The sequence below is a fragment of the Pecten maximus genome, chromosome 10 (assembly GCF_902652985.1).
Source record: "Pecten maximus chromosome 10, xPecMax1.1, whole genome shotgun sequence".
Lineage (NCBI taxonomy): Eukaryota > Metazoa > Mollusca > Bivalvia > Pectinida > Pectinidae > Pecten > Pecten maximus.
The window spans coordinates 42,939,606-43,005,245 of record NC_047024.1 but is presented as its reverse complement, the minus strand read 5'-3'; the positions used below and the strand labels follow the sequence as shown (position 1 = coordinate 43,005,245).

The 65,640-nt window shown below is 38.5% G+C and overlaps 4 protein-coding genes and 1 long non-coding RNA gene across 5 annotated transcripts in view; all 5 read left to right on the top strand.

Moving 5' to 3' along the window:
* Window positions 1-6,973: 6,973 nt before the first annotated feature.
* On the top strand, window positions 6,974-20,936 carry LOC117336927 (venom allergen 5.02-like). The gene is made up of 9 exons (XM_033897744.1): window positions 6,974-7,075; window positions 12,510-12,599; window positions 13,011-13,190; window positions 13,612-13,760; window positions 14,110-14,195; window positions 16,425-16,483; window positions 17,171-17,278; window positions 20,110-20,227; window positions 20,643-20,936. The coding sequence occupies exons 1-8, from the start codon at window positions 6,979-6,981 to the stop codon at window positions 20,160-20,162; spliced, it is 822 nt and encodes a 273-aa protein (XP_033753635.1). The 5' UTR covers window positions 6,974-6,978; the 3' UTR covers window positions 20,163-20,227; window positions 20,643-20,936.
* Window positions 20,937-29,154: 8,218 nt separating this feature from the next.
* LOC117335446 (temptin-like) lies at window positions 29,155-40,036 on the top strand. The gene is made up of 2 exons (XM_033895449.1): window positions 29,155-29,554; window positions 39,401-40,036. The coding sequence occupies exons 1-2, from the start codon at window positions 29,345-29,347 to the stop codon at window positions 39,539-39,541; spliced, it is 351 nt and encodes a 116-aa protein (XP_033751340.1). The 5' UTR covers window positions 29,155-29,344; the 3' UTR covers window positions 39,542-40,036.
* Window positions 40,037-41,964: 1,928 nt separating this feature from the next.
* On the top strand, window positions 41,965-56,449 carry LOC117336761 (MOXD1 homolog 1-like). Its single transcript, XM_033897395.1, has 6 exons — window positions 41,965-42,537; window positions 48,676-48,846; window positions 49,378-49,550; window positions 52,463-52,703; window positions 54,221-54,317; window positions 55,289-56,449. Exons 2-6 carry the CDS (start codon window positions 48,744-48,746, stop codon window positions 55,800-55,802), a joined length of 1,128 nt encoding a protein of 375 aa, XP_033753286.1. The 5' UTR covers window positions 41,965-42,537; window positions 48,676-48,743; the 3' UTR covers window positions 55,803-56,449.
* A 595-nt stretch (window positions 56,450-57,044) lies between these two features.
* LOC117336749 lies at window positions 57,045-58,474 on the top strand. The gene is made up of 2 exons (XR_004534646.1): window positions 57,045-57,409; window positions 57,714-58,474. It is a non-coding gene; the product is annotated as an uncharacterized LOC117336749 (long non-coding RNA).
* Window positions 58,475-64,054: 5,580 nt separating this feature from the next.
* LOC117336723 (dimethylaniline monooxygenase [N-oxide-forming] 3-like) overlaps window positions 64,055-65,640 on the top strand; it is an 8,053-nt gene continuing 6,467 nt past the window's right edge. The window contains exon 1 of the mRNA XM_033897337.1: window positions 64,055-64,220. Coding sequence (XP_033753228.1) covers window positions 64,055-64,220 — 166 coding nt within the window. The remainder of the gene's footprint in view (window positions 64,221-65,640) is intronic.

Below are 65,640 nucleotides of genomic sequence, written 5' to 3'. Positions count from 1 at the left end.
ATATGGGGACTACACTGGCATAGTCTACATATGGGGACTACACTGGCATAGTCTACATATGGGGGCTACAATGTCACTGGTATAGTCTACATATGGGGACTACACTGGCATAGTCTACATATGGGGACTACACTGGCATAGTCTACATATGGGGACTACACTGGCATAGTCTACATATGGGGGCTACAATGTCACGGACATAGACTACATATGGGGACTACACTGGTATAGTCTACATATGGGGACTACAATGTCACTGGTATAGTCTACATATGGGGACTACACTGGTACAGTCTACATATGGGGACTACACTGGTAAAGTCTACATATGGGGACTACAATGTCACTGGTATAGTCTACATATGGGGACTACACTGGTATAATCTACATATGGGGACTACACTGGCATAATCTACATATGGGGACTACACTGGCATAATCTACATATGGGGACTACAATGTCACTGGTATAGTCTACATATGGGGACTACAATGTCACTTGTATAGACTACATATGGGGACTACAATGTCACTGGTATAGTCTACATATGGGGGCTACAATGTCACTGGTATAGACTACATATGGGGACTACACTGGCATAGTCTACATATGGGGACTACAATGTCACTGGTTTAGTCTACATATGGGGACTACAATGTCACTGGCATAGTCTACATATGGGGACTACAATGTCACTGGTATAGTCTACATATGGGGACTACAATGTCACTGGTATAGTCTACATATGGGGACTACACTGGCATAGTCTACATATGGGGACTACAGTGTCACTGGTTTAGTCTACATATGGGGACTACAATGTCACTGGTATAGACTACATATGGGGACTACAATGTCACTGGCATAGTCTACATATGGGGACTACAAAGTCACTAGTATAGACTACATATGGGGACTACAATGTCACTGGCATAGTCTACATATGGGGACTACAATGTCACTGGCATAGTCTACATATGGGGACTACAATGTCACTGGTATAGTCTACATATGGGGACTACAATTACACTGGTATAGTCTACATATGGGGACTACACTGGCATAGTCTACATATGGGGACTACAATGTCACTGGCATAGTCTACATATGGGACTACCTGATATCTACATATGGGGACTAAGCACGGTAGCTACATATGGGACTACACTGGATATCTACATATGGGATACTGGTATAGCTACATATGGGGACTATCAAGTCACTGGTATGTCTACATATGGGGACTACACTGGCATAGTCTACTATGGGGATACAATCATGGTATAGTCTACATATGGGGTACAGTACTTTGATCTACATATGGGACACACTGAATAGTCTACATATGGGGACTACAATACTGCTAGTCTACATATGGGGACTACACTGATACTCATATGGGGACACACTGGATAGTCTACATATGGGGCTAATGTCACTGACAGTCTATATGGGACTCATGTATTCTATTGGACTCATGTATGATATCACATGGGGATCACTGGCATAGTCTACATGGGTTACACTGCATAGTCTACATATGGGCTCTGGTCAATTACATATGGGACTACATGGCTATCTACTATGGGACTACTTGCATAGTTCTTGAGCATATGGGGGCACGGATAGTCTACATATGGGGCTACACTGTATAGTCTACATATGGGGACTACACTGGCATAGTCTACATATGGGGACTACACTGGCATAGTCTACATATGGGCTACACTGGCAGTCTACATATGGGGAAACTCACGGCATAGTCTACATATGGGACTACACGGTATAGACTACATATGGGGGACTACACTGGATAGACTACATATGGGACTACACTGGTATAGACTACATATGGGGACTACACTGTATAGACTACATATGGGGCTACAATGTCCCGGACATAGACTACATATGGGGACTACACTGGTATAGTCTACATATGGGGACTACAATGTCACTGGTATAGTCTACATATGGGGACTACACTGGTATAGTCTACATATGGGGACTACACTGGTATAGTCTACATATGGGGACTACAATGTCACTGGTATAGTCTACATATGGGGACTACACTGGTATAGTCTACATATGGGGACTACACTGGTATAGTCTACATATGGGGACTACACTGGTATAGACTACATATGGGGACTACACTGGTATAGACTACATATGGGGACTACACTGGTATAGACTACATATGGGGACTACACTGGTATAGTCTACATATGGGGACTACACTGGTATAATCTACATATGGGGACTACACTGGCATAATCTACATATGGGGACTACACTGGTACAGACTACATATGGGGACTACAATGTCACTGGTACAGACTACATATGGGGACTACAATGTCAATGGTTACAGATACATATGGGGACTACATGCGTAAAGACTACATAGGGGGACTCCCCTGGTACAGATACATAGGGGACATACACTGGTATAGACTACATTGGGGACTACACTGGATAGACTACATAGGGGACTACACTGGTATGACTACTTATGGGGACTCCAATGTCACTGGTATAGACTACATATGGGGACTACACTGGTACAACTACATATGTGGGCTTACACTGGTATAGACTAACATATGGGGACTACACGGTATAGACTACATATGGGGACTACCAGTCACTGGTATAGATAATATGGGGAATTACACTGGTATAGACTACATATGGGGGCTACAATGTCACTGGTATAGACTACATATGGGGACTACACTGGTATAGACTACATATGGGGACTACACTGGTATAGACTACATATGGGGACTACACTGGTATAGACTACATATGGGGACTACACTGGTACAGACTACATATGGGGACTACACTGGTATAGACTACATATGGGGACTACACTGGTACAGTCTACATATGGGGACTACAATTTCATTTACTTTTTTAGAGGCAATTTAAGTCATATTGTTATCAACTTCATTCAGAACATGTCTCTATATGGCTTACATATCATGCGAAAGATAAAATTTGTAAACATCCCATTAAATTCATGCTCTTTCGCTGTCCGATAATTTGTACATATACATGTATACAGACGAAGGAGCTAGCATACAGTGAGAGATAGGGACAGTAGCTGAGTGAGAGTGTGACAGTTTGTGTGATATTCTTAAATCCAACGGTTCTGCTCTTTGACTACCTGTCATCTCTGGAATATGTTATGACAAAATAGAGTGGTCACAGTAGCCATTTTGATCTTCACAGACATAAACTCTGATCATTGGCGAGGCTGATATCTCTTTGTAAGGCGGTATACCCTACTCAGAGCAAATTGATCTTATCCTTATGGTGCCTTTCAGTTCATTTTGGTTTTTTGCTAGATATCATGGGTATGTCCGGCTTTTCTAACAGTTTACCTGCTAATCATCTCCTGTCACATTTAAAATGGTATGTACAGAGCCATGGTTTTGTCACAACATATTCAGACAGTTATAGGAGGATGTTGAAAGGTGAACCCTTGGATTTGGGAGGTAGTGATATTTTAGATGAAATTGCCATGAGAGATATGCTGATGACTGTGTATGGGTGTTTTGTGTATGGGTATGTATGTTAGTAAGGGTATGTGTGTGAGTGAGGGATAAGTGTTTAAGTGTGTATGTGTGTATGGTTAATCGGTTACATGTTTGATGAAACTATTTGTGTATTTGAGACAATGTAAAATAAATCGGTGATAAAACATATTTGGTTGTTGTATATTTTTAGCCACCATCATCAGATGGTGGGCTATTCAACTCGCCTTGCGTTCGTGGTCTGTCGTCCCTCCGTCCGTCGCTCGTCCGTCGCTCCGTCCATCGCTCCGTCCGTTGCTCCGTCCGTCCCTCCGTCCGTCCGTAAACAAATCTTGTTATAGCTATTTCTGAGAGAAGTACTGAAGCAATCTTTCTCAAATTTCATATGCAGGTTCCCCTTGGTCTGTAGTTATGCATATTGCATTTTTGGACCAATCGAAAAACAACATGGCAGACAGGCAGCCATCTTGGATTTTGACAATTGAAGTTTGTTATTGCTATTTTACAGAAAGTACTGAAGGGATGTTTCTCAAATTTCATATGTAGGTGTCCCTTGGTCCGTCATATTGCATTTTGGGACCAATCTGAAAACAACATGGTCGATAGACAACCATTATCTCTAAATCTCAAATTTCATATGTAAGTTCCCCATGTTTGAAAAGTTCTGGAGGAATGTTTCTTAATTTACACAGATTAGTAAGAGGAAGGGAAAATAGAGAAGATCAATCTGACATGGAACCTATAAAAATCCCTCTGGGATCTCTTGTTAAATACATGTATTTATATCCAGCCGTGTATCTGCCTGTGTACAGGAATTTGTCCTGACAACTAGGGTTACAGTTTTCATCAAAACTTTAGGAAACTCTAGTGATGTTGTCCTCCCACGTTAAAATGTTATACTAGGGCTTAGTTTGTTATATATATATATTATAACAGTTATCCCCCTTAGTTTGTTATATATATATATTATAACAGTTATCCCCCTTAGTTTGTTATATATATATATTATAACAGTTATCCCCCTTAGTTTGTTATATATATATTATAACAGTTATCCCCCTTAGTTTGTTATATATATATATATATATATATATATTATAACAGTTATCCCCCTTAGTTTGTTATATATATATATATATTATAACAGTTATCTCCCTTTTGTCATGATTGTATACTGAATCCTGTCGGGACATTTAGGTGTGATTTAGGGGCTGTGAGGAGGACCTCTCGGAACCGAATTTCTGTTTTTAGTTTTATTGAATAATAATCAGATGTTGTGCGAAATATTTAAAATGTTTAGAACTGATAATTTCATTTTGAATTTTATGTATGGGCCTATTTCTTGTTCCTTAATGAGAATTAGTATCGCAGATTATTCATAAAGCAGATCCTCGTGGGCTTTTTGGACCAGCGTTTATTGTCTTCTGTTTAAATCTACCGGTCTCTCAACTTTTACAATATATACAATGTATACATGTACTACAAGTCAATAACGTCTAAGTTCATTTAAATAAATTCATAGGCCAAAGTAACCCTAACCCTAACTCTAAATTATCTTTGTTGAATTAAAACTTGGTTTGGTTTGTTTTTGTTAAACGTCCTATTAACAGCCAGGGTCATTTAAGGACGGGCCAGGTTTTGGAGGTGGAGGAAAGCCGGAGTACCCGGAGAAAAACCACCGGCCTACAGTCAATACCTGGCAACTGCCCCACGTAGGTTTCGAACTCGCAACCCAGTGGTGGAGAGCTAGTGATAAAGTGTCGGGACACCTTAACCACTCGGCCACCGCGGCCCCTTTGAATTAAAACATGTGTCTGCCTTCGGGTACTGGTCTCAAACGGAAACATATCGGGCTAATTTTAAATTAGGACTTCTCAAGTTCTGTCGGCGTAGTAAACTCTGACCTATCTTGAAATGATCCTGATTTGGCCGTTATTTTCGGGTCCGTCTGAAATTCAATATGATCACCATGGCCACCATCTTGATAATAGGCTGAACTGTTGCTATTTAGCTGAAAATTGGTTGAAATATTGACTAAAGAAAACTGACAAAGAATTGCTATTTTCTGCCTTGTCAAAAATTCGACATGGCAGCAACAGCAGTCATTTGATAACACGATTTTCCTGAGAAACACCTGTTTTAAACTCCTCTAGTTCCATTTGTGGGATTTAGCTAATACTTGTCTGAAATGATCCAGAGATGGCCCTGACAAAGTGGTGCTGTATTTCGGTCCGGTCTGAAAAACCAGGATGGCCATCACAACCGCCATATTGAAAAACAAATTTCAGAACTTTTATACAGTTCGATTGGAGCCATTGATGAAAATTAATGGGGATTTTATTAAGAAAAAGGAAGCTGTCATTTTTCGACCTTGTTAAAACCATGGATTTCCTTAACAACACGTATAATAATTTATATATATGATAATTTATCAAATCCCACCAATGCAATTCAGCTAAAACTGAAATTATCCAGTTGCCCTATACTGATGACATTCAGATGACAGTTCAGGCCCACTAGGCCTCTTGTTTACACGAGTTTATGGTAAGGTACAGCGCCCGTCCGTCAATGTCTGATGGTCCAGATATTTGGTCGGCGGAATCATTGATACAGTACCATGAGGTTACCTGATGTAAACGACCTTGACCTGTTGTATGTAGTTTTATATATTACTTTATTCTTAGTTTTAGACACTAAATGTTTCTTTTGCTTACTCGAGGTCACAGGGGTCAAACACCTTTGGGATATAAAAAAAAAAAAAGAAAAGAAGAAAAACAAAACAAACAACAGAAAACAACAACATCAAACAAACAACAACATAATCAGCAGATAAATAGTGATGATATTTCGATATGTTGTGTAGTCTTTTTCTGATACACTGTGTTGTGGTTATGGGTGGACTTTGAAAACTAAAAAGTTATAAGTAACTTAAACTACAAATGACAAACGCCTTTATAGATCTTCCCAAGCTCCAACAGACTCGGCGTCATAGTATTGGGCCTTGTAATGCTTTTAAGATAGCACGGACCAATTATTTATGTATCTTTTGCAACTAAATTTATATCGCTGAAAATTAATATCGTCTATAAGCTGATACTTGGGGTTACGTTCCTTCATAGGCCTGCAGTGTATTTTCTTACTGCTGTGCATATCCCTTGCTCCCCAAGTCACCCCCGTATACTCCCTCTCGCCCTCTCGCCCTCTCGACCCCTTGTACCGCCCCGCCCAACTTGCCTTCTTTTCTTTCCAAGGGGGTAACAATGGTTTCCATAGATGAAGGAAACAAACTAACGGAAGTTTTCTGATAAAGATGTTTTATGTAATAGAAATAATTAATCCATACTTAAAGTAAACTAAATGTGGACATGCGCAGACGAGTAACTTCTGATAAGAGCCCTTTTCATCAGAAATGATATTAGAGCGATTGTCATGATATCAGCTATGTTGTCCGACTCAATCTTCACAAACTACAAAATGGGTCCGGGCCGGAGTCTTACCTGGGCACTTGTCATAATCGCCACCACAGGTAAGTATGACATCATTATCTACCAGATTTGTGTGGATGCTTCGCTGACAAACCAAATTTTTCATTTTTGTTGTATTTTGGTATAATGACGTAAAGCGTCGGTAAGGAATTACTGTTAGTATGACACTTAAAAAGGAAGTATTAGGAATAGTAAACAACATTCTGTTCCATATGACACACAGTTTAGAAGTTAGTTGATAACGTGTCCCCTTAACGACGTTATTTATATATATTCTACGGGTCATGACGTCATATTATTTACTTATGAACGGGTTTACGGAAGGCGACCGAAGATCAAGACATGATTTTAATCAGATTGGGAAGATCACGGCCTTAGATTAATTACTTATGTACAGGTAGATCATGACGTCAGATTAATTACATTTCTACAAGTAGATCATTACGTCATATTGGTAACATTTGTACAGGTAGGTCATGACGTCAGATTAATAACATATGTACAGTTAGATCATTACGTCAGATTAATTACATATCTACAGGTAGATCATGACGTTAGATTAATTACATATATACAGGTAAATAATGACGTCATATTAATTACATATGTACAGGTAGATCATGACGTTAGATTAATTACATATGTACAGGTAAATCATGACGTTAGATTAATTACATATGTACAGGTAAATCATGACGTTAGATTAATTATATATATACAGGTAGATAATGACGTCATATTAATTACATATATACAGGTAGATCACTAACTTAGATTAATTACATATGTACAGGTAAATCATGACGTTAGATTAATTATATATATACAGGTAGATCATGGCGTCAGAATAATTACATATGTACAGGTAAATCATGACGTTAGATTAATTACATATGTACAGATAGATCATGACGTCATATTAGTTACGTCTATACAGATAGATCATGACGTCAGATTAATTACATATGTTCAGGTAGATCATGACGTCAGATTAATTATATATGTTCAGGTAGATCATGACGTCAGATTAATTACATATGTTCAGATAGGTCATGACGTCAGATTAATTACATATGTTCAGGTAGATCATGACGTTAGATTAATTATATATGTACAGGTAGATCATGACGTGAGATTATTTACATATGTACAGGTAGATCATGACGTCAGATTAATTACATATGTACAGGTAAATCATGGCGTCAGATTAATTACATAATAGTAGATCATGACGTCAGATTAATTACATATGTACAGGTAGATCACGACCTTAGATTAATCACGTATAAAGAGGTAGATCTAAAGGTAGATCATATTAAAATTCTGTGTTTGCCGATCGAAGCTTGTATTGTGCAATGCTTTCTTTCAAATTGGCCAAATCTACCCTCTGTCTGTAAAACCCATTTTGCTGTGTTAACCATTGCTGTTGTAGGATTAAACTATGTAAAAAAGTTTCAATATTCGACGTACAACATTCGAATAGGACATACAACATTCGAATATGACATACAACATTCGAATAGGACATACGACATTCAATATTCGACACTCGAGTGTCGCTTGACAATCGACAGTTAACATTCCTAACATGAATATAGCTAACAAGGCTCGACATTGTACCGCCGCTTAGCTCGACATTCGCAATTTCAATGTCGCATGCTTCAATATTCGACATTCAATAGAAAATCATTCTGTAATACAAACATACCAATTTTGACGGTAATCTCCACATAAGGAAAGCTATAATCTAAATATTATGGGTCAAAAAAGGCAGGCATGGACGAATTATACAGGTTGTATTGGGACGGTTATACATGTTGTATTGGGACGGTTATACAGGTTGTATTGGGACGGTTATACAGGTTGTATTAAGACGGTTATACAGGTTGTATTGGGACGGTTATACAGGTTGTATTGGGACGGTTATACAGGTTGTATTGAGACGGTTATACAGGTTGTATTGGGACGGGTTATACAGGTTGTATTGGGACGGTTATACAGGTATTGGGACGGTTATACAGGTTGTATTGGGGACGGTTATACAGGTATTGGGACGGTTGTACAGGATGTATTGGGACGGTTATACAGGTTATATTAGGACGGTTATACAGGTTGTATTGGGACGGTTATACAGGATGTATTGGGACGGTTATACAGGTAATGAGAAGGTTATATAGGTTGTATTGGGACGGTTATACAGGTTGTATTTGGACGGTTATACAGGTTGTATTGGGACGGTTATACAAGTTGTATTGGGACGGTTATACAGGTTATATTGGGACGGTTATACAGGATGTATTGGGACGGTTATACAGGTTGTATTGGGACGGTTATACAGGTTGTATTGGGACGGTTATACAAGTTGTGTTGGGACGGTTATACAGGTTGTATTGGGACGGTTATACAGGTTGTATTGGGACGGTTATACAGGTTGTATTGGGACGGTTATACAGGTTGTATTGGGACGGTTATACAGGTTGTATTGGGACGGTTATACAGGTATTGGGACGGTTATACAGGTTGTATTGGGACGGTTATACAGGTTGTATTGTGACGGTTATACAGGTTGTATTGGGACGGTTATACAGGTTATATTGGGACGGTTATACAGGTTATATTGGGACGGTTATACAGGTTATATTGGGACACGGTTATACAGGTTGTATTGGGACGGTTATACAGGTTGTATTTGGACGGTTATACAGGTTGTATTGGTACGGTTATACAGGTATTGGGACGGTTATACAGGTATTGTGACGGTTATACAGGTTGTATTGGGACGGTTATACAGGTTGTATTGGGACGGTTATACAGGATGTATTGGGACGGTTATACAGGTATTGGGACGGTTATACAGGTTGTATTGGGACGGTTATACAGGTTGTATTGGGACGGTTATACAGGTTGTATTGGGACGGTTATACAGGTTGTATTGGGACGGTTATACAGGGTGTATTGGGACGGTTATATAGGGCCCTTCGTTTAAGTTGAATATACGAAATAATTTCCGTCATAATAAAAAAAAATCACAAGTAAAATATTTTGAAAGTTTTCTTCCTTATTACATCTATTGTAAAATTAGTCGGGAAATCACTGCTGATAACAGATACTTGTGATAGGGAAATCACCATTAGGATACCCTAAAAGGAAAATGAAAAACAAAACAAAGCAAAACAGTTCATAATATTATCAATTTATCCACACAAATCCATTTGTATTACCTCACAAACCAAACAAGTTCGGTTATCGGTAGGATTCTATCGATCATACGTATGATGTCATGAAACAGGTTCTAGACAGATCGGCGGTGTTATAGAGGTCCCCAAATTGATGGTGGTCAAAGTAATCCACTTATTGTTTTATTAATATCCACAATACTTCCTGTACTATAGAGAAATAAAATAAATCGGTGTTTATTATTTACAAATTCCATAATGTATAAACATCGAGTTTACTCACCCTTTAACATTATTAGATATATGTCAATGGCTTACTGATTTAAACGTCATCGATGTCAGATTGTTTGATGAATGGAGTTAAGATAGTGTGCCTTATTGATCCTTTGTTACATCTTATCACCAGTAAGTAAAATCATTGTAAACACTTTGGAGTTTTAATCAAGTCTGATAACGATCGAGTACCGCCATTGTAGTCTGCATATACTAAAACCAAGAAACGGTCCACGGCACGAAATTTCCGGATTATCACCGTGTTCATCGTTGCTAGAGGTAGAAATAGGACACACAGGGAGAAATTAATACTATAAACATTGGCAGATGAAAGAGAATTATCTTTCTGTCTGCTAAAGCACAGTAAAAGTCACAGATTCAAAGGTATTGGTGTTTGGAGTGTTTTGTAAACAGTGTCGCGACTTACCTACAAATAGTATAAATACGCATTACATAATGTGCTAGATCTGGTACAACGAGGTTTATAGCTAACTACATGTAAGTGTTTGATACACGTGGCATCTCATATAGTTTGATTCACGTGTCAATGAGTCAGTTTTGTTGTCATTATAAATGAATAAGACACGCCCTTAAGATGTTTTCAATAAACGTAACAGTTCAATACTGGATACCGACTCCCTCAGTCATGACGTCACAACTAATGTCTCCAATTCAATACTGGATACCGACTCCCTCAGTCATGACGTCACAACTAATGTTTCCAATTCAATACTGGATACCGACTCCCTCAATCATGACGTCATAACTAATGCCTCCAATTCAATACTGGGCACCGACTCTCCCCAATCATAACGTCACAACTAATGTCTTCAATTCAATACTGGATACCAACTCCCCCCAATCATAACACCACAATTAATGTCTCCAATTCAATACTGGATACCGACTCTCCTCAATCATAACGTCACAACTAATGTCTTCAATTCAATACTGGATACCGACTCCCTCAATCATAACGTCACAACTAATGTCTCTAATTCAATACTGGATACCGACTCCTCAATCATAACCACCAACTAATGTTTCCAATTCAATACTGGATACCGACTCCCTCAATCATAACGTCACAACTAATGTCTCCAATTCAATACTGGATACCGACTCCCTCAATCATAACACCACAACTAATGTCTCTAATTCAATACTGGATACCGACTCCCTCAATCATAACGTCACAACTAATGTTTCCAATTCAATACTGGATACCGACTCCCTCAATCATAACGTCACAACTAATGTCTCCAATTCAATACTGGATACCGACTCCCTCAGTCATGACGTCACAACTAATGTCTCCAATTCAATACTGGATACCGACTCCCTCAATCATAACACCACAACTAATGTCTCCAATTCAATACTGGATACCGACTCCCTCAATCATAACGTCACAACTAATGTCTCCAATTCAATACTGGATACCGACTCCCTCAATCATAACACGTCACAACTAATGTCTCTAATTCAATACTGGATACCAACTCTCCTCAATTATGACGTCACAACTAATGTCTCCAATTCAATACTGGATACTGACTCTCCTCAATCATAACACCACAACTAATGTCTTCAATTCAATACTGGATACCGACTCTCCCCAATCATGACGTCACAACTAATGTCTCCAATTCAATACTGGATACCGACTCCCTCAATCATGACGTCACAACTAATGTCTCCAATTCAATACTGGATACTGACTATCCTCAATCATAACACCACAACTAATGTCTTCAATTCAATACTGGATACCGACTCTCCTCAACCATGACGTCACAACTAATGTCTCCAATTCAATACTGGATACCGACTCCCTCAATCATGACGTCACAACTAATGTTTCCAATTCAATACTGGATACCGACTCCCTCAATTATGACGTCACAACTAATGTCTCCAATTCAATACTGGATACCGACTCCCTCAATTATGACGTCACAACTAATGTCTCCAATTCAATACTGGATACCGACAAGTCTAAAAAAATTGAATTCTTCTTTTCCAGATCTAGTTATTGGAGGATGTCACGAGAAGTTCAAGGTCATCGCTGGTCATTCCGCATGTCTAAGTAAATCTCCAAAAGTCAGCGTGTCCGGTACGTATGACGTCAGACGTAGTTATAGTCCCTATGTTAGTCAGGACTTTCTCACCTATAAGACGTTGGACGATTGATCCAACATTTCAATTTGATTTTGGTTTAATATCACACATATATTGATTTTGTACATTTGGTTTCTATAACGACGTCGCATGTCTGTCTCAACGATCGGCCAATATATTCAGTGATATGCCAAGAAAGAAACAGACAGGCGATTATGATTAAAGTTTGCAAATAAAAAGGGAAAATATTGAGGTTGCAAGTAGGAATGGCATTCTTTATCATTTCCTTATCAAAGTAACTAGGGGAATTCGAGTTGGAAATGTTATATCAGCCTCTGTATCTCTGGCTCCACCTCGTCGTGATCAAAGTTAACAATGAATGATATATATTTGATTACGTCACCAGGAGTGGTTACGTCAGAGAAGACAGAAATCATTAGGCTGCACAACATGTATAGACAAAAGGTCAACAACGCCCTCTATATGCATAAGGTCACGTGGGACGACGAGGTTGCCATGGTTGCAAGGAAATGGGCAGAGAATTGTCGCATGGAACATGATCTAGGATCGGCTCGGTACATACCAGGTGCGTTTTAATCACATAATACGGAGGCAGATGGGTCAGTTCGCTATTTCGTGGCGAAATGTCAATAATTGTCTTCATTTTGCCTTCTTACTGTCTTCACCTGGCAACTACACAACATTACCACAAGCAAAAAAAAAAAAAAAAATGATAAAAAAGATCTTGTTTAGCAATCGTCGTTACAGCGCTCCGATAGCTTGTCGTTTTTTCGCAGCGACAGAACGAAGGTTTATATTACTTCACATATACAAATTGTATACAACTGGGATCATGACGTAGTATCTTTCCAAGTCTGATTGTCCGTATTTTATTCAGCAGTTATTTCAGTTATTTCATGCCTTATAATGCAGCAGTAAAATGTATGTTTGCAAATTCCTTGTATATCAAATCTCGTCCAATCTGCGTGAACATTATTGTATTCCAGGAAGGTTCTCTGTCGGACAGAATATAGCCACAGGCTCCGCCAACAGTAAGCGTAACTGGACATCTACCGTTGAGCTATGGAACAAGGAAGAGTCAAGTTTTACCTACCAAGGGTCAAACCAGCTGGGGCAGGTCGGACATTATACACAGGTAATGTATACTTATATTTAACGAATTAGTTATGATTTCATTTAAGGACGTGCCAGGTTTTGGAGGCGGAGGAAAGCCGGAGTACCCGGAGAACAGCCACCGGCCTACAGTCAGTACCTGGCAACTGTTCCACGTGGGTTTCGAACTCGCAACCCAGAGGTGGAGGGCTAGGGATAAAGTGTCGGGACACCTTATCCACTCGGCCACCGCGGCCCTCACGAATTGATGTCATCTTTGAAACAACGTTACGCCTGTAGAAATAAACACATACATCTTCTATTGTCATGTTATATAACAGTATCATAAACAAATATGGCGTGCCACTCCACCAATGTATCCTTTCTTTCAGCTGGTGTGGGCGGACACCTACCTCGTAGGATGCGGCTTCGCCATGTGTGACACCACGCCATTCTACGTCTGTAATTACGGGCCAAGGTAAATATGGCTGTTTGATTACAAAATCCCTCGCAGTGATATGTCACCATAAGTTAAGTGAACATATTTTACGCGTTTTATCCTCAATGTATTAAATAATCTCGCCTACCTGGCCTCTTGCTCAAGAACCCCCGTTTTTACGTCACAGTTCATTGCTAACCTAGCGCCCTTAAGTGTTTCGTTAGACTTTCCAGAGGACGGTTCGGCTTTCCATTCTTCAGTTGTCCTAGGACTCTCAAACTTCCCTATTTCCTTTCATCGTACTCTCTGTTCGAGTCGTAGTGGTAGGCAACATTGCTTCTCAGTTGTGACACGGTTAGTCTCCCATTGTTTTACTTTAGATTGTATTTATTTCAGATTTCATTTATTTACTTCAACTGTTTTTGTTTGATTTTGCAATGCTGATATAAACTTAATACATTTATCGCTCTTTTCATTGTTGCGTTTGTCTTATATCGGACGGCGACGGGTTTTTCTCTTGAATGTCGCATTTCTTTTGGAAATGTGGAGCCTATTAACGTATGTACCGAAGTTGTTATGATAAATCTCATTCTGACCGTTGTTCTAGCTTTTTCTCCCATGGCAACAAGTAAAACATTCCAGAGCCAAGGGTTCGCCAATTCAAACCGGGCAGACACAAAGCTGAGGATGAGGTTGTCAGATTCTCGGAGTATAACATTTCCTCTCGGACTATTTCTTCCACGATTTACTTGGTTCCACTTTAACAAGAGGTGGTACTTACTTCCCCTGATTCTGCTGACTATCCTCAGGATGTCAGAGTTAGATCGCAAGTCACTGAGTCCTGTCAATAATCTCGACAATTAAGATGTTCGTTTCGTTGAGGACGGAGTTGGTCCTAGATCAGGAGATTTTTCAGGATTGTCTGTGCTGTCGGATTTGGTGATGCTAAGTTAAGTCGATTTTCTATCGTCATAGTACCATATTGGGAAATTACGCGTCAAGAAATAGTCCTACTATTAATGGAGAACGTTACGAAAACCAGGGGCCCTTATTCATAGGTCGCTCCTACATGTAGGTGCGATGTTTCTCCGGTAGAAGCTGTTACCAAGATATGCTTCAAATCATACCTTTCAAAATGTTTCCTCTAGCCAAATGGGCTCCCTATTTAGAAGGCTGGGATCAAAGGTTAAATCAGATCGTCAGACGTGCTCTGTGATAAACTATTCGTTCAAATGCCACTATGACTCATTGCATGAGTTCTTCCATGGTCAACTGGTTCGGGAGTTTATATCGACTTGCATATTCGGTCGGGGAATCACATAGACTTGTTCTGGAGACGGGGAACGTACATAAGGCCCTAGGTTTGCATTCCCAGGTTACCGACCATGCCACATTTGCCTGTCTGGAGAAATAACACGACAACAGGTCTCAATCCTTTTCCACGCTTGACGTAGTGACAGCATAATGCTTCAAATTAAAAAGGGAATGTGACACAGGCTTCATTTTCACCATTTCCCAGAAAAAGACATATTCGTATCTTCGCTTCGCTGGTGGTTTCTGATAGGAAAGCATGAAGAGCTGATGATCTGATTGCGACAGAATGAACAGTATCACATTCTCTCCGGCCGAAGCAGTCTTGGTTTTCAGAGCTGCCAGATATACCGATCATCTTGTTCTCGATCCATTTAGGCAGATGCTTCTTTGACTGCCTAGGCTCAGGACACCACTTTTACTTGTTAAATTACAAGTTTAATAATTGCATCAATGAAATCGGTTTTACAATTTCAATAGTAATGTAGGTAGGGTATAAGAATTGTACCTGTTGCCTGATTAGTTAGAGGCGACTAAATTGGTATCTTATCTTTTCTCTACTTCTAATCTAAATCTTAAGTTCCTCATGTCGTGTATGCCACTTCTTCAACTTTGACCTTTGAGTTGAGCGCTTGTCTCTGTGAGGACAGCTATGACTTCTGTCGTCTGTTCGGAGCAAACAAATGTCTAGGAAGTGACTTTAAACAAAATCAAAGCAAAAACAAACAAAACTCTCAAGTTTAAGTTATACTAAAATAAATGTATGTATTTGACTGATTGGCTTTTAAAGGCTTGCTTCACATCTATGTAATGATATTGCTTATACGATATACAGAGTTTAATTAAGGGAGTTTATGCTTGATTTAAACATATTTACGATAGTTATGCCATCTGAGATTTTGTATATCAATTACAAAATGTCTGGTAACTGTTTGTATGTGATTTTTTTATGACTAGTGGAAACATTGGACAGTTCGACGAACCATACAAATCCGGGTCCTCTACAAAACTGACAGGTGAGTATGTCAATCAATCGGCAAGTCTCGTCTAATCAGAACGCTGTCGTATAAAACAAATGTTCTCGCAAAGCAAAATACACGTAGCCATGAAATATTTATTTGCAAGAAGGCTGCAATAAGTATCCATTTTGGTTAGGAGATCAATTTTGATCACTTACCTGGAATCACCCAAGTACGAAACACCTTACTGTGGTATGGTGCTTTGTGAAGTAGAGCCGTTTCGACCCCGTGTATGGTTTACTCTCAGTTAAGTCCAGAACGAATATTCATACGCTGCCTTCAGTGATGACGACCATCTGTCAGAAATTGTCCGTCCGTCGTCCAGAGCTGCGTTATCGCAGCTAAGTTAAGTCATAGACTGAGCTGCTTAATCATACTTTGACTGGTTAAAATCGATCGAATCTTGAAGGGTACTGATACTTATTTTAGCTTATGCACATGTTAATAACGTGACGTTGAAATACATGTATGTGTGATTTTCAACGAAATCTTTTTGTTTAATGTTAATTGTTTTGACGTTTTTAAGAAGGGGTATGTAAACGTACTCGTTAAAACTGATGTTGGAGATGAATTAATGATTATTTTTGTTTATAATAGAAATCCACTGCAGATTTGAAAAGTGCTTCAATCATTCTGCCAGATGATATAAATATTTTTTTTCATGTCACATGGCTTCTACTGTAGATTGTGGAGGGACTTATTGCAATGGTGACAGAAAACTAACCTCGTCATGCATGTGTGATTGTGACCCTAAAATGCAGCCCGCATTTACTGGAGGAAACACGTGTCAACGTAAGTCACAATTGTGTTCGCCAATACAAGATTATCTCCTTGTTTAAGTCATTGCTGCCTTCTCGCTTCTAACACAAGATTATCTCCCTTCTCTAAGCTAAGTCACGGTTGTCTTCTCGCTTCAGACAAAATATTATCTCCCTTGTCTAAGGTAAGTCACGGTTATCTTCTCGCTTTCTACGTCAGATTACCTCCCTTGTCTAGGCTGACCGTGCAAGAGCCCTACACCCTAAATCAATAAGGAAGGACCTGGTGGATTAGCACAATGTGGTGTATTGGTTAGTTTTAATAATGTGACAATTGGTAAGCACTGGTTTGGAATATTCTAATTAATGTCCTGCTACGGATCAACTGTAGTCGGCTAACCTTGGACTGCTGGTAATGTGTTGAACACATTTTGATAACGGGTGCACGTGAAAACTTATGCAGGGATTACGACCAAAACAGTCGTAACTAGCACCAATTAACTAACGTTTACCTAGTTACAGCCTACTCTTATGAAAAAATACCAGGCTGGTATCACATATTGCAGCATTGGTGGAAATGGTTGGCAATTTTCTTTAAAAAAAATGTTCATAACCTCGACACGTGGTACTTGTGATTGTGAGTGGATTGTCGGGCTATGAGTTGGTGGTGGGATTATGACCGAGTGGATTGTCGGGCTATGAGTGGATTGTCGGGCTACGAGTGGATTGTCGGGCTACGAGTTGATGGTGGGATTATAACTGGGTGGATTGTCGGGCTACGAGTGGATTGTCGGGCTATGAGTTGGTGGTGGGATTATGACTGAGTGGATTGTCGCGCTATGAGTTGGTGATGGGATTATGACGGAGTGGATTGTGTTATGATGTTATGTATATGAGTTGGTGATGGGATTATGACTGAGTGGATTGTCGGGCTTCTGAGTTGGTGATGGGATTATGACAATAAGTGGATTGTCGCGCTATGAGTTGGTGATGGGATTATGACGGAGTGGATTGTGTTATGATGTTATGTATATGAGTTGGTGGTGGGATTATGACTGAGTGGATTGTCGGGCTATGAGTTGGTGGTGGGGTTATGACAATAAGTGGATTGTCGGGCTATGAGTTGGTGGTGGGATTATGACTGAGTGGATTGTCGGGCTATGAGTGGATTGTCGGGCTACGAGTGGATTGTCGGGCTATGAGTTGGTGGTGGGATTAAGACTGAGTGGATTGGCGGGCTATGAGTTGGTGGTGGGATTATGACAATAAGTGGATTGTCGGGCTATGAGTTGGTGGTGGGATTATGACTGAGTGGATTGTCGGGCTATGAGTGGATTGTCGGGCTACGAGTGGATTGTCGGGCTATGAGTTGGTGATGGGATTATGACTATAAGTGGGTTGTCGGGCTTTGAGTTGGTGGTGGGATTATGACCGAGTGGATTGTCGGGCTATGAGTGGATTGTCGGGCTATGAGTTGGTGGTGGGATTATGACTATAAGTGGATTGTCGGGCTATGAGTTGGTGATGGGATTATGACTATGAGTGGATTGTCGGGTTATGAGTTGGTGATGGGATTATGACGGAGTGGATTGTCGGGCTATGAGTTGGTGATGGGATTATGACTATAAGTGGATTGTCGGACTATGAGTTGTTGGTGGGATTATGACTGAGTGGATTGTCGGGCTATGAGTTGGTGATGGGATTATGACTATGAGTGGATTGTCGGGTTATGAGTTGGTGATGGGATTATGACGGAGTGGATTGTCGGGCTATGTGTTGGTGATGGGATTATGACTATAAGTGGATTGTCGGGCTATGAGTTGGTGATGGGATTATGACGGAGTGGATTGTCGGGCTCTGAGTTGGTGATGGGATTATGACTGAGTGGATTGTCGGGCTTTGAGTTGGTGGTGGGATTGTGACTATAAGTGGATTGTTGGGCTATGAGTTGTTGGTGGGATTATGACTGAGTGGATTGTCGGGCTATGAGTTGGTGATGGGATTATGACTATAAGTGGGTTGTCGGGCTACGAGTGGATTGTCGGGCTTTGAGTTGGTGGTGGGATTATGAATATAAGTGGGTTGTCGGGCTATGAGATGGTGGTGGGATTATGACTGAGTGGATTGTCGGGCTATGAGTTGGTGATGGGATTATGACGGAGTGGATTGTCGGGCTATGAGTTGGTGATGGGATTATGACGGAGTGGATTGTCGGGCTCTGAGTTGGTGATGGGATTATGACTGAATGGATTGTCGGGCTATGAGTTGGTGGTGGGATTATGACGGAGTGGATTGTCGGGCTATGAGTTGGTGATGGGATTATGACTATAAGTGGGTTGTCGGGCTATGAGTTGGTGGTGGGATTATGACTGAGTGGATTGTCGGGCTCTGAGTTGGTGGTGGGATTATGACGGAGTGGATTGTCGGGCTCTGAGTTGGTGATGGGATTATGACGGAGTGGATTGTCGGGCTATGTGTTGGTGATGGGATTATGACGGAGTGGATTGTCGGGCTACGAGTGGATTGTCGGGCTATGAGTTGATGGTGGGATTATGACTGGGTGGATTGTCGGGCTACGAGTGGATTGTCGGGCTATGAGTTGGTGGTGGGATTATGACTGAGTGGATTGTCGGGCTATGAGTGGATTGTCGGGATATGAGTGGATTGTCGGGCTATGAGTCGTTGATGGGATTATGACTTAAAGATATGCGTTCATTTCCACCACAAGATACTGATCTTTCAATATAATCATACATTTTAGTGGAAATTCGATGTCTGTTTACTTGAACCGATAAATGTTGGTTTTATCAAAAACTCAGACACATAGCCACCCACGCATAATTGTAATAAATGTTTGTATTACAGTTAAATGCAGTGTCCCAGATGTGCCTTCCTACGTGCGGCCCCAGGGGATATAAACAGACAGATTGTAACAAGGTGTTCGTGACGTTTTACTGTCCACACATGTGTAAAACATGTCCATGTAAGTAGAAACAAGTGTGGAAAACCCACGTAATGTAAACGTGTAAAAGCATATGTGTATCCATGTAAGGTACACGTGTGAATGCGCGTGTCAATTTCAATATTCATATGCGGTGCAGGATTAGGATTTTGATTCGAAATCACGTGTGTATTTTCCTAACAATTTTAAATGAAAATTTAAAATGTCTGTAATCAACTGGATAAGCCTTTCTATTATACTCAGTATTTCTTCATCAGAAAATAAAAATACGTGACTCTGTTGACAACCCTCCATAAAAACACAGGAATGTCATTGCTGTAACCAATAAACAAAATAACATGTTGGTCATTATAGCATAACAACTGATATCAACATTTACTGTGAATTGATGTTTTCACCAACTCATCAAAAATCTAATTATTAACTTAAATTTCAGATGCTGATCCTTCCTACATCTCCAATTCAAGGGCGACAGGGAAGCTCGTATCCAAATTGTGTTTGGTGATCGTCTGTATAGTGACATTGAAGTTAAACCTATTTTGAGTGGAATCGAAAATCAAACAAAAGAAGAATTCGGTTCTATTTCTATATCAACGTCCAAGATGATATAAATTTCATTATGTGAAATCGATCTCAGTAAAAATCTGTGATAATTTATGACAAAAATATTTTGAATTGTTTTTAATTTGACAATGGGTTTAATAAATAATAGTTGCTATTTTCTCCAAAATTGTCTTTTTGTTTTAAGCATGATATTTATTTAAGATATTATTATAGATGACGGATACAAAGTTACAATGGTAAATTGGGTAACGTATGGTTTCATTAATCTTTTTATTCCTGAGAAAGGGACGTATTCCACATCTAAAGGGGCCATCGAAAGTTTACTTCTGTCGCTTGCCCAGCCTTACTAGAGCCCCAAATGCTAGTTTGTGTCGCTAGCTGAAGTTGTATGATTACGTGTGAATGTATTCGAACAACACAGGAATTTGTTTCTGTACAAACATTCTACAAAATAGAAACCTTGTGTGATCTGAATTATAGACCAGACAGGATGGTGTCGTGATTAGATGCCCGTGATGGTGTTTAGCAAAATTTGTGTTCTGTTTCTGCCTTTTTTTTGGACAGCATTTTGCTTTACATTTTTACATGCTCTCTGTAAATGAGTAAATCTACGGATAAAAAAAAACAACAAAAAAAAAAAAAAAAAAAAAAAATACAAAAAAACAAAAACAAAAAAAAAAACCAACAAAAAAAACAAAAAAACAAAAAACAAAAAAACTCAGTTTGTACGTATTTAAACTATAGTAAGTTGTTCTATGTATTCAATATATGTCTTATCATCAGAAAAATTAAGTTACTTGGTAATTAGACGAGAGTGTTTTTATTTCAATGGTTAATATCACATTCAAAGTAAAGGTAGCATGAATACTGTTATCTGTCTAATTCCCTGAGTTTTTGTCACATTACCTATTTTAACGTTGTTAGGATATTAAAGGTAACTTTGGGCTGAAATTATGAACTTTGATAAAACGCCGAACAATTTCTAAACATGCTTAATAGTAATTTTCTGCATCTGCTACGAGTCATGTACATGTATTTTAATAGTGAACTATTCAGACATGAACTTTGAGTTTCGTATCTTAAAAGTAAACTATTCAGACATTAGCTAAGATCTGTATGTAGTAGACTATATACGAATCCCACAATTAACCACACATTTCAAACACAACTCTAGCACTAGACACACAAAAACACATATGCTAATGAGCGCATTTTCGGTGCGAATGTAATAACCTTGATACGTTTGATGGATGTTTATTTTGACCAATAACACCTTACTTGGTGTAAATGATGGATGGGAGCAGGTCTGCACGAGTTAAATAAATATGTAATTTTTAAAGAGATTCAGACAGATGGATTAACGCCACACAATTATCTCTCCTGCCCAGTAACACAACCATACCTACGTATCCCACCTATTGACAACGTCAGACTCATTTTTAAATATCCCGTATGACGAATTATTCCGGAGCTTCAGACAAAGGGACACTCTTTTTTATTCAAGAGCGTCATATTAAGCGCAGAAAACCTCTTAACCAGGAGCGTGAGACAAAGAGATTGAAAGGGACACACCCTCTCTTATTACCGATAGTTATACAAAGGGACACACCCTCTCTTATTACCGATAGTTATACAAATGTACACACCCTCGCTTATTACCGATAGTTATACAAAGGGACACACCCTCTCTTATTACAGATAGTTATACAAAGGGACACACCCTCTCTCATTAAATATAGTTATACAAAGGGACACACCCTCGCTTATTACCGATAGTTATACAAAGGGACACACCCTCTCTTATTACAAATAGTTATACAAAGGGACACACCCTCTCTTATTACCGATAGTTATACAAATGGACACACCCTCTCTTATTACAGATAGTTATACAAATGGACACACCCTCTCTTATTACAGATAGTTATACAAAGGGACAAACCCTCTCTTATTACCGATAGTTATACAAAGGGACATATTCCTCTCTTATTACCGATAGTTATACAAAGGGACATATTCCTCTCTTATTACCGATAGTTATACAAAGGGACACAATCTCTCTTATTACCGATAGTTATACAAAGGGACACACCCTCTCTTATTACCGATAGTTATACAAAGGGACACACCCTCTCTTATTACAGATAGTTATACAAACGGACACACCCTCTCTTATTACAGATAGTTATACAAAGGGACAAACCCTCTCTTATTACCGATAGTTATACAAAGGGACATATTCCTCTCTTATTACCGATAGTTATACAAAGGGACATATTCCTCTCTTATTACCATAGTTATACAAAGGGACACAATCTCTCTTATTACCGATAGTTATACAAAGGGACACACCCTCTCTTATTACCGATAGTTATACAAAGGGACACACACTCTCTTATTACAGATAGCTATACAAAGGGACACACCCTCTCTTATTACAGATAGTTATACAAAGAGACACACCCTCTCTTATTACCGAAAGTTATACAAAGGGACACACCCTCTCTTATTACAGATAGTTATACAAAGAGACACACCCTCTCTTATTACCGAAAGTTATACAATGGGACACATCCTCTCTTATTACCGATAGTTATACAAAGGGACACACCCTCTCTTATTACAGATAGCTATACAAAGGGACACACCCTCTCTTATTACAGATAGTTATACAAAGAGACACACCCTCTCTTATTACCGAAAGTTATACAAAGGGACACACCCTCTCTTATTACAGATAGTTATACAAAGGGACACACCCTCTCTTATTACAAATAGTTATACAAAGGGACACACCCTCTCTTATTACAGATAGTTATACAAAGAGACACACCCTCTCTTATTACCGAAAGTTATACAAAGGGACACACCCTCACTTATTACAGATAGTTATACAAAGGGACACACCCTCTCTTATTACAGATAGTTATACAAAGAGACACACCCTCTCTTATTACCGAAAGTTATACAAAGGGACACACCCTCTCTTATTACAAATAGTTATACAAAGGGACACACCCTCTCTTATTACAGATAGTTATACAAAGAGACACACCCTCTCTTATTACCGAAAGTTATACAAAGGGACACACCCTCACTTATTACAGATAGTTATACAAAGGGACACACCCTCTCTTATTACCGATAGTTATACAAAGGGACACACCCTCTCTTATTACAAATAGTTATACAAAGGGACACAACCTCTCTTATTACAGATAGTTATACAAAGGGACACAACCCTCTCTTATTACCGAAAGTTATACAAAGGGACACACCCTCACTTATTACAGATAGTTATACAAAGGGACACACCCTCTCTTATTACCGAAAGTTATACAAAGGGACACACCCTCACTTATTACAGATAGTTATACAAAGGGACACACCCTCTCTTATTACCGATAATTATACAAAGGGACACAACCCTCTCTTATTACAGATAGTTATACAAAGGGACACACCCTCTCTTATTACCGATAATTATACAAAGGGACACAACCCTCTCTTATTACAGATAGTTATACAAAGGGACACATCCTCTCTTATTACCGATAGTTATACAAAAGGACACACCCTCTCTTATTAACGGGAGTCAGACAAATGGACACACCCTCTCTTATTACAGATAGTTATACAAAGGGACACACCCTCTCTTATTACAGATAGTTATACAAAGGGACATATTCCTCTCTTATTAACGATAGTTATACAAAGGGACACACCCTCTCTTATTACAGATAGTTATACAAAGGGACACACCCTCTCTTATTACCGATAGTTATACAAAGGGACACAACCCTCTCTTATTACCGATAGTTATACAAAGGGACACATCCTCTCTTATTACCGATGGTTATACAAAGGGACACACCCTCTCTTATTACCGATAGTTATACAAAGGGACACACCCTCTCTTATTACAGATAGTTATACAAAGGGACACACCCTCTCTTATTACCGATAGTTATACAAAGGGACATATTCCTCGCTTATTACCGATAGTTATACAAAGGGACACACCCTCTCTTATTACCGATAGTTATACAAAGGGACACACCCTCTCTTATTACAGATAGTTATACAAAGGGACATATTCCTCGCTTATTACCGATAGTTATAGAAATGTACACACCCTCTCTTATTACCGATAGTTATACAAAGGGACACACCCTCTCTTATTAACGAGAGTCAGACAAAGGGACATATTCCTCTCTTATTAACGAGATTCAGACAAAGAGACAGACCCCTCACTTAATCAGGATTGTCAGACATAGACACAGACCCCTCACTTAATCAGGAGTGTCAGACAAAGAGACAGACCTCTCACTTAATCAGGATTGTCAGACAAAGAGACAGACCCCTCACTTAACCAGGATTGTCAGACATAGACACAGACCCCTCACTTAATCAGGATTGTCAGACATAGACACAGACCTCTCACTTAATCAGGATTGTCAGACAAAGAGACAGACCTCTCACTTAATCAGGATTGTCAGAAAAACAGACGGACCTCTCACTTAATCAGGATTGTCAGACAAAGACACAGACCCCTCACTTAATCAGGAGTGTCAGACAAAGAGACAGACCCCTCACTTAACCAGGATTGTCAGACAAAGACACAGACCCCTTACTTAACCAGGATTGTCAGACAAAGAGACAGACCTCTCACTTAATCAGGATTGTCAGACAAAGAGACAGACCCCTCACTTAATCAGGATTGTCAGACAAAGAGACAGACCCCTCACTTAATCAGGATTGTCAGACAAAGAGACAGACCCCTCACTTAATCAGGATTGTCAGACAAAGACACAGATCCCTCACTTAATCAGGATTGTCAGACAAAGACACAGACCCCTCACTTAATCAGGATTGTCAGACAAAGACACAGACCCCTTACTTAATCAGGATTGTCAGACAAAGACACAGACCCCTTACTTAATCAGGATTGTCAGACAAACAGACCCTCTCACTTAATCAGGATTGTCAGACAAAGAGACAGACCCTCACTTAATCAGGATTGTCAGACAAAGAGACAGACCCCTCACTTAATCAGGATTGTCAGACAAAGAGACAGACCCCTCACTTAATCAGGATTGTCAGACAAAGAGACAGACCCCTCACTTAATCAGGATTGTCAGACAAAGACAGACCCTCACTTAATCAGGATTGTCAGACAAAGAGACAGACCCCTCACTTAATCAGGATTGTCAGACAAAGACACAGATCCCTTACTTAATCAGGATTGTCAGACAAAGAGGCAAACTTTCACATAATCAGGATTGTCAGACAAAGAGACGGACCTCTCACTTAATCAGGATTGTCAGACAAAGAGGCAAACTTTCACATAACCAGGATTGTCAGACAAAGAGGCAAACTTTCACATAATCAGGGCTGTCAAACAACGAGACACGTCCCTTTCTTTTTCAGGGGGTTACATGGTTAGACAAATTTTATACTGGGCTTGCCTCGATTTTACGTGATGTTAGACGCTTTTCTGCTGTTGGGGTTAGAATCGTTTCTACAAGGTCAAGTTATTAATTAAGCTCACAACATTTAATTAATCAGCATTTCAATACATCGTATAATTGAGATCAGGACATGCAGTCCACAGGTACAGGAGTATCACAAAACCAAGCCACTGAAATAAATCACTGCCATAACAAACGTGCTAAAAACGTAAAGGTTTCCTGATCTCTTTGTATTGTTCCAAAACGGAATTAACATAGATGATATATTTCCTTATTAATTATTAACATTATGATAACATTTATTATCACTTAAAGCAGTTGGAATATCAAATATTCCATTATGTCACATGATTAAACTTCTCTGATTTAAATAACAGGAAAATACAATATCACCGAAATTAAAAAAAAAAAAAAAAAAACACAAACAAAAGCTTAAAATGTGTCTGTTAAGCATTGTTCTGTGGCGTCAAGGAAGTCCGACGTCGTATACCGACGTCACACCCAATATTTTAGAGTGATTCTAAAATAGCTAAATATGTTGTCTTTGCCTAATTTTTAATTATTTAAGCAAAACAATACATTACGAACTAAGAATCAATGAAAAATTGAACAAATACAAGATTTTTTAAAAAGTGAAATAGACAACCGTACTCCTGAAGGGCAACGTCTTCTGTTCATTGACGACCTCCTCCGTGCGAATCTAACGTCTGTCTTAATATGTTCCATAGAAATTAGGATGACAATTAAGAAGTTTGTCTGTTGGAAGATGGAGGAAAGAGGCTGATAAAATAGAGTCTGTAATTTCCTTAAATTTCAAGTTTAGCAAACAAATTATGATCACGATTATTTTTTTTCGTGTTATTTAAAGATAAGTTTTCTCTTAGGCTCGTATGAAAATTGATATTGACAATCAGATATTCAGCCGTTCTCAAGGTTTCTTTTAAGAATTTGTCGTGCCCTTTTTCACTCTTTACAGAAACATGCAGGATTTTCAACCTATGGAAGGCCTTCATTTTCGTGTCATAAGCGATTTCTTTTGCTAGAAAGACGAACAGCGATACAATTGTCTTGATGCAAACTATACTATTTGTGTGTGTGTGAAATATACAACTAAGGGAAAATGATATCAATCCTGTATGAAATTTAGAATTATTGACAATCTTGTTGACAAGATATTATTTTGTTGAGTTAGGTGGCAAACTATTCAAAAAGACTATCAGCTTACACAAAGATTTTTTTGCCGATTTGTTTTCACACAAAGCTGATTTCATTGAAGATCTTATCAGAAAGATAACAAAGACCATACAATGTGTCTTGACTGAGATATTTTTGACAATGTTTTTGCCTTTCAATGCAAACACCATTTTGACCACGTAGTTCAGAAGACACTGTATTCTATTAACTCACAAGTAAACAAACATGGATACCTCTCAACTTAAACGTTTGATTTCAAACGCCTATTTGAAAATTCCATTCCTTGATAGTAACATTCATGCTTCCCCAATTACATGTCATAGTTGATTCGGTTTTCAAGAACTTCTTCCAAAAAATAAGGATTTTCATGATGAGAGACGACTGATAGGGATGCAGTTATGGTCGTCATCATGACATCACGTGAATATTTAAGTTTCTTTGATGCTAATAATAGCCTTGTATACCCTATTTTTAAATCACCAGTAATAAGATTAAGAACCTGACAACACTGGATTTATTCTTGATTAACATGACAAGTGTTGAAACAGTAGAAGACGCATGACCCTCAGAGACTCGAGGTCCTACTCTCATTTAGATTTACATTATTATCCGTTTAGCCCTTTAATGCGTTCATGCTTTGATCTTGTTTAAAGATTTTGATTTTGAGAGAATCCTCTTGGTTTTTTCCTATACATGCACCATGTCCTTTTATCTAAATTCCAGGAACGGTTTAATTATCATAAATGGAGATAGAAGGAATCTGAAAATGCAATCAAAATTAATTTTATGGTGTCTTGTTGAAGACCTGTTTTATTTCACAAGTGTGGCACATATTACCATGCTTTTTAACATTTAAAGTGTACGTCATAATGATGATATTTGAAAATTATTCATCTTCATACATAATTATGAACCGTTAAATGCAGAACACGTCTTCACCGATGCACATTTCGTGAACTACGTTGTTTACATTCGACACAATAGATTCGTTGTAAATTATCAATGCAAATTAAACTCAGAACAAGTTGAGCATAGCGATGTCCCCGTGATATATGAGAACATTCGCTGGAATTGAGTCAATCCATTCAACACATCCGCAGCAGGACTAGTCTATGTGCTTGTCACAACTCCATTCACAATTTGTACGGATTTTGGAGAAAGTTATCTTTTAAATACGTTATCGCTATAGGACGAGTTGTGTACAGGTGTGTGTGATACCAGCTCGAATAATTAATTATGTACATCATCAGTCAAGTGTTTGTCATCTCGTCACGCGGTTAGATTTAATTCATCAACAGATGTAATTACCGTTTTTGTCTCCGTAATAAACTTACCTCATTTGCGTAAAGCCGCTATTGTCAAGTGAAAACCTGCTTGCCTTAAACACCACTATCAATATATGAAGCTAAAACATCCATTTCAAAATATAATTCCATAAATATATCACAAAAACACTTATTTTTATATTTCATCTTTTTATATGTGAATTACCTATTTATACATCTATATATGTCAATTTTATTAAGTTTAAACATTTTAAAAGGATAAGTTCTCGTATTTGTAATCTAACCAGGCTTTTCTCGCAATGATCGCGATAATTTATGAGAGGCTATCACTGCCCATGCGCATAGGATGCCACGGCGACGTCCTGAGTTCTCGGACCGTAAATTGAATTATTGTTAATTAGTGTGAGGGTAACTATTGCCTTAATTTATTACCATCAATACAGTGATATGTCATATTTCTGATCTAATCCGAGGAAAGAGCACACCAGGTGTGACAATTAGCGAGTTGAGTTATAGTTTGTATAAATTGTCACTTGGATACTTACATCACACGGATTTATTGAATAACTAATTTCCTTGGACTGGAAAAAAAATCTGAAATTGCGTCCACGCCACGTTGAAATATGTGCCGTTTTCTATGTGTTCTCTTCGGAATCATATGTGCGCTGAGGATTGTTCCTTGTTTTGAGAGATACCAGTTTGATATTCCGAATGGATTTAACATCCCTAACCCTTGCGAGCCGACAGGGATCTGGAATGGGGTTGGACACTATGGACCAGAAGGCCAGGGACCAACGAACCAGTTCGGCAAGGATTTTCTTGCCGCCGGAAAGGTTAATGTGTAAAACATATCTCGCTAAATACAAAACAGAAGATTTATATACCAGTTAATTCATGAGTAAATCTGCTACTGGGACAGCGTTCAGTACAAAAACAACCCATCCAAATAACATCTACTTCAAAAAATCAATCTGAAATGACAGAAAGAATGCAAACATATCAACAAAATTGAATTAAAAAAATATGAATTAGGTATAAAAGGTATATTAAATTTAGATATTCTGAAAACTTCAATATAAATATAGATTATATCACATACATAAATGTATATCAACATTAGCTTTAAAAAAATCTATATATAGTTTTATATAACATATATTAACATTAGTTTTAATAGGACATTAAAACTACGTTGTGGCCATGGTTGGCATTAGTTTTGATGTGACATTAGGACTACTTTGTGGCCATGGTTGACATTAGTTTTGTTGGACATTAGGACTACTTTGTGGCCATGGTTGACATTAGTTTTGATGTGACATTAAGACTACTTTGTGGCCATGGTTGACATTAGTTTTGATGTGACATTAGGACTACTTTGTGGCCATGGTTGACACTAGGACTACTTTGTGGCCATGGTTGACATTAGTTTTGATGTGACATTAGGACTACTTTGTGGCCATGGTTGACATTAGTTTTGATGTGACATTAGGACTACTTTGTGGCCATGGTTGACATTAGTTTTGATGTGACATTAGGACTACTTTGTGGCCATGGTTGACATTAGTTTTGATGTGACATTAGGACTACTTTGTGGCCATGGTTGACATTAGTTTTGATGTGACATTAGGACTACTTTGTGGCCATGGTTGACATTAGTTTTGATGTGACATTAGGACTACTTTGTGGCCATGGTTGACATTAGGACTACTTTGTGGCCATGGTTGACATTAGGACTACTTTGTGGCCATGGTTGACATTAGTTTTGATGTGACATTAGGACTACTTTGTGGCCATGGTTGACATTAGTTTTGATGTGACATTAGGACTACTTTGTGGCCATGGTTGACATTAGGACTACTTTGTGGCCATGGTTGACATTAGTTTTGATGTGACATTAGGACTACTTTGTGGCCATGGTTGGCATTAGGACTACTTTGTGGCCATGGTTGACATTAGTTTTGATGTGACATTAGGACTACTTTGTGGCCATGGTTGACATTAGGACTACTTTGTGGCCATGGTTGACATTAGTTTTGATGTGACATTAGGACTACTTTGTGGCCATGGTTGGCATTAGGACTACTTTGTGGCCATGGTTGACATTAGTTTTGATGTGACATTAGGACTACTTTGTGGCCATGGTTGACATTAAGACTACTTCGTGGCCATGGTTGGCATTAGTCTTGTTGGACACTAGGACTACTTTGTGGCCATGGTTGACATTAGTCTTGTTGGACATTAGGACTACTTTGTGGCCATGGTTGACATTAGTTTTGATGTGACATTAGGACTACTTTGTGGCCATGGTTGGCATTAGGACTACTTTGTGGCCATGGTTGACATTAGTTTTGTTGGACATTAGGACTACTTTGTGGCCATGGTTGACATTAGTTTTGTTGGACATTAGGACTACTTTGTGGCCATGGTTGACATTAGTTTTGATGTGACATTAGGACTACTTTGTGGCCATGGTTGGCATTAGGACTACTTTGTGGCCATGGTTGACATTAGTTTTGATGTGACATTAAGACTACTTTGTGGCCATGGTTGACATTAGGACTACTTTGTGGCCATGGTTGACATTAGTTTTGATGTGACATTAGGACTACTTTGTGGCCATGGTTGACATTAAGACTACTTTGTGGCCATGGTTGACATTAGGACTACTTTGTGGCCATGGTTGACATTAGTTTTGTTGGACATTATGACTACTTTGTGGCCATGGTTGACATTAGTTTTGATGTGACATTAGGACTACTTTGTGGCCATGGTTGGCATTAGGACTACTTTGTGGCCACGGTTGGCATTAGTTTTGATGTGACATTAGGACTACTTTGTGGCCATGGTTGACATTAGTTTTGATGTGACATTAGGACTACTTTGTGGCCATGGTTGGCATTAGGACTACTTTGTGGCCATGGTTGACATTAGTTTTGATGTGACATTAGGACTACTTTGTGGCCATGGTTGGCATTAGGACTACTTTGTGGCCACGGTTGGCATTAGTTTTGATGTGACATTAGGACTACTTTGTGGCCATGGTTGGCATTAGTTTTGATGTGACATTAGGACTACTTTGTGGCCATGGTTGACATTAGGACTACTTTGTGGCCACGGTTGGCATAAGTTTTGTTGGACATTAAGACTACTTTGTGGCCATGGTTGACATTAGTTTTGTTGGACATTAAGACTACTTTGTGGCCATGGTTGACATTAGTTTTGATGGACATTAGGACTACTTTGTGGCCATGGTTGACATTAGTTTTGATAGGACACTAGGACTACTTTGTGGCCATGGTTGACATTAGTTTTGTTGGACATTAGGACTACTTTGTGGCCATGGTTGACATTAGTTTTGATGTGACATTAGGACTACTTTGTGGCCATGGTTGACATTAGTTTTGATGTGACATTAGGACTACTTTGTGGCCATGGTTGACATTAGTTTTGATGTGACATTAGGACTACTTTGTGGCCATGGTTGACATTAGGACTACTTTGTGGCCATGGTTGACATTATGACTACTTTGTGGCCATGGTTGACATAAGTTTTGATAGGACGTTAACATTACTTTGTGGCCATGGTTGACATTATTTTATATAGGACATTAATTTAATCTAGCTCGTTGCATTATATATAACTGCCAATGTATGAACTCGCTGAGGTCATATGTCATTCCGAGTGGCGTGTGGTCCTTCACAAAGTCATTATGTTAATAGGCCAATGACTGTCTCCTAGCTCTGTATAACCTATTGTTTTATCAGGTCACTAAGAATTCGTGGTATTCCGAAATTTACACGCAATTCACACTTTATAGTCTGATAGGACCAGATTGAACGGACAGGACTTAAAAGATTTCAGGAATTACATAATGATTTCAGAAAGAATGATATAATTGAGAGTAAGCTCTTCTTTGAGATGAACAATTCAATTTCGGTGTAATTTTGATTATATATATCTGAAACACAGCTGCTAGGCAACTTTCTATAACCATTGCAATGCATTACTATTATCATCTTTATTTCCTCCACAAAGAAGAGCATGATAATACAAATACAATCAATGTAACGTAGATAATACGTGACTATTTACATATTAGATTATTTTTGGGACAGTAGATATATATTTTTGGGGTAGGAGAGGCATATTTTGGGGGTAGGAGAGACTAATTTTTGGGGTAGGAGAGACTTATTTTGGGAGTAGGAGAGACCTATATTTGCGGAAGGAGAGATATACTTTTGGGGAAAGAGAGACTCATTTTTGGGTTAGATATGACAACACTCCCTATTATGTACTAAGATATAGGTATTATATAGATATGACAACACTCCCGATTATGTACCAAGAGATAGGTATTATATAGATATGACAACACTCCCTATTATGTACTAAGATATAGGTATTATATAGGTATGACAACACTCCCCATTATGTACTAAGATATAGGTATTATGTAGGTATGACAACACTGTCTATTATGTACTAAGATATAGGTATTATATAGATATGACAACACTGTCTATTATGTACTAAGATATAGGTATTATGTAGATATGACAGCACTCCCTATTATGTACTAAGAGATAGGTATTATGTAGATATGACAACACTGTCTATTATATACTAAGATATAGGTATTATATAGATATGATAACACTGTCTATTATGTACTAAGATATAGGTATTATGTAGATATGACAACACTGTCTATTATGTACTAAGATATAGGTGTTATATAGATATGACAACACTCCCCATTATGTACTAAGATATAGGTATTATATATATATTACAACACTGTCTATTATGTACTAAGAGATAGGTATTATGTAGGTATGACAACACTGTCTATTATGTAGTAAGATATAGGTATTATATAGATATGACAACACTCCCTATTATGTACCAAGAGATAGGTATTATATAGATATGACAACACTGTCTATTATGTACTAAGAGATAGGTATTATATAGATATGACAACACTCCCTATTATGTACCAAGAGATAGGTATTATGTAGGTATGACAACACTATCTATTATATACTAAGATATAGGTATTATATAGATATGACAACACTCCCTATTATGTACTAAGATATAGGTATTATATAGATATGACAACACTGTCTATTATGTACTAAGATATAGGTATTATGTAGATATGACAACACTGTCTATTATGTACTAAGATATAGGTATTATATAGATATGACAACACTCCCCATTATGTACTAAGATATAGGTATTATATAGGTATGACAACACATCCCATTATTTACTAATTAAAATAGATAGGCATTATGTAGGTATGACATCTGTTATGTACTAAGAGATAGGTATTGTATAGATATGACAACACTGTCTATTATGACATAGGATTGACAGTCGATGTACTCTACCAGTTATATATAGGTACACGCGCTCCAGGTGACCTCAAGTATGTTTATCATACATTTATAATTATTCTGTGAAGTCAGTGACCTGCCCTAGCAGGCGCCTAGATATCAGCTTTATTGAGTAATACTGGAGTGATTTATTTAATACAATAAATATCACACCCTGGATTATTGCTCCTATGTCCATACCAGTTTATCATTAAAACAGTGCTGATACTTACTTTTCGTGTGTAATAATTACTTACCTTGGTCGTCATACAAGATTTCGAACAGTTCTACGATCAGCTAAATCTATGATATATTGTAGCAAAATATTCCATTGTTTCTTCTGATGCCTCGTGACAGCGTGTTTTAAAAATAGTTTTTGAGAATGTCCTGTCTTCCTGCTATTATAACTATCTGGGACATGTTTTAAAATGACTGTTGCATGGTAAATAGTATTTAGAATGACCAATTAGTCTAAGGTTTTTTCAGCTCTACTAGATAAGTTAGCTGGTCAACAATTCCGCGTACCAGACTCGAGACTTTTATAATTAGTTAATTTATTTCTAACATTGATAAAAAAATATATATTTCAACCAGAATAAACTTTTATTGTCTTTGAAATTCTTTTAAATTTTTGAAGGCATCATATCGCGGTCATGTAATTTATCAAGAATAGATAGCATTGGTTTAAGCGGTTTTGCATTCAAAAGAATTTCACCAAAATGTTGTAAATAATTTTACTAGGACTTCTGCGTCGTCTGTTTCATTGAATGCCACTGGCTGGCCATCTCAATGCATTTTGGTTCTGGAATTCGAGTTATGGCTTTTCCCTTAGATAACACGTTTACAGAATGTCTTCGGGTGTTGTTAAATATCCTCTGAAAAAATGTTTTTCAACTCTCGTTTCAATTTCTCTACTACCCGTTGCAGCTTGTTCCTTTTTAGTCTTTGAATTTTGTTTGTTGATGTCTTGGTGTTACCACGCCCTAAACATATCTTCCTTGTCTTGGTGTTACCACGCCCTAAACATATCTTCCTTGTCTTGGTGTAACCACGCCCTAAACACATCTTCCTTGTCTTGGTGTTACCACGCCCTTAACATATCTTCCTTGTCTTGGTGTTACCACGCCCTAAACATATCTTCCTTGTCTTGGTGTTACCACGCCCTAAACATATCTTCCTTGTCTTGGTGTTACCACGCCCTAAACATATCTTCCTTGTCTTGGTGTTACCACGCCCTAAACATATCTTCCTTGTCTTGGTGTTACCACGCCCTAAACATATCTTCCTTGTCTTGGTGTTACCACGCCCTAAACATATCTTCCTTGTCTTGGTGTTACCACGCCCTAAACATATCTTCCTTGTCTTGGTGTAACCACGCCCTAAACACATCTTCCTTGTCTTGGTGTTACCACGCCCTAACATATCTTCCTTGTCTTGGTGTTACCACGCCCTAAACATATCTTCCTTGTCTTGGTGTTACCACGCCCTAAACATATCTTCCTTGTCTTGGTGTTACCACGCCCTAAACATATCTTCCTTGTCTTGGTGTTACCACGCCCTAAACATATCTTCCTTGTCTTGGTGTTACCACGCCCTAAACATATCTTCCTTGTCTTGGTGTTACCACGCCCTAAACATATCTTCCTTGTCTTGGTGTTACCACGCCCTAAACATATCTTCCTTGTCTTGGTGTTAACCACGCCCTAAACACATCTTCCTTGTCTTGGTGTTACCACGCCCTTAACATATCTTCCTTGTCTTGGTGTTACCACGCCCTAAACATATCTTCCTTGTCTTGGTGTTACCACGCCCTAAACATATCTTCCTTGTCTTGGTGTTACCACGCCCTAAACATATCTTCCTTGTCTTGGTGTTACCACGCCCTAAACATATCTTCCTTGTCTTGGTGTTACCACGCCCTAAACATATCTTCCTTGTCTTGGTGTTACCTCGCCCTAAACATATCTTCTTTGTCTTGGTGTTACCACGCCCTAAACATATCTTCCTTGTCTTGGTGTTACCACGCCCTAAACATATCTTCTTTGTCTTGGTGTTACCACGCCCTAAACATATCTTCCTTGTCTTGGTGTTACCACGCCCTAAACATATCTTCCTTGTCTTGGTGTTACCACGCCCTAAACATATCTTCCTTGTCTTGGTGTTACCACGCCCTAAACATATCTTCCTTGTCTTGGTGTTACCACGCCCTAAACATATCTTCCTTGTCTTGGTGTTACCACGCCCTAAACATATCTTCCTTGTCTTGGTGTTACCACGCCCTAAACACATCTTCCTTGTCTTGGTGTTACCACGCCCTAAACATATCTTCCTTGTCTTGGTGTTACCACGCCCTAAACATATCTTCTTTGTCTTGGTGTTACCACGCCCTAAACATATCTTCCTTGTCTTGGTGTTACCACGCCCTAAACATATCTTCCTTGTCTTGGTGTTACCACGCCCTAAACATATCTTCCTTGTCTTGGTGTTACCACGCCCTAAACATATCTTCCTTGTCTTGGTGTTACCACGCCCTAAACATATCTTCCTTGTCTTGGTGTTACCACGCCCTAAACATATCTTCCTTGTCTTGGTGTTACCACGCCCTAAACATATCTTCTTTGTCTTGGTGTTACCACGCCCTAAACATATCTTCCTTGTCTTGGTGTTACCACGCCCTAAACATATCTTCCTTGTCTTGGTGTTACCACGCCCTAAACATATCTTCTTTGTCTTGGTGTTACCACGCCCTAAACATATCTTCCTTGTCTTGGTGTTACCACGCCCTAAACATATCTTCTTTGTCTTGGTGTTACCACGCCCTAAACATATCTTCCTTGTCTTGGTGTTACCACGCCCTAAACATATCTTCCTTGTCTTGGTGTTACCACGCCCTAAACATATCTTCCTTGTCTTGGTGTTACCACGCCCTAAACATATCTTCCTTGTCTTGGTGTTACCACGCCCTAAACATATCTTCTTTGTCTTGGTGTTACCACGCCCTAAACATATCTTCCTTGTCTTGGTGTTACCACGCCCTAAACATATCTTCCTTGTCTTGGTGTTACCACGCCCTAAACATATCTTCCTTGTCTTGGTGTTACCACGCCCTAAACATATCTTCCTTGTCTTGGTGTTACCACGCCCTAAACAAATCTTCTTTGTCTTGGTGTTACCACGCCCTAAACATATCTTCCTTGTCTTGGTGTTACCACGCCCTAAACATATCTTCCTTGTCTTGGTGTTACCACGCCCTAAACATATCTTCCTTGTCTTGGTGTTACCACGCCCTAAACATATCTTCCTTGTCTTGGTGTTACCACGCCCTAAACATATCTTCCTTGTCTTGGTGTTACCACGCCCTAAACATATCTTCCTCAATAGGCGTATCAAGTCTTTCAGGAGCATGGCATCCGATCACTGTGACCACGAGCTTTGCTTTTTATTTCGGAATACTACGGTGTATTAAACTATCGATGTAGATATACTGTACACTTACTTCTAAAATCTAAAATTTAAAACCTTAGATCTAAGACTTAAGATCTAAAATCTAAGATCTTAAATCTAAATCTAAGATCAAATCAAAAATATAAAATCTAAGATCCGAAACTTAAGATCTAAAATCTAAGATGCAAAATCTAAATATAAGATCTGAAACTTAAGATGTAAAATCTAAGATGTAAAATCTAAATCTAAGATCTGAAACTTAAGATCTAAAATCCAAGATGTAAAATCTTAGATGCAAAATCTAAATCTAAGATCTGAAACTTAAGATGTAAAATCTAAAATGTAAAATCTAAATCTAAGATCTGAAACTTAAGATGTAAAATCTAAAATGTAAAATCTAAATCTAAGATCTGAAACTTAAGATCTAAAATCCAAGATGTAAAATCTTAGATGCAAAATCTAAATCTAAGATATAAAATCCCTGTTCCGCTTCCTTACCATAGTAATATCTCGGGTATTCAATAAAATCGTCGTCACCGTTGGATCACCAAGCATTATATTCTTGACAGGTAACCATACTAACAAGTGCGTATATTGGAATCCAGACGACACTAAGGTGATCAACTCATATCGTCTTCGTAAGAATTTTATGTCAACATCATAATACCAGTCTGTTTCCAGCAGTCTAAGATAGTTGTGTGTTTTGCACCTAAAGTGATCTTTGAAATTAATTCATGTGTTGATTTATTTTGAAGAAACATCGTGGATCCTACGTGTTTAAGAAAGAATTAGATTTGGTTCCAGGAACTCGAGCGGTCCGAAATGCTACCTGTTAGATAAACGGCAAAAACAAACTACAGACAACAGATTTTCAATCTAAATGCTGTAAAAGTAGATATATCTGCTTACATAAAAGTTTTGCTCCTAAACTTACTATAGATAAAACACTAGATATTGATATCAGTGAGGTAATACACTAGATATTGACATCAGTGACGTACTACACTAGATATTGATATCAGTGACGTAATACACTAGATATTGATATCAGTGACGTACTACACTAGATATTGATATCAGTGACGCAATACACTAGATATTGATACCAGTGACGTAATACACTAGATATTGATATCAGTGACGTAATAGACTAGATATTGATATCAGTGACGTAATAGACTAGATATTGATATCAGTGACGTAATACACTAGATATTGACATCAGTGACGTAATACACTAGATATTGATACCAGTGACGTAATACACTAGATATTGATATCAGTGACGTAATACACTAGATATTGATATCAGTGACGTAATACACTAGATATTGATATCAGTGACGTAATACACTAGATATGTACATCAGTGACGTAATACACTATATATTGACATCAGTGACGTAATACACTAGATATTGATATCAGTGACGTAATAACTAGATATTGATATCACTGACGTAACACACTACATATTGATATCAGTGACGTAATACACTACATATTGATATCAATGACGTAATACACTAGATATTGATATCAGTGACGTACTACACTAGATATTGATATCAGTGACGCAATACACTAGATATTGATACCAGTGACGAAATACACTAGATATTGATATCAGTGACGTAATAGACTAGATATTGATATCAGTGACGTAATACACTAGATATTGACATCAGTGACGTAATACACTAGATATTGATATCAGTGACGTAATACACTATAAATTGAGCGTCACTCAATATTGTTTTCAGTAATATGAAATGTTATGTGTTATTCGAGCAAAATGATGTTTAATGTATATATATTATATATATGTATAATAAAAATACTTACAGAAATGGACGGTTAAATTATGCAAGACAGACTCAGACGGAGATGGGATGATGAACGGATTTGAACTTGGTGACCCCTGGTGCCGATGGAAGAAAGAAACACCAACAATACTTTTGCCTGCTCGATATCACCCAGGCGAGTAAAAAAGAACGCCGGTCAAACTTTCTCCTTCACAGGATAAGTCCTATAGTATGTAAACCAGTCAAAACTTCTCCCTTGTGGAATACTTCCTATGTAAACCAGTCAAAACTTCTCCCTTGTGGGATACTTCCTATGTAAACCAGTCAAAACTTATCCCTTGTGGGAAACTTCCTATGTAAACCAGTCAAAACTTATCCCTTGTGGAATACTTCCTATGTAAACCAGTCAAAACTTCTCCCTTGTGGAATACTTCCTATGTAAACCAGTCAAAACTTCTCCCTTGTGGGATACTTCCTATGTAAACCAGTCAAAACTTCTCCCTTGTGGGATACTTCCTATGTAAACCAGTCAAAACTTCTCCCTTGTGGAATACTTCCTATGTAAACCATTAAAACTTCTCCCTTGTGGAATACTTCCTATGTAAACCAGTCAAAACTTCTCCCTTGTGGGATACTTCCTATGTAAACCAGTCAAAACTTCTCCCTTGTGGAATACTTCCTATGTAAAGTCAAAACTTCTCCCTTGTGGGACACTTCCTATGTAAACCAGTAAAAACTTCTCCCTTGTGGGATACTTCCTATGTAAACCAGTCAAAACTTCTCCCTTGTGGAATACTTCCTATGTAAACCAGTCAAAACTTCTCCCTTGTGGAATACTTCCTATGTAAAGTCAAAACTTCTCCCTTGTGGAATACTTCCTATGTAAAGTCAAAACTTCTCCCTTGTGGGACACTTCCTATGTAAACCAGTAAAAACTTCTCCCTTGTGGAATACTTCCTATGTAAAGTCAAAACTTCTCCCTTGTGGAATACTTCCTATGTAAAGTCAAAACTTCTCCCTTGTGGGACACTTCCTATGTAAACCAGTAAAAACTTCTCCCTTGTGGAATACTTCCTATGTAAAGTCAAAACTTCTCCCTTGTGGAATACTTCCTATGTAAAGTCAAAACTTCTCCCTTGTGGAATACTTCCTATGTAAACCAGTCAAAACTTCTCCCTTGTTGAATAATTCCTATGTAAACCATTAAAACTTCTCCCTGGTGGAATAATTCCTATGTAAACCATTAAAACTTCTCCCTTGTGTAATACTTCCTATGTAAACCAGTCAAAACTTCTCCCTTGTAGGATACTTCCTATGTAAACCAGTCAAAACTTCTCCCTTGTGGAATACTTCCTATGTAAACCAGTCAAAACTTCTCCCCTGTGGGAAACTTCCTATGTAAACCATTAAAACTTCTCCCTTGTGGGACACTTTCTTTGTAAACCAGTCAAAACTTCTCCCTTGTGGGAAACTTCCTATGTAAACCAGTCAAAACTTCTCCCTTGTGGAATACTTCCTATGTAAACCAGTCAAAACTTCTCCCTTGTGGAATACTTCCTATGTAAACCAGTCAAAACTTCTCCCCTGTGGGAAACTTCCTATGTAAACCATTAAAACTTCTCCCTTGTGGGACACTTTCTTTGTAAACCAGTCAAAACTTCTCCCTTGTGGGAAACTTCCTATGTAAACCAGTCAAAACTTCTCCCTTGTGGAATACTTCCTATGTAAACCAGTCAAAACTTCTCCCTTGTGGAATACTTCCTATGTAAACCAGTCAAAACTTCTCCCTTGTGGGATACTTCCTATTTAAACCAGTCAAAACTTCTTCCTTGTGGGATACTTCCTATGTAAACCAGTCAAAACTTCTCCCTTGTGGAATACTTCCTTCATACACCAGTCAAAACTTCTCCATTGTGGGACACTTCCTATGTAAATCAGTCAAAACTTCTTCCTTGTGGGAAAACCAGTCAAAATTTCTCCCTTATGGGAAACTTTGTATGCAAACCAGTCAAAACTTCTCCCTTGTGGAATAATTCCTATGTAAAGTCAAAACTTCTCCCTTGTGGAATACTTCCTATGTAAACCATTAAAACTTCTCCCTTGTGGAATAATTCCTATGTAAACCAGTCAAAACTTCTCCCTTGTGGGATACTTCCTATGTAAACCAGTCAAAACTTCTCCCTTGTGGAATACTTCCTATGTAAACCATTAAAACTTCTCCCTTGTGGAATACTTCCTATGTAAACCAGTCGAAACGTCTCCCTTGTGGGAAACTTCCTATGTAAACCATTAAAACTTCTCCCTTGTGGAATACTTCCTATGTAAACCAGTCGAAACGTCTCCCTTGTGAGATACTTCCTATATAAACCAGTCAAAACTTCTCCCTTGTGGGAAACTTCCTATGTAAACCATTAAAACTTCTCCCTTGTGGAATACTTCCTATGTAAACCAGTCGAAACGTCTCCCTTGTGAGATACTTCCTATATAAACCAGTCAAAACTTCTCCCTTGTGGGAAACTTCCTATGTAAACCATTAAAACTTCTCCCTTGTGGAATACTTCCTATATAAACCAGTCAAAACTTCTCCCTTGTGAGATACTTCCTATGTAAACCAATCAAAACTTCTCCCTTGTGGGAAACTTCCTATGTAAACCATTAAGTTATTCTCCTTGACCGGATACTTCCTGTGTAAACTATTAAGATATTCAGTAAAACACACCGGTCAAACTTTCTTCTGGACAAGATATTTCCCATGGAAACAATTCAAAATCAAAATCCTTGAACAAGATACTTTGCTCCGGCAGTTCAGGATATGTCGCATGTGAACCGTAAGAGCCAAAATGGCAGCCCTGACTTCTGCTCCCAAGGGATTGAGAGAAACATTGGCTAGTTGATAAAGGCCCAATAACCACGGAAAATAATTTGTGAACCGCTTTGCAACGGCTATGTTGCTGTGTCGGTATATAAAACGCCGTTAATTAAATACTATAATTATTTATAACATATTACAAAAATCTCTCCTAGTAGCGGTAATGATGTAGTGAATCGCGTGTCCAGTAGCAAATTTGATTTTTGTTTACATGCAGGTATATGCGAACCCTGGGACACCGAAAGATGTCGACAAAAGAATGGGTCTGTCGTCTGCCCAGATCATCTCAAATGCGATCTCAACGATACACGTAAGTCCTGTTCAATTCCCTTCCCCAACGTCACGTTTAGTTCCCACCCCCAACGTCACGTTTAGTTCCCACCCCCAACGTCACGTTTGATTTCCCACCCCAACGCCACGTTTAATTTCCCACCCCAACGTCACTTTTAATTTCCCACCCCAACGTCACGTTTGATTTCCCACCCCAACGTCACGTTTGATTTCCCACCCCAACGCAACGTTTGATTTCCCACCCCAACGTCACGTTTGATTTCCCACCCCAACGTCACGTTTGATTTCCCACCCAAACGCAACGTTTGATTTCCCACCCCAACGTCACGTTTGATTTCCCACCCCAACGTCACGTTTGATTTCCCACCCCAACGTCACATTTCATTTCCCACCCCAACGCAACATTTGATTTTCCACCCCAATGTGACGTTTGATTTCCCACCCCAACGTCACGTTTGATTTCCAAACCCAACGCAACGTTTGATTTCCCACCCCAACGTCACGTTCAATACCCTCCACAACGTCATATTCAATCCCCCCCTCCATACACAAAGTCACGTTCCTTTCCCCCCATAAAGTCACATTCAATTCCCTCCACACCATCACGTTCAGTTCCCTCCACACCATCACGTTCAGTTCCCTCCACACCATCACGTTCAGTTCCCTCCACACCATCACGTTCAGTTCCCTTCACACCATCACGTTCAGTTCCCTCCACAATATCACGTTCAGTTCTCTCCACAACATCACGTTCAGTTCCCTCCACACCATCACGTTCAGTTCCCTCCACAATATCACGTTCAGTTCCCTCCACACCATCACGTTCAGTTCCCTCCACACCATCACGTTCAGTTCCCTCCACACCATCACGTTCAGTTCCCTCCACAATATCACGTTCAGTTCTCTCCACAACATCACGTTCAGTTCCCTCCACACCATCACGTTCAGTTCCCTCCACAATATCACGTTCAGTTCCCTCCACACCATCACGTTCAGTTCCCTCCACAATATCACGTTCAGTTCCCTCCACACCATCACGTTCAGTTCCCTCCACACCATCGCGTTCAGTTCCCTCCACAACATCACGTTCAGTTCCCCTCCACAACATCACGTTCAGTTCCCTCCACACCATCACGTTCAGTTCCCTCCACAATATCACGTTCAGTTCCCTCCACACCATCACGTTCAGTTCCCTCCACACCATCGCGTTCAGTTCCCTCCACAACATCACGTTCAGTTCCCCTCCACAACATCACGTTCAGTTCCCTCCACACCATCACGTTCAGTTCCCTCCACACCATCACGTTCAATTCCCCTCAACAACGCCATTTTCAAGCTTTTTCAATAGAATATTCTCTTAATGGAACAGAAAAATCACTGAAAAATTCAGATTTACCTAATCAGTTTTCAAAATACTCAGGTGTTAAAAGATATATACCGGTAGGTTGTACTGAACATAATACGGATACATTTTGCGAAGAATGTAATATCGAGTTGACAAACATATTCTTTACAGTTTCAGAATAGTATTTATTTACAGATTAGTGCCACTCAGACGATAAGATTTGGGGCTAGGGTATGTGAAACAAAATAATTAAATAATAATTAAAAAAATTAAATAAATAAATATTAATAAATAGAAATGAATAAATACAAGTTAAACGCCAGCTGAGTGTTCTAGGAAAAATTCCGTTACTAAATCTACATGATTTCAAATGTCCCATCGGTTTTAGCATACCGAATCCCAACAATATAAGTATAAAAACAAGAAAATATTTCATACAAATATATATGGAACATTGAAGTCAACCCACAAGAAACCAAACAATATAACATTATCATAAAGGTGAGCGTAGAATGGCACATATTACATTAGTCAATATTGCACTTAAAACGTTTTGAGTTTAAAATACTTATATTTTAACCGAAATCATGGTTATCGGAGACAAATACTTTATTAGACACGTACTTACCCATAAGAATCAATTTTAGATTATTATCTAAAACCTATGAGTGACAGGTTTTACAAATTTTAAGAAACTTTTATGTTTTAATTCATCAATCAAGATAGATAACTCGTACTTTACAAGACATCAGCAATAAACATTATCCAAACATCAGTATCGTTTCATGGAGAATTCTGTCAAACACATGGTTTCTCTTCCCACCTCATTAAATTTCATACTTAAAGAAGGGACGTTTTAGCCACGATAGGAAAAATAAAAAATAATAATAATAATAAAAAAAATTAATAAATAAATAAAATTGAGAGATATGTACGATATCTTCAACGATATCTTCACTTCTCTAATAAAATAATCAACAAAAATATATTGACGAATGATCCTCAATTCTCGACAAGGAAAGTAACAAAATAAAGAACATTTTAATTACATGTAGTTCTGTTCGGGACACCTCATTATTCTTCATTTAGATGGTTTAAATATAGATTTGTACATAGAATACTTGCGACAATCAAGCTACAAGTACTTGCAAGAATAATTCCTCTCTGCTCCTTCTTTAAACAGCTAGAGGGAACAATTCCACATAAGATAATGCTTGAAATCTGGTATGATACCAAAACAGCTGTATACATTATCTAAGACAGATATTTTGTTCGGAAAACATGGAAATGGTATGATATTTAAATCTAAGTAAAATTACTAAAACTGCAAACAACATAATAAAGAAGATTTTGAAATTTTGATCACTACTTGTTATTACAATGGTTAGAAATACGTTAGCAGTACTAGGGGAAGAGTTGTTTTTTTTCAAAAAGTGGAAACTCTATCCATTTATTCTATGAATTATATATTAAGCACTTAGTACTAGTCATAACTGATATGTGGTCTGTGTTGTAAATTAATCTGGTACACTAAGAACACATTTCCTGTTGTTATGTTGTAAAATAACAATCTGGGTGTATACTAATTGGACACGTGCTATTAATCATTAGTACATGTATTAGAAACAGCAGCATATTCATTATTGATATTTACGCTTGCGCTTGCGTTGTATTGTCCTTACAACAACAACAACAACAACAACAACAACAAACACAAAAAACAACAGCAAACAATTCACCAAATTCCCTCTATAAGCATGTACCATTTATTTATCCTCGCCATCCCGTTTTGTCTCTTCTACAATACATCGATATCACATCTCCCTTTTACAGGTACCTATCACATCCTTCAAGTTGTGTTTATATATCTATGTCACAATATCCTTGGTATTCTAAATTATATATCTCTGATTTAAACTTTGCTCTACCACAATATTCCACAATTTCCAATTACAAATCGTTTACACAATCACATCCAATAGTTTGATATTTAAATTCAGCTGTAAGTATAACAGAAGACGCCTTTCCTTCTGGAGCTCCTGGATATATTGTATATTGACTTAACGGTAATCTATTGTTTTCCTCATTCTCCCATTGTCTTCACTTTCCAGTTGGCATGGTATTAAAGATACTACTTTTTTAATCATTGAGATAAAAAGGTAGGTAACTACCCATATTAATATATTGTCCACGTGTCGGGCCCAGTTTGCGTACGCCAAACTGCACCCGACTCGCCCTTGTGGACCAGCAACCCAGGTTCGATGGGTAACTGTCGTATAGAGAGAGAACAAACACCTTGAACTACAATTAACCATTTATTAATGATGACATAAACATTTACAACATGAAATCACATCGAAACAGACAACAGCATAGGCCTAGCTATATCTAACATACTAACCTAAAACCAGACACTTGTATATCAGATATACACGTCTCTGCTAAACCCTGTACGACCTAACTAAACCCAACCCCCATACCTGTACGACCTAACTAAACCCAACCCCCATACCTGTACGACCTAACTAAACCCAACCCCCATACCTGTACGACCTAACTAAACCCAATCCCCATACCTGTACGACCTAACTAAACCCAAGCCCCATACCTGTACGACCTAACTAAACCCAACCCCCATACCTGTACGACCTAACTAAACCCAACCCCCATACCTGTACGACCGAACTAAACCCAACCCCCATACCTGTACGACCGAACTAAACCCAACCCCCATACCTGTACGACCTAACTAAACCCAACATCCCGACTAATACTTCCCACCACAAGACCCTACATACCCTAACGCTACATTAGTACTGGCGAGGAAGACGTGACAGCACACAGGAAACTAATCAATCAGACTGCCCAGTATACGATACGCTACCCTGAATTTATCCCACATTTAACAATAGAAAACTATAAGGACCAATCACAACAGAGGATTCACAGAGTAAGCGTATGGCCAGCGTATTGAAAGCGTATTGACAGCGAATGTCAGCGTATGACCAGCGTATGGCCAGCGTACTCTGCGTATGGCTAGTGTATGAGTAGTGTATGAACTGCGTATGCCCAGCGTACCGCCTATCACGTAACAAAGTGCCTATATAAAGGCTGAGAATACGCTGGCCATACGCCAATAATACGCTAGTTGTACGTTATGGGGCATCTAAACAGGAAATCCAGCCAAAACAGTTGACATTTTACAAGGCTATGCATCCCTACTAGGCTGCAATTTAACAGAAGTAACTTGATAACATTTTGATATGTACTATGTCAAACTGTGGACCTTGATGTTGACATTCAATTTGTTCAGTAGTTCGTAAATTTCAACAAAACACGAGAAGAATGCATGTTTCAGGGGGACATAATTAGCTCATTTGTATCTCATTTATTGTGCAAAACAGTCATGTCGTTTTGCTCACAAGGGTCTAAAGCACAAAATAGGAGCATTGGTTTGACTAGATTGGACTTTATGATATGTATTAACACTGATTTTATTTAGACCTTGAAATGCAAATGGCGGTTGTGAATAAGATCAGACAATTATGGCATATAAGAAGGTATTTCAAACGTCAAAAATGCTCATATTAGATACTATAGAGAACTCTAGACATGGCAGGAAGACTGTTTTTAGGAAAAATGTTCATCCGTTGAGTTTGGGGTAAAAGATATATATTTCTGAAAAAGGCCCAAAACTCACCAGTTTGACAATTTGTCTTAAAATGGTTATTCTTACTATAACCAGATGTCTTAAATGTATTATATAGGAGCATTTTTAATGGCTGAAATGCCTCCCTTTATGCCATATTTGTGTAATATCATCCACAGCCGCCATTTGCATTTCAAGGTCAAAACTAAATATGTGTTTATACCTGCATAAAGTCAAATCCGGTCAAACAAATGCTCCTACCCTGTTCTATAGACACCTGTGAGCATGACAGCTGGGCTATTTTTCAGGTTTGGTTATTTTTGTGGCTTAGAATTATTCCATGCTACAACTTACCACAAAGTAACTCTATAGAAGAAATTGTTAGCATATACATCAAATTATTTGTGATTTTAAGACACTACATGTCCAAACAAACATTTTGGTATATTACATGACTATTTTTCTGCAATTTTTAAGCTATTTATTCGTGTTTGAAATTCAACATTATTCTGCTATATAGATGACCCTTAAATACGTTACTCAATCGTCAGGCATACAATCAATCAATCAATCAATCAATCAATGCGCTAGCTGTACGATACACCTTCCGCCAACGTATGGCAAATTATGTCCAGCGTACTCGACCTATGAGTAACGTACCTATATCGTACCTATATCGTACCTCTAGTGTATTCAGCGTATGCCTAGCGTATGCTTAGCGTATTAACCATACGACCGCATACGCACAAAATTTTTGAACATGCTCAAAAATTTATTTCAGCCTCAGCGTATGTCAGCGTATACCAGCGTATGAGTGATAATTTTTCATACGCTGGCATACGATAGCACGATACGCAACAGTGTGACAGTGCCATTACCCTGTCAGCTACAATATATTGGGAGACATTTTGTAGAATATCCGAGAATATTGAATTATACATTGTTTAGAAGGAAGCACAGAAAGATCTTCCCCGCTTGCAACTCATCCTCAATAAATATCGTACACAAATCTAACACAGTTTCTTTGTTTACCCATACAAGTCCGTGCGACTATTTCCTATGCTAAGCCTCTCCTATTTTTACTCGCGCCCTATCCAAACATCACCTTGAACACATGGTTATAATTATTGTCTGCGATTTACATAGATTTTTTTTGTTGACAGGGGTTGAACAGTTTTCAGCTATACTGCCACTGACAATTGTACCGAAAAAGGAATTTACATATGCTTGCATGGTTTTCAACCTTCCAACCGACACTAATTACCATTTAGTGGAAGCCAAACCTGAATTGTACAACAGGAGAGTCGTTCATCATATGACTCTTTATGCTTGTGGTGAGTCACATCGACAGTTTAATAATTAAACAAAGTAAAAAAAAATAAAAAATGGGGCAAAACGTACGACAATAACCTGATTATTTTCATTTTACTAACATCTATAGCGATTTTCATCAATCCCACATGAAATGGAAACCCAGGAATGATTATGTAGTTTTTTATTACAAAATCTTCTTTTGTTTTACGTGAAATCAGCGTTTTGTAAAGCCGGTATGAGATGTAAATTTCTGAGGGTTTGTCACTTTCAATTGTAACGTTTCAATACACGTGACGTACAGAAGTTACTACGGACACGAGGTCCGAGATTTTTTGTCGGCACAGCCTGAACTTGATCTGAACAGTGTTCCACTTCGTTCGATTGCTGGGGGCGGTACGCACATATCAAAATGTCATCAACATGTTTAATGTTGAAAATTTTGCTTTCATCTTTGTACATCCAGAGTAACAGTGTAATTTTCTTAGGCGAAAGCATCCCACAGTTGTCAGGAATATTTTGGTGTCAGAAGTAAATTTTTCGTTTTGTTGTAGACCCTACATTTAATATCCGAGAGTCCGATAGACCGTTCGAATGTCCAAAAGTTACCACCGCTCCCTGTCAGGAACTCATAACTACCTACAACCCAAAATTTCCTCTCACGTGCCTTCACAATGAGATGGGAATTAATTGCGGCAAGGACGGCATTAGACAGCTCGTGATTCAGGTAAGTAATCGTGGATACAAATAAATAGCTCTCCAGGTAAGGAATCATGGAAACAAAGATATCGTACACCAGGTAAAGGAACGTGGATATACAGGAAGACTCCTGCAGGTAAGAAAACTTGAAAATGTTCCCCATGCATTAAAGGGTGGATACGAAGGTATCGTATCCTAGGCACCAAAGGGTGGATACGAAGGTATTGTTACCTAGGCATTAAAGGGTGGATACGAAGGTATCGTTACCTAGGCACCAAAGGGTGGATACGAAGGTATCGTGACCTAGGCATTAATGGGTGGATACGAAGGTATCGTTCCTTAAGCATTAAAGGGTGGATACGAAGGTATCGTTACCTAGGCACCAAAGAGTTGATACGAAGGTATCGTTTCCTGGGCATTAAAGGTTGGATTCGAAGGTATGGTTCCCTAGGCATTAAAAGGTGGATACGAAGGTATCGTTCCTTAAGCATTAAAGGGTGGATACGAAGGTATCGTTTCCTGGGCACCAAAGGGTTGATACGAAGGTATCGTTTCCTGGGCATTAAAGGTTGGATACGAAGGTATCGTTACCTAGGCACCAAAGGGTTGATACGAAGGTATCGTTTCCTGGGCATTAAAGGGTGGATACAAAGGTATCGTATCCAAGGCATTAAATGGTGGATACGAAGGTAATGTTCCTTAAGCATTAAAGGGTGGATACGAAGGTATCGTTACCTAGGCATTAAAGGGTGGATACGAAGGTATCGTTACCTAGGCATTAAAGGGTGGATACGAAAGTATCGTTTCCTGGGCATTAAAGGTTGGATACGAAGGTATGGTTCCCTTGGCATTAAAGGGTGGATACGAAGGTAACGTTCCTTACGCATTAAAGGATGGATACGAAGGTATCGTTCCCTTTTTATTAATGGGTGGATACGAAGGTATCGTTCCCTAGGCATTAAAGAATGGATACAAAGGTATCGTTCCTAGGCATTAAACAATGGATACGAAGGTATCGTATCCAAGGCATTAAATGGTGGATACGAAGGTATCGTTCCCTAGGCATTAATGGGTGGATACGAAGGTATCGTTCCCTAGGCATTAAAAGGTGGATACGAAGGTATCGTTCCCTAGGCATTAAAGGATGGATACGAAGGTATCGTTCCCTAGGCATTAAAGGGTAGATACGAAGGAATCGTATCCAAGGCATTAAAGGGTGGATACGAACGTATCGTTCATTAGGCATTAAAGGGTGGATACGAAGGTATCGTATCCAAGGCATTAAAGGGTGGATACGAAGGCATCGTTCCTTAGGCATTAAAGGGTGGATACGAAGGTATCGTATCCAAGGCATTAAAAGGTGGATACGAAGGTATCGTTACCTAGACATTAAAGGGTGGATACGAAGGTATCGTATCCAAGGCATTAAAGGGTGGATACGAAAGTATTGTTACCTAGGCATTAATGGGTGGATACGAAGGTATCGTTACCCAGGCATTAAAGGGTGTATACGAAGGTATCGTATCCAAGGCATTAAAGGGTGGATACGAACGTATCGTTCATTAGGCATTAAAGGGTGGATACGAAGGTATCGTATCCAAGGCATTAAAGGGTGGATACGAACGTATTGTTACCTAGGCATTAAAGGGTGGATACGAAGGTATCGTTCCTTAGGCATTAAAGGGTGGATACGAAGGTATGGTTCCCTAGGCATTAAAGGGTGGATATAAAGGTATCGTATCCTAGGCATTAAAGGGTGGATACGAAGGTATCGTATCCTAGGCATTAAAGGGTGGATACGAAGGTAACGTATCCTAGGCATTAAAGGGTGGATACGAAGGTAACGTTCCTTACGCATTAAAGGGTGGATACGAAGGTAACGTTACCTAGACATTAAAGGGTGGATACGAAGGTAACGTTCCTTACGCATTAAAGGGTGGATACGAAGGTATCGTATCCAAGGCATTAAAGGGCGTATACGAAGGTATCGTTCATTAGGCATTAAAGGGTGGATACGAAGGTATCGTATCCTAGACATTAAAAGGTGGATACGAAGGTAATGTTCCTTAGGCATTAAAGGGTGGATACGAAGAAAGATGATATGAAGGGAAAATGATGTTTTGATAATGTTTTTCGCTGATTATAGAGCGAGCGAGACATCAGAGTTGATCGTCTGACATTGTACGAGGAACAATAGTTCGAAAACATAAATGTATAGTCTCTATATGGTACGCTATTATCTATTTTAGTCGCGATTTTGATAAATATGAATTGAAGAGCCATTTTATGAAACTTTTATTTGCTACGCAATTCAAGTATTTTGATATCATGAAGTCGTGCACTTTGGGGCATTTTAAGCAATTAATTTCCATATTTTCACAAGGCAAGCAAAATGATAAATGTAGTACCTAGAATTTTCCTTTGATGATAGCAATTAGGGGCTGTTGACGTGGAGATAATACCTTTTATGATAATGTATAGGCGATCCAAACCTTAATGAGATACAAATGACATCCGGGGAAGATACACGGATAATTGACACGTTTATGTACGCAATGTCTATCTTGTGGTTTCGTTGACGCTTTCCATTTGTCATATAAATTTAAGTCAAATCATGTCATGTTCTTATAATTAGAAAAGAGGAAAATTACAACGAACTCATAAGACAGGCTAATCACTAATTTTCACTTATTTGGTCGTGACTGCGACATAAAATATTACTCATAAAATTATAAACTATGACTAATTGAAAAAAATGTTGTCGTTGTTTTATTCAATATTAAAAGTGGCACACTTTTTGCTATTACAACCTTTTAGTTTGCATTCTGAAGAAATTACATCGTCTTACGCCTCGGTAAGTAACTTTTGGCCATATACGCGATTATATATCGATGGTGAAGCATCTTTAATAGTTGTTAATTATGATTCGGCTTTGTTCAGGTCCTCTGGCATAACCCCTTGGGATTGGATTACCAGGACAGTTCCGGTATGGTTGTATACTTTACACCTAATCTCCGTCCCAACAATGCCGGATTCGCCACCATAGATTCCACGGTGTTCCAAATCCCTCCGGGAATTTCGGCTTATCCGGTCATGGGAGGATGTCCTGGAAAATGCACGAGCATGAGCATTACAAAGGAAGTTTACGTTGCCATGGGAATCAGTCTTATGCACAGATTAGGTAAGGTGTTGGATCAATCTAATTAAAATCTAGATGGTCATTTTCACTACGTTACATGAACATCTAACAACATCCCATATGGGGTTTGGTTTGGTTTGGTTTATTTTGTTTAACGTCCTATTAACAGCTAAGGTCATTTAATAACGGCCTCCCGTGCGTTGGACATGCATGCGTGTGGTGAGTGCATATGTGTGTTTTGGGAGGCTGCGGTATGTTCGTGTTAAGTCTCCTTGTGATAGGCCGGAACTTTTGCCGATTTATAGTGCTACCTCACTGAAGCATACTGCCGAAGACACCCAGCAGCACACACCGGTCACATTATACTGACAACGGGCGAACCAGTCGTCCCACTCCTTGTATGCTGAGCGCTAAGCAGGAGTAGCAACTACCATTTTTAAAGACTTTATTATGTCTCGGCTAGGGGACAGAACCCAAAACCTTCCTCACAGCAGCGAACGCTCAACTAAAGGCCAAAAGTGAGGCATTGTCAAGGGAGACATTAGGAAGAAGAAAGTTGTTAAGAAAGAAGAGAAAAGATAAGATCCCAAATTTAGTCGCCTCTTACGATCATGCAATGGGGGCAGCAGGTACAATTCTTACGCCTTACCTGCAGGGTGACGTCGGGGTGACCTTTTAGATATGCATTTCACTTTCAGGGCGAATCGTCAATTTGTCGATATCATCGAAGCAAACCATTTCGTCACAGTATGCATCAGAAGCAAACCATTTCGGCACAGCATGTATATGCATGTAATTATATGCTTTCTGGGACGAAATGACTTGAAACAAATTGACAGATTATGCAACCTATGCACTCTAGACATGCTAATTCGGACAAATAAAATTCACTTCCAAGATTCTGAAAGTACTCATTTGATTGGCTAATCCAAAAGGTCACCCCGACGTGACCCCGTATGGGATGTTGTTAGATGTTCATGTAAGGTAGTAAGAATGACCATCTAGATTTTAATTAGATTGGTGTTGGATGTATTGGGTGAAAAATAGTAAATCCGGCGGTATTTTAAACGACTATACGTCACTACTCAGGTGCAAGTTAACAAAGGCATCTTGGTCGGTAGCTAGCGCGTATCATGGCTGACCACGGGCTTGCTTTTGACATGTAATTCGTTAAGCTGTTTGTTTATTTTGGTAAACTATGCGAAACAATGCCTGTTTCTGGGGAACCCGTGAAGCTCGAGTGTATCACATAGGCTGCATTAAAAAAACATTCCATAATGCTCTCAGTTATTTGTTTGACGGGATATGACTTTTTAATAACATACATATGTACATATTGATTCTGTTTTGACCTTGAAATGCGAATGGCGGTTGTAAATAATATCACACATATGAAGAGCTTTTCCAACCATCAAAAAACTTGAAATCTGAACCTGTAGCAATTCCTAGTAATTTTCAAACTCCGCCGTATGTTTTTTATCCCCTTTAGTTCTTTCATCTACACATTTCAGGCTATGTTGTATGATGTATTAATTTTTGTTTCCTTATCAAACATACAGGAAGAAGACAGAAAGTAGAACTCATACGAAACAATACCATAATTAACTACTTGACGTCGGTTGACAACTTCGACCCCAACCGTCCAAACATAGTCAGGTAAGTCGTGTATGAATCCGTGAGCACGAGACGTACATTAGTACCGCAAACAATTGTTTACGTCATTAGTTAGCCACCGATACAAGTAAGGTATCAGAACCGTCAGCTCTATATAAAGGATTCGAATTTGTCTGTCACTCCTATATGATTGCGTCATAAGTCGCCACGGAGCCTCGTCTACGTTTCACACGTTTGACCCGTGGGAACACTGGCATGAAATCCGTCGGTTTCACATCTTTCATATTTTCATCGATCAATAAAAATGCTTCTTATTATTGAAGCTCTTCTTCGCCTGAAAAATAGAAACGGTATACTAAGATGGCTGCACCCATGTGTGTCGGCATGGTTCGTTATCTGACATCTTGTTAAACAAACCAAAGAACACATCAAACGATGTTTTTGATTAGTCATCTTTGCCGTCGCCTTTTTTTAACGGAACCAATCAGATTACTTGATTTTGTTCATGAATAATTCATGAAGACTTTTTGTGTCAGTGCCTCCGTTGGTTCGCTCTGAGCTATGCGAAGACAGACAACGTGTTGTGCTAGATACATGCACGTTTGTCTTCGGTTTGCTGAGTAATTATTGATCTGTCGCCAAAAACGTTTGAAGAATAGAGTGGAGAATATATGATTATTTTGTAAAAGGAACAGGTCGATGTGGCTTGTACATACGCTCTCTGTCACTCAGCTGATGGAGCAGGCTTCTTTCGATCAGGAGGTAGAGCGTTGGCTTATCACGCCGGAGACCCGGGTTCGATTCCTGTCGGGACACTCGACAGGAATGTGTTTTCCCTGTTCTTTCACATTGGCACCACGTTGGGCGCCTCTTGAACCAAAGAATTATTCTCCGTCAGATGAGTGACACAGACCGTATTTAACACTATGTACAAGCCACACCGATCCATTCATTTTGAAATTGTATACTTACCCTCTTCATACTTTCACGACTTACTTTATTGACTGTTGTAGGCATTTAAATCCTATTAAAGTACTGCCCGGGGATTCAATCAGAATGATCTGCGAATATGACTCCACAATGATGACGTCGACAGTCCACAGGGGATTGTTAGCGGATGAAGAAATATGTCGCGCGCAGCTCCTCTACTACCCGAAGGAGAACTGGACCAATCCAAGCTGTCTTGGGTACAAGCATATTCCGCTGTGTCTGTTCGAGACGGTCGGAGAAGTGATGGACTGTAACTACCAAGAGTTCCTCGATAGTCTACAGACAGAAGCCCACTTTAATACCACCATAGCTACTTGTAGTCTGTCTAATGCATGTTCAGCGGCGTGTTTACATCTCGTCGCCGAGGAGCGAAAGCACTCTTGTCTCAAGGGGGAGCTTTATGAGCTCTGGAACTCCAAATTGATTGGTCAGCCCGATCCACGTCTTGAAAATCTGTATAAGGCACTCGTCCCGTGCGAAGAAAGGTACAAAGAAAAAGGTCATCTGGTATCAAGTCGAGGACGTGTTAGACAATGAAGCAAGTGGCACGCTCTTGGAATTGTTATGTTGCCACGCGCGATTTTGAAAACTACGAACGCCGGTTTGGCTCAGTCTCGTGGGAAAATTCTGTTTCGTGTTATATCGCGATACGCATGCGTAACATGGCGAGCTTTACGCGTAATATATTTTTTTTATATTATTCTATATCACATCAAAATATATGGTGTTAATTATTTCAATTATTTGGTTATTGTTTTCAGTTTTAATGGCATTCAGTGAACCGTCTGTCGTTTCGTTTACATGGATATATATCAATTGGAAGACACTGCCAGCGAAATGGACAAAAATGTGAGATAAAACAATTCATCATTGTTACCAAATTTCATCTGACATCAAGGTTTTCGTTAACTGTATATAGAAGTGTCGAACAGATTTATCTTTTGCTCATCATTTGATCTTTACAAAAAGTAATTTATAAAAGAAAACTTGTTCTTTTATATGCGTTATAACTATGCGTGTATGTGTACGTGGGTATATTAACAGCCATTAATGATGGTGGATAGTACACATAGAAGTTATGAAGGAATTGTACACAAGTAAAGTGAGTATTATGATGTAACCAGAGGATGGCTGATCATTTTGTTAATCATGTAAATGATATCAAATGAAAAATACAGACAACCCGTTGAGGAATGAGTTATAAGTAGGTCACAGATAGACACAAATATCTACAAGGTCACAGATAGACACAGAGATATACAAGGTCACAGACAGACACAGAGATATACAAGGTCACAGACAGACACAGAGATATACAAGGTCACAGACAGACACAGAGATATACAAGGTCACAGACAGACACAGAGATATATAAGGTCACAGACAGACACAGAGATATACAAGGTCACAGACAGACACAGAGATATACAAGGTCACAGACAGACACAGAGATATACAAGGTCACAGACAGACACAGAGATATACAAGGTCACAGACAGACACAAAGATATACAAGGTCACAGACAGACACAAAGATATACAAGGCCACAGACATACACAACGGTCTACAAGGTCACAGATAGACACAGAGATATACAAGGTCACAGACAGACACAGAGATATACAAGGTCACAGACAGACACAGAGATATACAAGGTCACAGACAGACACAGAGATATACAAGGTCACAGACAGACACAGAGATATACAAGGTCACAGACAGACACAGAGATATACAAGGTCACAGACAGACACAGAGATATACAAGGTCACAGACAGACACAAAGTCATACAAGGTCACAGACAGACACAAAGTCATACAAGGTCACAGACAGACACAGAGATATACAAGGCCACAGACAGACACAACGATATACAAGGTCATAGACAGACACAACGGTCTACAAGGTCACAGACAGACACAAAGATATACAAGGTCACAGACAGACGCAAAGATAAACAATGTCACAGACACAAAGATATACAAGGTCACAGACAGGCACAACGATATACAAGGTCACAGACATACACAAATATATACAAGATCACAGACACAAAGATATACAAGGTCACAGACAGACACAAAGATATACAAGGTCACAGACAGACACAAAGATATACAAGGTCACATAAAGACATACAAGGTCACAGACAGACACAAAGACATACAAGGTCACAGACAGACACAACGATATACAAGGTCACAGACATACACAAATATATACAAGATCACAGACACAAAGATATACAAGGTCACAGACAGACACAAAGATATACAAGGTCACAGACAGACACAAAGATATACAAGGTCACAGACAGACACAAAGATATACAAGGTCACAGACAGACACAAAGATATACAAGGTCACAGACAGACACAAAGATATACAAGGTCACAGACAGACACAAAGATATACAAGGTCACAGACAGACACAAAGACATACAAGGTCACAGACAGACACAAAGATATACAAGATCACAGACAAAGTCATACAAGGTCACAGATAGACAAACACAGACAGGCACAACGATATACAAGGTCACAAACAGACACAAAAATATATAAATCCACGGAACAGATGAGTCGGTAAATATGTTGAATTAAGCAAAGTTTTTACGCGTTAGGTTCGTGCTATATGCATTTTTTCCTACGAAAATGAGCCCAGCCGGTTTACAATCACGGGGAAGTTATTTCGAGTAGTTTGCGGATGTTTTTAGGCGGTGGACGATAATTTTTTATTTTGATACTAATGTTTCTGTGATTTCTGACCATTTTTTCTCTATTCACACTTCAACGTGGCAGTCGAACATGCTGTACGATCATTCAATTAACTATCATCAAAAGGAGACAACCGTAACATCCATTACTTTTCAAATCGTCCAACCATTTCTTGAACATTCAAAAGAAGTTTGTGAGGACAACTTACTTCATATCGAACACGTTAAATTCTTGATTGTCTCTCGTGCTAGGTACTTTTTTTGTGATGGAGATTTAAAGTGTGGGCCATTTGCTGGTGTAGACTAACGTAACAACACCGTCATATGTACCCTTCGACAGTGGATGTTCGCGAATAAATCACTTCACTACTATTTGACGTAAGGTGGCGCCACATGCATGTAGTTCCGTATCTTAGCGACAATAGGATAAAATACATATTAAGGATTGTGGTCAGTGTAAATGTAAATAAAATCATAAGTACTCTGAGATGAAAAGTATTTATTTATTATTTAAAGAAGATAATTTACGATTACCATTCGATAAAACGAAACAGCATTTTAACGCTACTGTGACGTCATAAATGCAAGGTGTCATGCTATAAAGATGTCACACTATTGTGCCGATATTGGAACTGCGGCGGCCGCGGTGGCCGAGTGGTTAAGGTGTCCCGACACTTTACCCTTAGCCCTCCACCTCTGGGTTGCGAGTTCGAAACCTACGTGGGGCAGTTGCCGAGAATGACCGTAGGCCGGTGTTTTTCTCCGGTTGCTCCGGCTTTCCTCCACCTCTAAAACCTGGCACGTCCTTAAATGACCCTGGCTGTTAATAGGACGTTAAATAAAAACAGACCACAAAGTAAAAATTCGTCTTAGTTAATCATAACTTTTTGCTAGCAGGATTTTCAGACTTTGTAATAAATATAATCTAACATTCGTGTCCAGGTAAGGTAAATAAGATAAACACAATACTCGAATAAATATACTATTATTCCAGCGGCTTAGTTTTTTTATATATCGATGAAGAAAGAATTTCACCATAGGATAGATTGAGCACGTAAATGAGGGAACAAGAAATGGCACGGTACAGGAATCTAAGATATTTTGGAAAGTTACCTAACATGGGCATGAAGCGACACGATACAGGTAAGGGACATAACTCAGACATGATTTTAAGGAAAATTTCCATGTTTTCCCTTTTTCATCATTGTATTTCTGTTACATGTAGTATTTTGTACCTGTACATTTTTTTGCGTATAAAAAACGCCCGTAAATGCATGTGGTACGTTTCCTAATTCAAAATAAGCATTGTCAGGTCTGGAAATGGCCGGACATTTAAAGTCGGAATTTAACAGGTAAGAGAAATCGGAAGATGTAAATGTCCTGCTCGTGTCTACACAACAAGTCAATATTAATTAAGATATATTTCAAAACATGAACAGGCAAAAAAGTCGCCAATCACAGCAGACTCTCGATTGGCCATGCCTTCGGATACAGTGATTCCATGATCGGGAATATTTTGTCTGGATGTCGCTCAAATCTATCTCTTAGTCAGATGATATAGAACTTTTACACGAATACTTTTTAACATTTGTGGCTTCAGCACTGGCGTATTTAAAAGGGGGGATCTATCGTGAAATACACTATAATTTTCCCGAGGGAGTACCCCCCCCCCCCCCCCCCCCCCCCGGACCCCCCGTAATTTGATCCCCCCCCCAAAAAAAACCAACTGAAAATCCTGTATCCGACACTGTTTAGGTTTTACTTGATTTTATTGTTATAAATTACAATAGTACATTACATTATACAAATGGATGAAAGGTTCAGTAATAAGTACAGAGTACTTATGTAAACCCGTCTCCATGAGTTTATAGAATAGCTATTGAACAGTTCTGAGAAATTTACATTTGTTAAAGATATACAATGTGCGGGGAAAAGAAAGAGAAAGGGAACAAGGGTTTAGAAAGGGATGATGCGCGGGGCATTTTATTTCAAGAAAAAATGCCGATTGCACGATAACGCACAATGTATGACGATAGGGCCCTGTTGTTGAAAGTAATACTTATACAAAAATACTACAGATACAATTCTAAATCGACATTACAGAGTTAAGATAAAGGCTATTAGCCTTTTAAAGCGCGTAGATTGATTGATACAGTTTTAAACACAATAAAATAAAATTCCATTGTAGTGTATGGCATATCTGGACTACCATTTAACAAGATATCAGCATTATCATTACGAGGAAGGCTCTTATAACACTAAATTCTTAGCTGCTGATAGTCAGGACAGTGGAGGAGGAAATGCCCGGTAGTTTCAGCAGCTGAGTACAAGAACACATAGGACTATCAACTAAGTTACCTGAGTACAAGTGACTATTTAAGGAGCTGCAATTCATCCTTAGTCATGCATGATCGATCTGTCCGTGTCTACTTCTGCAGTAATAATAGTTTGAGGGTTCAATATGAACACCAGCATATTTTACGGTTAGTAATAGACGAATAGTATTCAATGTCACCGGAAGTGCGTTTCATAAATCAGCTGGGGCTGGTAGGAATGAATCGTTATAAGGATAAGTTGACAATTTAGTTGACAAAAATTGTTAGTTTTTCTGGTAATATGGGAATATATATTAGTGTGACGAGCAGGGAGGCCGTTGGTTTGGTAAGAAGGACAGAAGGCAGTCAGCAGTAAAAGTAGTTAAATATTGAAAGCAGTAGGCAGTAAGCAGGACGCGGCAACTTAGGAAATTCAAAAAATATCAGAAAAATAACTTGCTTATATTCTGTTTGTTACAAACCTGTGATTCATTCCGGATTGTGGATTCTTATCACGGGTTGTTCGATAGCCTTCGTGACTACATATATACAGTGCTGATTTGTATTACGTAACTCGAATGACATTTGCAATTGCATGTTGTTGAATGTAAAAGTCTTCATTGAAGTAGGCTCTATTGCCTTTGTGTACATGATCATTGTAGAATTAAATTAAATGCATGATATAATTAGTATTCAATAGGAATAGCATTTTAAATAAAACTTACCTATAATTTGAACCAAAAACAAATAATCAGCTGATAAATGAAATATTTTATCACAGTATTTCACCAGATATTTCAACAGACTATTAAAACATGAAAAACAATATTACCATGTATTAAACGAAGGATACTATACACATAACTTCACATGACTCTTAGTTAAAAAGTATTTCATTTCTAATTACATTTGCTTTGTAAATGAACATAGCCAAGTTTTGAATGATTGTTTTGTTCTCGGAGGACATAAGATCATATTCGGTCTAATGTAATATTTCCTATACAAAAATGTTCACATAATTTCTTATAATGGACATTATAAAATATGAATGCAAAACAAAGACATCATAAAATAGGTTTGACTGGATTTATTAGTCACAACTTTACTAGAATTGGCAGTCGTCCCAGCATGGGTATAAATGACATGCCACAAATCAATACAAACAATGATAAATAACGGTTTCTGGGTGTACAGCTCCCCGTTAATTATAAAGCAAATTCAATGAAAATTCAATGACAAATCAATTAATCAAATCAATCAACGGTTCATGGGTGACAACTCCCCGTTAATCAATAGTTTACAAATCATCAATATTTAACAGATTCTGGGTGCCAGCTCCCTGTTAATAAAGATGCCAAATCATTGAAATCAATATTCAACAAATCAATATGCAGCTGCAACTGCATTCAATATAAACAGATCAGCAGAACAATGTTCACAATGAATAAAATGTCCAAAATATTGTAAATTAGACACATCAGTTAATAAACTGGATCCTGGGCAGCAGCTCTCCAAAGATTTATAGCGAAAGTTCAATAAAACCTACCTAAAGTAACTTGTACCGCGAACTATGCTAAATTAAGTCCCTTCATAATACACAGCGAATACATGAAGTCCTTAAGGTTGGCATCATCTTGTTCCACACATCATGTTACAACAGGAAAGTGCCAAAGGATCACAGCCAGTTAATGTTGGAAACAGGTGCTCATGGCAAGGCATCAACATTGTGCAATAATTATTGTCTGCAATACAGAATAGGAAAAAAGACAGCAGCAAAGTACCAAACAAGGGGTGGGATACTTAATTGGGCGAATTTGCTCCGCTGCAGAATGATTTCACCTGTTGTTGAAACCGGAAAGGGCTTAGTCAAGGGAGGTAACTCAGTAATTTATCTCGCGTTTTACATTTAAGTGTCATGCTCCAAACTTTTTACTTCAAAACATGTACATACCATATTTCTTATCTAAACAGAAACCAGCTGTATCTGCATCCAATTTTATAACGTGAATTGCGGGTTATTCCACAATACGTATTATGTGATTAAAATGATATTCATTCTCAATTGGAGTACAAACACTTCAAAAACACATTTCTGGAGGTATTGGATTCGGGCGATACAATCTTTCCGCTTGTGTGTTTAATATATGAGATGATACACGAATCCTTTTTTATTTTATTTTTCTTTTTTCTTTTTTAAGATTTTTTTCTTAATATTAAAGATATCCCATCTGGCTCTGGACGACTCTAGAAGCTCTCTATGCCAGAACAAATATGTCGTGTGACCTGTATTGAATATATATTTTGATAAAAATACATAAATATCTCCAACTCAATCTTCAAGCGAAACATAATTGAGAACATGAGTACATAAAAAGTCTTTTGCTAGTTTAGGCCATTTTATAGACGTTTTCGATTTCCAAGTACTGTAAAAGTGGAAATATTCGCGGTGTGGAAATTTTCGCTTATTTCAATATCAGTAAATCTCCGCGAAAATTTCCACACCGCGAATATATTAACACATAAAAATACTAAATATAAAAGATACAATTAGCGCAAAAATATCTTGACGGCGCGAAAATATCCACACCGCGAACACTTTGGAAGCTGGCTAAGCGAAAATTTCCACACGCGAAAATATCCACTTTTACAGTAGACGGACCAGTACACGCGAACTGCAACTGAATTGAGGTTTGTCTCATTTGTGTATGTGTGTGTGTTGTCACACACTTTGATTGACATGCACTTTTAAAGTGTATCGGGTATAGGTGTATACAATGAAACTGTGGTTTGGAGGCACATATTGAACAAATCGACTAAATGTAACCTTTCACAACTATTCTCGGCTACGGTGTATTGCGAGGATTTTATTCCACTTTCTCCAATATTACATTAAATATGATTGTTGTAAAATTGAACACAATGCCTTATCTGTATATTTATTTCCTTGTTCAATATATACATGTACGTGCATGTCCCAGTTATCAATTACATGAAATAAGCACATTCTGGAAAAAACAATCGTCGATACCCAGGTGATATGTTTTTGCTAACTGCAATCGATCTTGTGGTTTGGTTTAGTTTATTTTGTTTAACGTCCTATTAACAGCTAAGGTCATTTAAGGACGGTCTCCCATGCATGCGTGTGGTGAGTGCGAATGTGTGTTTTGGGAGGCTGCGGTATGTTCGTGTTAAGTCTCCTTGTGATAGGCCGGAACTTTTGCCGATTTATAGTGCTACGTCACAGTTTACCTATTTTAATATGGATAATATATGTGTACATTTGTAGCGGCAAAATGATATAGCCCAATGTCAATCATGGCTATAGACTCTCGAGCCAAAACAACCCAAAAATTGAATGAGTTATCAAAGGTCGTTATGAATCCAATAAAGCGTATATTTAACAAGTCTTCTGCAAGTAGTTCAATATCAAAATATGATCAATGTGAATTTGACAGTCACAGACATTATTTCCATTTGAAATCATATCAACCAATCAAATTCAGAAGGAAGTTGAATAATAGCATTTTTGCTCAAAAAAGTGAGATGCAACATATGGGTTCATACTCATGATTATTCATTATTACGTCACGGCATATGTGTGAGCCTCGTTTAGAAATAAAACCCATCTTCACGCTATATAAGAGGATCCATTGTGACGCTCTCCCAAACACAGACAGAATATACAACTGGAATTTTCAGTTTATCCGATAGTTAGTACACCAGACGTATATTTTGCACGTATTTTAACTTTAATCATGGCTGGAAATCAGCGAGTATGCCTTATTGGTGCTGGACCAAGTGGGATGTCCTTCCTCTACCAAAACAATAAGTTAAAAGCGGCCGGGAAAAAATGTGCAGATGTCGTCTGCTATGAGAAACAGTCCAACTGGGGAGGTCTGTGGAACTTTACCTGGAGGACAGGTGAGTTTGTCAAATCGTAACAAAGATGAAGATCATTGTCTTATACATTGTCGGGGTGAACTAACCAATATGGCGGATAATACAGATCGGCAAAGTTATTTAAAATATTACGATGGCGAGAGCGCATGTTTGTTATGCGAATAAATCTGCATTTTAACTTTTCACAACAAGAAAGACATACGTGTTTAGAAGCTGTATCAGCCTATAGCTACTGTCCGATCTGAAACGACTAGATTTTTTCAAAGATTTTAGGCTTGAGCGAAGAATGTTGACGTTTTAAAATGAAATTTCATATTTAGGAAAACATAACTCAATTTAACTATTTCAGATCACAGGCGCTTGCATAGAAAATATGACTTTCATTTTTTTTTTGATATGACAGTGGTATGTGTAATCTGTTAAAGGGACATAACGGTAAAAACGTTTCAATTTTCAATGAATGTACGCCTTTTGTTCATTTCCAGTTATGTTTCTGTGCTGTCCCAATGTTCACAGTCGATCCTCATGTCCAGCTTGACCACTTGATTTAGTTGGGAATCCCCCTCTAAATTTAGCGCGGAAATTATTTTTAAATCATCACGTAACTGTTTTGAAATCGAGGCAACACAAACACACGATAGTTTACAAGGCGAATTGGATTAGTTGGACAACGATATTATACAGTGGTTTAAATGTTAAATAACACGTTCTGTATATATTCCGGCACATATATTTATGTGTAAATAAGTGTAAACACCGTACATATAGTATAGTGACAGTAGCGATGTACTGGTACAGACTGTATAAATATTACCGAGTTTTTGTAAATATTACCGAGATTGTCATGACCTACTATCCAGCAATCAAGCAGAATACGAGCAGCGTCCGCATTACTGCTGTTTTCATGTTTGAACTGTATTGTACTGCTTCCCCAGTTTAATTCTAGGATTGTGTTTGACCCATTTTCCAATTATTCTCTTCATTGCGGAAGCTGTTATCGTTTTCAACCGCATTCGATTCACATTGGAAGCCATTTTTGTTTTCAGGTGTTTTAGTGTGTTGTGCGCATGCGTGTTATCGTATATGTCACAAAATTTGCATATTCAGACTATTGATCAACGAATTGTGATAACCTTTTTATAATTAATAATTGATGTTTTTTATATACATATATCATCAAATTCGAATGGTTATTGTTCATAAGGATATTTTTTTTAAAGATATACCCAATAATATGAAAAAATACAAAATAAAAATTGGTTTACCGTGATGTCCCTTTAAGCTCAAGGTTGGCAACTCCGCCACGAGCGAAACGGCAGACCACCACACTTCAATCGACTAAAAATTAAACAAGAGGCCAAGGGCCTCGTAGCTCTCTGGACGTTGATTTGAAATCCAGCTTGTTTGTACTTTCAATTTTTATTTAAATTTTGCTATATAT

What these genes read in the sequence shown, in the direction of transcription:
- LOC117336927 (XM_033897744.1), top strand. Translation starts at nt 6,979, where the DNA reads ATGATATCAGCTATGTTGTCCGACTCAATCTTCACAAACTACAAAATG. An exon ending in ATCGGCTCGGTACATACCAG is followed by an intron (nt 13,191 to 13,611) that starts GTGCGTTTTAAT and finishes ATTGTATTCCAG; the next exon opens with GAAGGTTCTCTGTCGGACAG. An exon ending in AGGTCGGACATTATACACAG is followed by an intron (nt 13,761 to 14,109) that starts GTAATGTATACT and finishes CCTTTCTTTCAG; the next exon opens with CTGGTGTGGGCGGACACCTA.
- LOC117335446 (XM_033895449.1), top strand. Translation starts at nt 29,345, where the DNA reads ATGTGCCGTTTTCTATGTGTTCTCTTCGGAATCATATGTGCGCTGAGG. An exon ending in ATTTTCTTGCCGCCGGAAAG is followed by an intron (nt 29,555 to 39,400) that starts GTTAATGTGTAA and finishes AAATACTTACAG; the next exon opens with AAATGGACGGTTAAATTATG.
- LOC117336761 (XM_033897395.1), top strand. Translation starts at nt 48,744, where the DNA reads ATGGTTTTCAACCTTCCAACCGACACTAATTACCATTTAGTGGAAGCC. An exon ending in TATGACTCTTTATGCTTGTG is followed by an intron (nt 48,847 to 49,377) that starts GTGAGTCACATC and finishes GTTTTGTTGTAG; the next exon opens with ACCCTACATTTAATATCCGA. An exon ending in AACCGTCCAAACATAGTCAG is followed by an intron (nt 54,318 to 55,288) that starts GTAAGTCGTGTA and finishes TGACTGTTGTAG; the next exon opens with GCATTTAAATCCTATTAAAG.